The sequence below is a fragment of the Patiria miniata genome, unplaced genomic scaffold (assembly GCF_015706575.1).
Source record: "Patiria miniata isolate m_02_andy unplaced genomic scaffold, ASM1570657v1 HiC_scaffold_7, whole genome shotgun sequence".
Lineage (NCBI taxonomy): Eukaryota > Metazoa > Echinodermata > Asteroidea > Valvatida > Asterinidae > Patiria > Patiria miniata.
Genome location: NW_024037074.1, coordinates 45496250 through 45559407, shown reverse-complemented (window position 1 = coordinate 45559407; position 63158 = coordinate 45496250). Strand labels below are relative to the sequence as shown.

Below are 63158 nucleotides of genomic sequence, written 5' to 3'. Positions count from 1 at the left end.
TGGAAACGGTAACTACAATCACAATTTTTGACGAAATGATACAGTTTTGACGCATTTGATGAAAGTATTTGTTTTCAACGCCTGGGCTTGATTGTCGCTTGTATTTGTCTCTTCGAACATTGAAGTACTTGTTTGTAGTAATGCAGAAATGCTATTTTGGGTTTACTATAGCAGATTTATCAGATTTATAACAATCATGAATACAAATCGCTTATGTTGATTTAAACATTAAAAGTGTTATTGCGAGATATTAAGATGTCTGTCTTTGGAAATATTGATATTTAAAGACACACTGATGAAGATACAAATTCAATAAATAGTTGGTTCTATATTTGACTTGATGTTTCTGCAGGTCGACATCGACATCGACAAAAGAAAAAACAAACACAATATTGGATATCGTATTATTAATCTTTAAAATTCGCCATTTGCCATTTACCCTATAACTACCACAATTTTAACGAGAAATTATGTTTTTTTCTCAAATAATATCCCGCAGGACAAGATATTGCAGACCATTGTTGCTAATGCCTTTGCAGATAGAACTGTTTTAACAATCGCAGTAAGTATACAAGAGTTTTTTATGTGCATTTACAATGAAACACAATAATATTCAATACGGTTTGTGGCTTTGCATAGGTGCTAGTACAAATTAGGAGAAGTTTCCTGAAACAATGATGGAGGAACTGAAAACAAAAAGGTGTAGTTGAAATCTAAGAAAAATGAGAGGATCAACTCCCAATGACGGTAAAAATTACCGGAAAGTTCTAGTCGAAACCTCTTGGTTTCTTCTTTAGTGCATGGCATTTAATACCTAATAACTTCCACATGGCGAATCCGCAAACCTCTCTCTCTGTTCCCACAAGATTAGTGAATCAAATATGTAATGTTTTCACTCTATCTCATTTAACTAAATACCAAAACAAGAGATAAAAAAGGAGTTTTGCTGGAAAGAGTTTATTTAATCGTACCAATTATTATCATTCAACACAACCTGTTGTCTTTATTCTTTTTCTCAAAGCATCGTATAGCGACCATTAGGACCTATGACAAGATTATCGTGTTGGACGCGGGAAGGGTGGCAGAGTTTGGAAGCCCTGACGAGCTCCTAGCCGACGAGGATGGAATGTTCACGGCGCTAGTCGAAGACGAGTGAGGAATCAGGGATCATCCATACGAGATGGAACAAGTGTCAATTTCGTTGCGCTGCTTAACAGTCGACAGAAAAATTGCGCTAACTACAGCAGACATTTTGTGCTAACCTTAAATGCTCTTTCATGACGTGGTTTTTTTTTTTTACGGTGAACATACAATATACAGAGGTCCTGTAGACAGAAATCAGTAGGCCTAGTGGTTGAAGTGATTAGCGATAAATCGTTGTTGGCGGTAGTGCCCTCAATGTAAATAGCAGTAATTTGGGGTTGAGAATTATTGTGAAGTACATTTATTATTTTTTTCCGTGTGTTTTTAATATTACCTTTTTCTCTTCGAATTGTTTGATATAGTAATGTGACCAGCCAGACCGATGCGCTGCCTGGCACTTAGATGTATTGTTTTCTTTTTGCAATGTAAATAGCGCCACCGTTCGTTAAAGTTTTTATGCGTAACTTATGCGTAGGCGGGAGTCCTCGATTGTCGAATCGTGAATTAGTAGTATGTTCCCTTTTATCCATATTTGTATTAACTTGAACCCACATGGGAAGCGACGGGATATTTGCTATTAATTTTAAGATTTTTAAAAAATAATCACACACCCTGGAGGATGAATGTTTTGATACTGTATTGTGAATGTAACTACTAAAGGGAATCATAGCAAACACATTGTGTTGAAAGAGTTTTACAGTTTGAGTAAAATGAGTTTTTTTCACTGGTTTTTCTTAACTACACGAAAACAAAGGAATGTCCACACTAGATATGTAAAACAAACATGTGTGTGTGTGATTGTATCCATTGTATAATTATTTGTAGGTTCTCCACCCTAAATTTTATGTGCGGTAATTGTTTCCATATGTAATTGAGAATTCAAGTTTGTCATACGCAGCAGGCAACAAAGTCAATGACTCTCCTTTTGGGTATACAATACCTCGCTAACTTTCCCAAATGCAAGCCCTGCCCATAACTGGCACTGCCTGCCTGCGCCTACATGTCGGATTTATTCACTTAAGCTTACTACAAGTGCATTAATGATATCGTTTATGCTACAGATCTTTGTAGGACATTTGCAAATCTTTCTGCAGATCCACTTTCCAGTTCATGATCATTCTCTGGCCGTCGTTTCGCCGAATCGCGTCCCTCCGAACGAGGAAGTTGAGACCGAGGAATATTACACTCTTATTGTTCTCACGCATGTGGTCGACTGCTGCTTGTTCTGTTGCCTTTGCCTGTAAAATTAATTATCAAAGATTTGATTTAATTTTTTGAATTACTTGTTTAGCTCTTTACACACACAAAAAACAAGGTATGATTGTCGATATATATAAAGTGTAAAGTTTTATATATCTCTTTTTCCCAACGTGTTTTTTTCTTTTACAACGATGCACGGCGACAATCGGAGGAGTAGTACCACTTGCCCTTTGGGACACTGTCCTCTCGAAGTATACTTCACACTGTGTGAAACCAGGATCTCTTCTGGCAATTCCTGTTGTCACGGCATATCAGCGCAGTGTCTGTGAAATAATTAACATGGTTATTGAATTACAAAATGAATGGGATTTTTACAAAAATGCTGAAGAAAGTGTGTTATACAATTTTTCAAGTCTGATTCTATGTAGTTAAGTGCGGAGAGCGGCAACCTCTACTCTTTCAAAGCGAACTGTAATTATTCAGAAAGGGGGAACCGATAAGGTGGATTATAACAATATTGTTACCTGCAAAATATCAGCAGGTTAAATACGAATTAAAATTGTTGGTTTTGCCTATAAATGTTCGCACGTTACCATGTGGCTTTGATTGGATGACTCCTCGCTATATTGATGTGAGATATTCCGCTCGTACTTGAGGTGCTGTAGAGGGGTGAGATCTTGGCAAACGATTCGCGATGTTATGATCACCATCTCTAATCATGCTCTCTTCTTGTGAACATGGTAGAAGGAATGAAATGGCAATTACGTTTGATGGTGTCACTGTCGGGGTTGTCATTTCAAAGGTCGTTGGTGGTTATCCTATCCTTGCTCGCATAATAATATTTGTGTGAGATTTAGCTGCTGGTGTGGTGCTGTTTTAGATTGGTGGCGAGCTGTCATGAAGTGTTTCACATTGTCAAAACATAGCACATATCCCATGGGTTCTATGAAGACAATAAAAAAAATGAAAACTATGAACAATTATTCATGATTTCTGCTGACTTCCATGCACATTATGTTTCCTAACCTCATCAAGTTCTTGTCATACATACCTTTTTTCCGTCCAAATGTCTCCTCCGTCGAATCTTGACACAAGGCATCTTTCCAACCTTCGACTTCCTCGTCATGATGCTGTGTCATTCTGTCGATTGGTTTTCTCGCTCCCTTTACACCAACGCACCAGCTCAAGTGGTTAATGCGAGTTAATACCTGTACAGATACACAGTAATACGATTTACATGTCATTTCATAATTGTTCAATTAAGTTTGTTATCCGAGGGCGTTCGTCCGTCCGTCCGTGTCCGATCGAGCCGCCTATCCCGTCCGTATTAACTGATTGATCGGTTGGTTGTACTACTTTCAGTAGGCATCATCTATTTGTAAAAACAATTCATTTGTTTGTTTTACCTTTCTTTTGCAACCCGTCATCCACATTTGGATGACATTCCAGGTCTGGAACTGCCAGCTCTTCCGTGGTCAACGGAAATGGTCGAGTATGCTGGCAGCGGTTGCAACCATGGCTTTTCTCTGCTTCTCTGTTTTCTTCTTCGTCTTCACTACAGATCCTTGTAGGGCAGCAAAGAAAGCCGGGCATGCTGTGTGGAGCTCCAACTTGATGTCCTCAAAATTATACGCTTTCAGGTCAGGCAGCTATCGAAGCTGTTGTCACACAACATAGAACTACTTTCATTCAAAACTAACTTGAAACTGTTGTGAACCTCAAGTCTGCAAAAATCAGACTTTGCTCTTGCATATACCCTGACGTCTTAAAGTTTGCAAAAACAATATATAGCTACGTTTTTCCACAAGAAGCCATCACAGCAAATGGGCCTTGCTACCGAGCTGCAGGATCCAAGCGTGGGAACTGTCTCCGAAAACGTGCAAGACTTTGCAATGTATACAAATGTATACAAATGTATACAATGCAAGCCACTTCTGGCCAACGGGACTGTCGTCCAGAGCACATTTTGTAATTAAGCACGTCTGGGTCAAACGTAGTCATATGCAAATACAGCTCAAGGGTTACCTGACTTCGAAATCCCACTTATCCACATAAATACGTAAGTAAATAACAGAATATCTTTCTTACACAATAAATCGACCTTCCTTTTCTGATCAATATTCTTTAAACTGCTGACTTAGGTGTTCCTCCCTCCGTGCTCTTGTAATAGCTATACGCTCACAACTGAAGTTTTTTTCTCTCATTTCATCCTGAATGGAAGGAATGCTTGTAGTGAACCAAACGCTGGACTATTTTCATGAGAGGGAACTATTTGTTTTTCTCGACATACCTCTGCAATTCCTTTCATTTCAATTCCCTCGTAACTGTTGGGTAGGTCTAGACATCTGCATTTTGATATGGAGCAAAAAAATGACTCCTTGCGTATACAGATTAGAGATTTGCATTTCTTCACTGAACGAGCAAATGTGCCTGGGTATTACTATTAGTCGTAATATGCAGGTCGGCGCAGTTAAGCGGTGACGGCATTCGTATCTGCGGGACGTTCATCATTGATGGCAAAGGTGTGACCAGAAATTACCTGAATCGGTAATCCGTCCACAAACTCCATTCACTGTCAAACTGCTCGTGCAGTAAAAGTAGGTCAATCCATCGGCTGAAATTCAACCCACTGGCTGAAGTCTACTTTTAAAGGCTAATTAAAGCATGTGTTATTTATTAATAAGAATATGACCACTGGGGGAATTAAGCAAACAAAATTGTCAATCCGTTGACCAGCGGCAGCGATTTCTTGGGAACATTGAGGGGGGGGGGGTGGTTGAAGGTACATATATTGGAAACTCGAAAACAAATCATTTTATTATTCATAAATGAAGTTTGTCACATCATACAGCACCCCTCGGCCATTTCTGTTCGTGGAGGAAATAAACAAAGGACAGAAATCTCATATGAAACGCGACTTGAAAATAATTTAAATTCCTTTAATTGTATGTTTAACGATCTTTTGACTGATGAGTGTATCAGGCTTTGGAATTCAGTCGTGAAAAATTATACTCCTGTCATGTTGCATATTTCTATGCAATAATGTACTTATCTTACGTATTATGCAGGGGACTACAGAGGGCTTCCGTTATCTTGGCAAAACTGACATCCCATGATTCATTGTGTGCTTATTACAACTTACTTTATAACAAGTTAGCCTCATTAGAAACTCAACTTGGCCTTCATCGGCGTCACGCCACAAATATAAACACGCTTTAGATCAGAGTCCATCAACCCTAACAAACCGCCCAACAACACAAAACTTTGCTCGTGTATCAAGACTCCCTTTGTAAGTTCACCCACATGCCCTTTTTATGAATATCAACCCACGGGATATGTTGCAGTCACAACCTGATACCTTTGTTCCGTATCGTGCAAAGTACCAGGGCGGACCGGAGTCTCTGCAGCGTGGGTTCCCCCCGGACCCGAACACATCTATGATAGAAAAATACATCCGTCCGGGAATAGTTTTAATGGGTGAGACGATTTTGTCCCTACTCATTTTCTTATGACACTGTGTAATCGACCGAAAGGTGCAACTATTTTTTTAAGCAAGTAATATTTACAGACGAAAAAACTCGGTGATTTAATTACTTGGTGACACATGAATCATCTCTAAAATATAAACAACAAACATCCCCTTTATGTGTTACGTGTTCTGTACTCAACGCATAACGTGCGCAACACCTATATAGTCTTTGTCACATATTTGTTGCCCCTCGTTTAGATTAGTCGTCCTCAATCAAAATAAATGTATTCGTGGAATGGAATTTCAAAACTTTGGCGCCACGTTTCAAACAAGTTGCAAAACAAGCCACGGGAGGGGACTGAGGATCCAAAGGTCTGAGACCCCGTCGGACTATTTCCCTTTACACCCTCGCTATAATTGAAGTTCCTAAATACTGACTTCTACAATAATTATGTCCCAAGAAAAGTGTCCATCTGAATATATTTTTTTTAAATAACTACAAAACCGTGAGGTAAATTTTGAAGGATGACAGCGCTTCATTAACTTTTCACCGTCTAGATCCATCCCTTAAGTCCATCCGCCGTGACGAGCCTTCAGAAGGAAAGTGTGAACATGATGTTGTCAATAAATCTAAATAACTTTTGTGGACGACCGTTTTCCTTCGGCGGTAGACAAGCTTTTGGTTGATATCAAGAACACTTAAGATTTTAAAATGTCTTCCTTTAAATAAAAAGTAGCTCCTTTTCCTGCCACAAACAAATTCCAACGACACTCGTTGGGTTCAAATTGTCTAAACATTTTGACATCATTATCCCTGTAGGAAAGAAAGACTGACTTATCATTGGTAGCAAGACGAAAGTAAAGCGGTTGTTAGAGAGAACGTATTTCAAAATTCCATCGATCCCAGAAGGAGAATGAACAAACCATTTGGTTTAAAGTTTATATAAATTTTGCCGACGCTTGATCATGAAAGGATTATGACTTTCCCTTAAAACGACGATCACGTACACCGATATCATTCAGTATAACCTTTACCCGTACGTCCCCATGTAAACATATCAGCCGGCACACGTGAATCTGCATAAATTTCAAGTTGATGTGACTGTGCAATTTTACTCGTTGCACTTCGGTCGAGACTCACTGAACTCCTTTTGAAAACAGACCCATTTGTTTGTCTTCCGGTTTAATATTAACAATGTATCCGTCGCTTTTACGCAGCTGCGGCTCTTCAACAAAATAAAAGGATTTGTGTTTGTACAAAACCCATGCAAATAACACAAACAAACGCAGCAACCAAAAAAAAAAAGAAAAAAAAAAGAACTTTGATCTTCGATATGTGACTTGTCCCAATGAAAAGCCAGTGCAAATGATGAGATCTGTACATACCGCCCTTTAAGTGCATGCAACGACGTATCATACTGTGAAAAGAAATCCGAGCGTTGTTTAAAAATTAGGATTTTCAGCCGGACCAAGAATCGAGTGGATGAGGATGTAACACGGTAAGTAGGATGGAACTGAATTCTTGTTCAGGTTCGTTTGCACATAAAGTAATCGACTGTATATATTATAGCAAAGTCCCAGTCGTAGGCATACTATAAAGCCTAAACCGAAGTGCATAGGCCCTTATGTCGTTACACAATTTTGTGGTTGAATATCCAAAAACAAGTTTACGCTATAGGCTAAAATGCAAAAGAGGGCATTTTATAATTCTCCCTCCAAAAAAAAAAAAAAAAAAAAAATATCCCCGCCCACCCAAAAAAAAATGTTTGTCGACTGAGCAATATAAATTCAACTGCTGTCTTGCCTTAGAAGGATATTAGTCTACTTTAACTAACGAACAAAAATATATACGATCAGACAATGATGTCTCCCACTGCAGATTCCTTTAGTCTGTTTGTTAGGTTGTTTAATTGGGGTGTTGGGGTGTATGCAGGGGTGTTTGTTTGCTTGTTTGTTTGTTTTTGGCTGTTTTATTCTCAATATACGTCGTTAGTTTGAAAACATATTAGTGTGCCATATCGTACCTGTTCTTTAGGCCCGATAAACGACAGCACGTACAGTTTCGTTCCCAATGAAGTCCAACGTGATCAAACTATTTCATTGAATTAGACCGAGTAACGTTCCGAAACATTTCACAGCAAAATTGTACATTGAATATAAAGGACGACAGGATTTGATAAGCGCATTGCACAACCAATCGGCAATAAACATAATATTATGGGTGCAGACCAGTAAATCGGTCCGAAATTGCCTGCGCCGGCCAAATCACGATTTGCATGCCCTCAAAATCTTCGGTATTTGGGCATGCCGTGGGCCATGAACTTGAGGGTTTGTAAAAAATATGGGTGGAAGCCGTGCACAGGACTGGGAGCTTGCAGTTCTGTGTAATTTTGATGTAATTTGGACCCTAAAAGCGCTCTATTTTGCAATGGAGTGTAGGCATCGTTTTTCAAAATGGCGATGGGCTTCAGGACTATTTTCAGGGGTGATCATCTTCAGATGGAAATTTCTCCTAAAAGTCATCAGTTGACCCCCCGAAAATTGAAAAGAAAATGAATGATGATGAAATAAGCTTTAATTTGATGTGCGTCTCGAACACCTTGGAGAGTTGTGAGTATTTTTCCCGAATTTTTGAAGTGGGAGCATTTACCATTGGGGTCTATGGAAGTTTATTTACTGGTCTGCTACCTTATGAAATGAACCTTTCACTTTAACCCTTGACTTGCACGGCTCATTAACTGCCCAGTGTAGCGGAATACACATAGACGGATGCCTCGAAAAGCGCCTATGCATTATGCACGTCATGGAGTCGAGATACAGTGCGTGGAATAGCCGCGTGTTGCAAATTGCACAATCGATCGGCAATCAACAAACCCACGAATGAACACAACGCGAGTGAAATCCTAACTCTTTCGCATGTCCGTCGTACATGAGAAACGGTGCTCAAACAGTAGTAGTTCATCACGTACAAGTCAATTTGGCAGCAAAAGGAGGATATGGAGAACACGGAGCACCAGAACATAGAATTAATTGGCGTCTTGCAGTGGAACCGTTCAGAAGATAACGGGAATGAGGTAATTGCATGCATGCTACAGGCCTGTAGTTGTGCTGTACTACGTACATTTACATGTACATGTACATGAAAAATATAGTGCAAAACAATTTAGATTTCGATATTCATAGTTAAGCTGCAGGCTATGATCAATAACGGTTTATTGTGCTTGTGTGTGTTTTGTTTTTCCAGCATAGTGCAATCATGTACGAAGAATGGAAGTGGTTCTGCGGGGCTAACAACACTGACCTTTCTACCGACCTCTCCAGTGAATGGGTCGGCAACACGTGCTTCATAAACGGACTGGCATTTCTGCCGCATGTCACATTCATAATCGTTTTTGCCCTTGCGCTCTTCCTGCTGGGATGTGTCTGCAGTTACCGTAAACGGGGCAACACCAAGTATGTCCTGTGTTATCCGGGTCACACGGTGCGGTGGCTGGTAAGCCTCGGGTCGCTGTTCGTTCTTGCAGCGGCCATCGGCGAGGGATTTATGACGGACGAGACGTACCGGGCATGGCAGCATTCAACGCAACCCCACTATTACGCCCCCGGTGCCGCTGCCTTCCTTGCCATGTTCCTTTCTCTCATCTACAACCACCAGATGGAGCTATGGCAGATACCTTCCATGTCCATCTTGCTTATGATCTATTGGGTCTTGGCCTTGATCGGAGAATCACTACAGCTAGCTGACCTCAAGCACCACAATATAGTCGACGTCACCGTGCTTCGGTTTGATCTGACGGTACTGAAGGTGATCGCATACGGCATCCTCCTTCTGAACGAAATAAATTTGATCAGAATAAAGGTGATTTTCCATTCAGCATTATTATAATAATTTATTAGAGAATTTAGTACTCCTCCCCAAGAACAAAAAGAAATGAATTCAGATAGAAAACTGCCCTTTGTTAGGCAGGGCATCATGAACAGAATAGATACACTTTTGATAACTGCAGTTAAGAAGCTTTTACAATTATGTATAGTTTAATTGCGGTACCCGCTGCTACATGTACATCAGATTTGAACCTGCTAACCGAACCCGAAAGCTCGGTGGTCGAGTGGTAAGACGTCTGCACTAGAAAGCAGGAGGTCGTGAGCTCGAGTCCCACCCGAGTGATTTTTTTCCAACTGTCACTCCGGAGGTAACACACTGAGAATACAGTGTTTACACGTCCATGAAGGGAAATATCTTGTATTGGTTTTTTACAATCTTCTAATGAAAGATAACTTTAAAAAAAAAAAGGCATAAACTTGTTAGTGGTCGCAAATAGGTTGTTCTATTGCTTTTGCGAGTTAATTTCCCTCTTTCGGAAAGAAAAGGGCAAATTATACTATGGGAAAATATTCATTCACCCGTAGAAGCTTCAACATTATGGGCCGTACTGGCCTACTTAATGGAGGCGGGCCTCGATTTATATCAGCTCTATTAAAGCAGAATCGAATATTGCCTAACAACCAATTCAATCTTTGCAGGTTGTTGGAACCAGTAAGCGCAAAACAGTCAACGAAGACCTCCAAAACCCCAACATGCGCTTCATGGACGACTACGTGAGCCTCTTGTCAAAAGCAACCTACTGGTGGATGAACTGGGTGTTTGTGCAAGGCTACAAGAAGCCTCTGGAACACAACGACCTTGGGGACATCCCGGAAAGACATAAGGCCCATCACAACCACAAACTGTTCCAAGAGGCTTTCGACAGGGAGCTGGTAAGATAAAAAAAATCCGTGATTTTTAACTTGTCTGAAGATAACAAAAATCCAAGTCGATCCGTGGACCTGAACTGAAGTAAACCGAAATCAAGTTCAATCTACCCAATCTTAATTTTCCAACATTTAGAGCCACTTGCATTGCAATACGAAAGTGAAAAAAATCGTTCTGGATGGGTTTAATAGCTAATTGACACCTTACCGGGACCACATTTTTCAAATCACTCAAAGATTGTAGCGCGTATACCATTTTTCCGTTCCCGAAGATGTTTGGAACGTTTGTATTGTTTATTCCTCTAAAATTCATTGATCACGCCTTTTTTGTTCTCACATAACTGGAAACTGCATTATCATCATGATTATGGATGTAGCGGGGGCGGGGAAAATTCAATAGAAATTCAACCGGGGAGTGTTTACCAAGTTCGATGTTTTATGGAAATTAATCTACGGTGGCCAAGTGGGGCCGTTCCACAGTCCATCGTGATAAGAACGATGATGATGGCATAATGACTGTAATATTAAAATTAGAAATGCTGCTTGTGCAATCTCGAAAATATTGACATCATCAGTTTGCCGACCTCAAAGGGCACTCGAGCCCACCGCAAATTAGAATTTGTTCATTGCTTGCTTGTCTTTCATGTGCCATATTCCATGTGATCATGTTTAGAGTGCCCTTTCGTGGAATTAATCGGTGCAATAGATTGAGCTAGCTAAAACATCAATATCCATTTAAAGTTGTTACACCGTTTCGATATGCTTCGTGCCTAGCAGCTCTGGATATATAATGTAGCATTATGATTTTATGATCATTTATCTTCATAGTGTCAATTTAAAGTTGGGGAATGTGGTCCCAGCCCCTTCGAAAAAAAGTAATCAAGATTTGATTGTTGTCAACATAATACTTACCAAAACAATTTAAGAATCCCTCTAGTTTTTGGTTACTTTTTCTTTGTTACTTAACAATACCCTTTGAACCTTTGCACCCGGGGTCGCCAACCTCTTGCTTAAGTTCATTGGCCAGGAATGACGCAATAAAAAAAAAATCCATATTAATTTAAGAGAGCTCCTATAATATTATTTTCCTGACAAAACAAGTTTAGTTTCTCTCTATTAATGACTTACAGTAACCCTAACTGGAAATAACCTTTTCGAAATGTTTTGTTTTTTCTAATTCAATGCAGACTTCGAAGATGTCTGCCAAAAGTTAAATATCATTGGGCAGAATCTGAATCTAGCACGGCAATAAGGTCAATGACTCTCATTTTTTTCAAGGTTCAATATGGAGGTTTTTATTCATTTCACCCCAGGATCGGGCAAAGAGGAAGGACACCAAACCATCCATGTTCAGGATCTACATTGATGCCTACGGGCCAGTCTTGCTTGAAGCTGCATTGTACAAGATGATATCTGACGTCTTAAATATCATTGGGCCTCTTTGTATCGGAGCCATCACGGGTTATGTTACTACACTTTCGACTCCGACAGATACAGAGCTGGTAAGTCATATAACGTATCGCAGCCTGACCTCTTCATTTATTACAATAATATAAATAAAAATCCCATAACTTCAGTGTTTTTTAAACATATTTTCTGCTAGACATTTTGCCTCTACGGATCCTGCGCTATGAATCTTCCAGGTATTTTTGTTAAATTGAAAAAGTGTAATTTTGTCACGATCGACACTTTATTATACTACACCAATTAGCTTTTTTTCAAATGCACTTTATGTTTAATTTTATCGTAATGTCCTGCAATATATTGGTGTGAACTGGTGCAACAAAATATTAATTGTAACAAGATTACGAAAGACATTTTGTCTAGTGTTTTTTCCCTTCAAATTTAACAGAAAAATACGATTATGGGATTTCTCTATTGAATTTAGAGATTTACATAATATATAAATAAATAAATAAATATAAATATATATTTATAAAGTAAACTATTTCTTGCACACATGTTTTACATCTCTAATCAAAAACCACATGGCAAAAAGACAACCTAAATTGTTCATAAACAAAACGTTCAAACACCATTGAGACCGTGAAATGTTAAGTATTTCTCCTCGCATTTCTCATCTCAGCCCGCTCCACATTACGTGGAATTCGGGGAGTTCTTCGCCAATGGCTTCGTCCTGATTGTGACTCTGTTCATGGTGTTAACAGTGAGGGTATGCATCATGAATATGCATTTCAAAGTGGTTTTCGTGGTGGGTGCGAACGTCCGAGCGGCCATACAGGTAGGTTATTATAATGATAAATAAATCGAGATTGATGCATTTTTTTCTGTTTTGCTGTTCTTGTAATTGTTTTGTTGTAGGACAATTCTTAAGGATTTATAACCAACCATCAGTTGCTCTGTTAACGTGATTGAACAGCGTGTTGCTGTCTATAAGGAAAATTGATCGTTATCACTCACGAGTTGATCAAAAGATTAACGTTATCAAGTCTGCAAAGGGAAGCAACGCGTACTCCTTTAGTTATGTTTCTGATCAACAAATAACAGCAATCACAAGCAACTTACCTAAAGACATTCGACAACTTGATCATAACCAGCAAAAACGTTTCAGTTAAATGTGCATTCAGCTCCTTGGATATCACACCTGATTTCATTTTAAGCTTTACAATGCGTGCACTGTGGCACGTAGCCCATATAAAATGTAGAAGAGGTTCACTGTGGCAAGTAGCCCATACAAAACGTAGACGAGGTTCACTGTGGCAATTAAGTAGCCCATACAAAAGTAGATGAGGTTTACTGTGGTACGTAGCCCATACAAAACGTAGAAGAGGTTCACTGTGCCAAGTAGCCCATACAAAAAGTAGATGAGGTTCCTTGAGAAAGTAGTGCAGATAATCGTTTGTGTGGTGACAAATACGTTTATCTTAGGACTAATATTTACATTGTTATAAAGTTTGACTTATTGATTAATCCCGAAGACAATAAAGTTTGTGGGGGAGTTTCGGGATAGTACAGAGAGTAAAAGGATGGGCAGTTTCAGTTTTAAGAAACTAGAAAAAGATGTCATCTTTTCTTTATCTGCCACTAGAGTGTGGTCTACAAGAAGGCGTTACGACTTGCCACCTTCACCCTTTCGGGAGGCCAGATGTCCATGGGCCAGGTCACCAACCACATGTCCGCAGATGCCGCTAATGTCCAGGTCATGTTTCAGTTCATAAACTTTCTGTGGTCGGCTCCATTTCAGGTAAATCTTCTTGATGAACTGATTGTTTACAGGGGTTGTGCTATATGTACAACAATATACTATAAACAAACAGCATGAACAAGTCAGGGTGGTTGCATTTTAAATATTGGTTAGTCAGCTTTTCATAAATACTTTATTCGCCCTTCTAAACAACTAACGGTCTACACGGTCTCCTTGCCTTGTGGCTGTGCAGTTGATACCATTTATTGGTCGAGAGCTGCATCATATATTAATTCTCTACCACTATCACAAGCATTAGTGTTCGGTCTTTTTTTCTTTGCAGATCATCATAATCCTGATCCTCCTGTATTTTGAAATTGGTTTCTCGGCGCTCCTAGGAGCATCCTTGTTCATCGTCGTTCTCCCGATTCAATTCAAAGTTGCAGCCATCCTTGCCAACAGACAGAAGCTTATTTTGGTAAGTTTTGGAGGGAACTGTCAGCTGATGAAAGACGTAATTTAGGGAGTAAAAACAAGTAAATGAAATCCACCTGAAACAGAACATGCAGGGGCAGATCCAGGAATTGTTGCGGGGAGGGTCATGCCCGTCAGATTTGTTTTATATGGATGCAGACAGGCGGACATAGGCCTATAGGTAATTATTATTAATATACATGTTTTCCCAGAACAAGGGGAACTCGAACCCCCCTCCCCTTGGATCCGCACCTGATATAGGAAAATCAAAAAATCAATATGCTTGTCTTCTTTAGCTGGTTTTCTGAAATAGTGGACATATCGACTGAAATGGGTAACATTCATTACGAACATAGCCACATTGTAACTGTCTGTTTCAGCGCTGCTCCGACAAGCGTCTCAAGCTAACCAACGAGCTTCTACAAGGAATCAAGCTGTTGAAGATGTACGCCTGGGAAGAGCTCTATTGTAAGCAAATCGAGGCGGTCCGCAAGAAAGAAGTGCTCCACTTACTCCACATCAGTTTATGCATGATCACCTCAGGTAAAGCAGATGGAATATGTCCTTATATTATGGAAAACCTGAACCTATGTTGACGAAGTATGCAAAGACAATAGTTTCATAACTTGGTTGGGTAACAAGCAATGTCTAATCAATCCAAAACGTCATATAAAAAGACTTTTCAAGCAGGTGATATATTGTTATTTTGTATCAATTTTTTTTTCGTTTGACGGACATTTGTCAGCATTTAAGAGGTGACCCTTGTTAACGTCTATTTAATAAACAATCGTAAGCTTTGATCATTCTCAGCATGCCTGATTGAATTTGAAATGTAAGATTTAGAACTGCTTTGTTATTTGAAATAATTTGTAAATTCAAAACAAAAATGATTATCATCACCATGTTTTAGTACTTATTGCGTAACACCTCGTTTTATATTTCTGTGTTACAGTGTCTATTACATTCGGAGTTCCAATTTTGGTGACGTTAGTAGTAAGTACAGGTTGTCTTCTATTTTACTCCCGTTTTTTTTTTTTACAGACAGGTGTTTAAGTGTCGATTTTGAATTATCTACTTTTTCTTAACGTATAGGCTCTAGTCAAAAGAATACCTTTTAATTGAGTTTCAGTGGAGACAATTTTGAACCAGATAAAATACACCTGCTTTATTCCCGTAAAGTATACAAGGAGGTCTTCTGTTTTTGTTCCTGGCCTCTTGCCAGAATAAACACCTGCCCCACAATTGAGCAGTTGCCAAGAGCAACAATTGTCAGATGAACAATAGTATTCAGATCGCAAATGCAACTTGTCAATCAATGAGCTCATTATTATAATATAATCCGTTTGTAATCCATATACAATGTATGTTTCATGCGGTCGTCGATGTTGCGCTTACAGTTACGTTTTAGTGCTCTGTTGGGATTTGCCTTAATTCACTCTGAAAACAAAATTGCCATCTTTCGATCTGTGGGAATCACATGATCGTGTTGGATTACAACGTTTTTTTCCCCATGAATTTTACTTTAAAGGTGAGACAACATTAACTTTTTCGAAAAACTCGAAAAAAACCTGTTGTTGGAAAGGGCAATTATAACAAAAAAATGTATTGCTTGCTTCTAAACTTTATTTAATCTTCTGGTGTTTTTTTCCCCCAAGGCCTTTGTGACCTTTGAGCCACTTTATGGAACACCGCTGACACCTGCCATCACCTTCTCTTCTTTGTCGTTCTTCAATATGATCGCGATTCCGCTCTTCATGATTCCCGTGTCGGTATCTGGCATCGTTGGCTCTATCGTGAGCTCCAATCGAATTTTAAAATTCCTCCTGGCTCCAGAGGTCGAGAGAGACATTGGGGAACTTGAGGAGCATGGAGAGACGCAGGAAAATAACAATTCAAAAGAGACAAAGGTGAACACGCACTTGGAACTCAACATCAGTTCGTACAGCATGCGTTTCGTGTCACGAAATACTGATCTTAAATGTAAAAAAAAATCGTGAGTAGAAACCTCACCCAACTGAAAAAGAAAGGAGAAACAATCGCATGAATTTCACTATTTATTTATTTATTTCTCGTACTGACTGCTTAAAACGAAACACTTTACACAGATAACCTACCGGTACTCGTATCTGGCCTTGGTTTATTGTCTATTTTGGTAGGTCTGAGTGTTATTGTAGTGGGAAAAACAGGTGTTTTAATGCCAAATTGTACAGGGTGGATAAAAAACCAAAAACAAACGAAACCGACATATTATTGCTAATTGGAACTGGTGTAGGGCACATATGATTCAACGGGAGATATCCCCTGTTAGGGTTGGATCTCCTCTTTAAAATGACACCCTGACCATGCCATTACATTTTCGGTTGACTGAGCAGTGACCAATTTTATGAAAGGGTCTATTTATAGAATTGTGCCACTTTTCAATCGTGGTTTTTGTGGTGTCATTTGTCACAGAGTAAAAGGCTATGGTTGTCAATCGAGGCAGGTAAGGAAAAAAAGAGATTTCACCTTGAAAAGTGGTGCAATTTTCTAAGTAGACCGTTTCATAAAATTGGTCACTGCTCAGTCAACCGTGAATATAAGGACATGATCATGGTGCCATTTTAAAGAGGAGATTCAACCCTAACAGAGGATATCTCCCTTGGATTCACATGTGCCCTACTTCTGTTCCAATTATCAATAATATCTCGGTTTTGTTTACTTTTATCCACCCTGAACAATCCATAGGCCTACGTGTCACAGGAGGCTATGGCCATCCTTTTTCTCAATTGTTTCAGTTTTGCAAAGTTGTATTGGTGAGCCACCAGCTCAAGGGGAAATTTGTGTTTTCATCTCCACAGAGGTATAACGATGCTAGCAAGGTACTGTTTCACAAGCTCGATACCGACGATGTGTATAGCGAGCCCATGATCTCTATCGGCATCCAGACCGGTGACGCGAATGAAGAGACAGAGCTAATGACAAATGGCATCTCGCTGACAGAGTCCACAAGTTCACTTGTACCTTCCAAACCAAATACGGACCAAATAGCAATAAAGGTATGGCAGTTTGTTTTGACTTATTTAATCTTTAAATGTGAAACAGTTAATAAGAGAATCGCCTTCGATTTACAACGTTTATACTTGATCCCCAGCTACATTGTGTTAAAGGTTATTGAGACCTGCCCACCATGTTGATGTATTTAACTTTGATAGGCCTATACTGCATCTGAAAGAGAGATGTGATTTCTGAAATCAATCGAAAGCAATGAAAGAATGGTCATGCTGTTTGAAGATTGTTTGCAACAGAACACGACTTTAAGCTGATAATCCACTTTCATATCAGTGTTTGTTTTTGTCATTTGGGGGTTTTGTAATGGGTGCCAATGAGACATGATTTGGAATATGAGTAATGATGTCGTAATTAAGATCAAATCGCAAACATTGTTCTATTTTATTTTCTATTTCGCGGAAAAACAATGACTTTTTTTCATTTTCAGGTAAATTACCTTCTCCGCAGTCACCCAGTATACCGTTTATAAACACGGGGAAGAATAATTATTTTACGTAATTTTCTTCGATACCTGTTATTGAAATTCGCCAACAAACGATAACTAAATTACTAAATTTCGAAAGAAATTTCACACTTCGCACAAAATGCAGATCACTGATGGCAACTTTTCGTGGGACCCTGAGAGTACGACACCTGTCCTGTCCAACATAGATGTGGAGATTCCAGCAGGTAAGTGAATAGAACAATAAAACTGGTTTTAATGCTTTAATTTATTCCACTTATACTATCTTCATACGATTGTTCTGTTATGATGCCGGTTACTAAGCCTTACACAATTGCCGTGCTCTATGCTTGATTTTCTTTAAACGTATTTATTAAACTTACGTAGGAAAAGGCCACAACATGTTTGTTTTAAAGAGTTAGAGAAAATAAACTAATATAATTTAAACATTTGATGTGTATATACTTCACCAAAAAGACCGATATATTAAGCCACGCCTAATCTTGTTTCGACCGATCTAAGCCTGACCAATGTCGAACGTGCGTCACGCGCGTTTGACACGCACAGCTTGAACAAATAGTTTTGTTGGTCGTTCGCGTGCTCAGTTGTGGGCGGGGATGAATTGATCTGACTATTGCCAACAAGGTTGGACAACATTCATTTCAGTTCTTGAACAAAATATTTGCGTTGCAGGCAAGCTGACAATGGTGATTGGTCAGGTTGGAAGTGGAAAGTCATCACTATTGGCGGCCATGTTGGATGAAATGACGACTCTCTCTGGGAATGTACACATTAATGAGTGAGTAGGCCTAGGCATGATCGACTAATTTTATGAATATTTCATTGTCATTTAAGCCGTAATGAGCAGGTGTAATCAAGAACAAGAGTAAACCATGTTTCGATTAACATTGATGTGGTGGTCAAGACCTCGATTGTGTGTGAAGATCACACATCATAATTATATTTTTACCATACAAATGTAACTTGTTTTTATTTTCGTGTCTTAGAGAAAAGGGTAGAATTGCATTTGCGGCTCAGAAACCCTGGCTTATGAATGCTTCGATGCGGGACAATATTCTGTTCACTACAAAGATGGAGAAGAAAAGGTACTTGTTATTATTTTTAATTTATGAATTGAAGTTACGCTGTGCAGCAGCGGTTTTATAAAGCGATTGTCCGATTGGTAACAGAAATAAAACGTGACTGTTGGTTTAATGTCGTCAACGTGATCTGCTCACCTGGTTGTAAGGGAAGGGCTTATAATTCTTTTTAAAAAGTAGGCCTACACGAAACAAAAAACTTATTTTTTTTTGGAAGAGGCGTAAGTCTAAGAAGTGCTCGTGAGATTGACTGGGTATTTAATACCATTTTCTAACTGCTAAATGGTTTCAAGGGGAAACGAGGTTCATCATTCAATTAATGATCTTTATTTAGTAGAGGAATAAATATATGCTTGGTCTGTTTTAAACAGGAACGTTTAAAACCGGGAAAATGGCCTGGATGCAGATAGTGCCCCGAGCCGAAGGCGAGGGTTAGTATCGGCGTCCCGGCCCATATGGGTTGTAAACTTACTTGTTTTGGGTCAAAAAGTACCAAAAAAAAAAATCAATTTGCCTTATGTTTTCGTGTAAAATACGCCACGAGTCGTTTGTCTCGTGGTGTGTGCCTCACATGCGAAATATTAAAAAGGAGATTTGCGCATGCTGGGCGCGTACTGCGCAAGTGGCGCAGAACCCAGCGGTGCCAAAAAAAAGGGTTCGAAACCAGTCGGTATTTTATCAAACGTTAAAACCATCCACGTGCCGGGCTCTCGACAGGTAGCAGTTAAACTGTCTAAGACATGTTATTTTTTTATTTGCTTTTGATAATCGAAAGGTATCAAGGGGTCTTGGATGCATGTGCGCTCTTACCAGACATCGACATTTTACCGGCTGGAGATAAAACAGAGATTGGAGAGAAAGGCATCAATCTGAGCGGAGGACAAAAGCAGCGTGTCAGCGTGGCAAGGACCATGTACGCTGACAGGGATATCATCATTTTGGTAAAATAATAAAATTCAGCAAACCGCATTCTAAGGATTTGTTTTTTAACAACAGACGTTATCTCTGACTATCGGTTGAACAAAGAAGCAGATGCCTGAACTTGTGCTATTCAGTTCACAATTTTAATGCTTTGGGGTTATTTCATTCTCGTTGATCTTGAAGGACGATCCGCTGTCGGCGCTGGATGTTCACGTCGGCCGTCAACTATTCGAGGAAGGAATCATGAAACAGCTTGTGAACAAAAACAAAACAGTGATTCTTGTAACCCACCAGCTGCAGTATCTCAGCAGAGCCGACCTGGTGAGTAAAAAACAAAAGATAGTAGGAACTCCATCAGCCTTGTTTTTCTTTTAGGCTTATCGTTACATGTCACACAAATAGGTCTCGGTCTAAAAAAGACTTAAAAAAAATGAATCAAAGAATCACGACTATAAAACGATGTCTGTAGCATATGGCCCATGAGAGGCGTCATCTTGAAAGCATAACAATACACCGATCGTGATAAAAAAAAGTCAATTGTGGATTATAATGTCACATTCTGTCAGATACTGGAAATGAAAGATGGCTGCATCATTGCCAGAGGAAGCATAGATGACATCATTAAGGCCGATCCTGAGATGTACGAGGAGATCAAACAGGTGTCAGCGGTGGGATGGGACGACGATGAAGCCGTCGAGAGCACTGAGGAGGAACGGTCAAAGTTGAAGCGAAGCGTTTCCATCGTATCATCAGGTACAATAAATCACTGATTGTTTCACGCCCACACACAGTGTACCTATATGCAATGTGCACTTGTAATAATAGAGAATAATAATAGAGAACATTTATTTAGCGCCAAAATCCGTCTAAAAAGACGCTCAAAGCGCTTAAGGACTTGTAGTCCATATTGTTTTATACAAATGTACATACCCACACACATGTCACTGGTCATTTGGCATTCATTCTCTCAGTACAACCCTGTTGCTCGATCATTGTTTTAAGGTACTCTTGCTCATTCATATAATCATCTTTCTGAGAATCAAGAAAGCCAACACATGACTAAGTTTTCCCATTCTTAAGTATTTCTTATTCAAAGGACATCCTGTTTTCCACCAGTATACATATGCCACATGCATGGGCAGTCCCTCATTCTATTTCATTCAACCCGTTTATTCAATTTCAACTACTCACTCACTTAGCTCAGCTCATTCAGTTCATTCGATGTAATCCTTGTCTCAGTTTGCTTGAACCAGCTTGGTTTAATCAGTGTATATTTTTGAGGAATATTCGGTAAACATAGTCCTCAACCAAAGAATTGTGTATCGACTTTTCCATTCCACAACAACATCTATGGTTGTTGTTTTTTTCGTCTAAAGAACTTCTTCAAGGCGACGGGCAGTTAATAGTGAAGGAAGAAATGGTCCGTGGAGCTGTCTCTTACAAGACCTATATGTATCTCATGAACAACATCGGCTGGCCTGTAATCTGCTTTGTTGCCGTCGTTGTGGCCATGCAGTCAACGCTGTCCGTTGTTAACAACTTCTGGCTGTCCAACTGGTCTCAATCTGGCCTACTTCCACCCAACGAGGTTAGAGCTTTCTGCCACAACACATCCGTCATCTTCAAAATAATTATCATAATGATTCATCAAAAGTGCCAATGGCACTGTACTTTGCAAGCTGGAGGGAAGAAACTGATTCTTCCATGTTTGAGTTTAAATAATTTTCCGGGGAAAACTATGGCATGTAAGAATATTCCGGGAAAAACTATGACATGTAAGAATATTCGGGGGAAACCGATGTCATGTAGGGACTGAAAACACAATCCGCATGTGGACTGGAAGGGAACGGAACTGGCCATACTGGTGGAAGTCGTCCAGTTAACCTACCTTGCGATTTGCGCAAGTATTGCTGGTGATCTTTGTACAGGTATAACTGACTTTTTGAAGAGCCTTACATTTTTATGAGATATCTCCTAGATGTGTTGAACTGTGTTAGACCTTAAAGCCAATAAGCCTGAATTGAAATAGCATTTTCTTGTCCACATTTTTAGACTGACAGAACTTACAGCGAGTATCTTGGTGGATATGCAGGCCTCTCGATCGGAACCGCATTAAGTCAACTACTTCAAACCGCGGCTGTCATTCTGTCTTTCACATTGGCCGCCAAGCGCCTGCATCTGAAAATGCTACGGAATATCGTACATGCACCGCTAAGGTAGATATTCAAATCATGACATACAGAGTGGATTAAAAAAACAAAACCGAGATATTATTGCTAATTGGAACAGAATCAAAGGGGGATATTCTCTGTTAGGGTTGAATCTCCTCTTTAAATTGACACCCTGATCATGTCCCTAAATTCACGGTTGATTGAGCAGTGACCAATTTTATGACAGGGTTTATTTAGAGAATTGTGCCACTTTTTATTTGTGGCTTTTAAATTTAGTCCCAAACGCAAGAAGTAAATACAGGGCGTATTTTATACATGACATGAAATTAATAACTGTATCAATAATGTATTCAATTGGAATTGTGACTTCTTTTTTTTGTTCTTGTGATTTCATTTTGAACAGGTTTTTTGACACCACTCTTGTTGGGAGGATTCTAAATCGATTCTCAAATGACACCCAGATGATGGACTTTGTAAGTAAATAGGCCTAAAGGGGAAAGATTGGCTCCCCATGATGGGCTTTGCGAGGGGTGGCAAGGGGGGGGGGCGGAAAAGGGGAAAAAAGAACAATGAAAAAGAGGTGCGAAGCCATATTGCTCCTAGTTTTGTAGGGGTAGGGCAAAACTCCCCCCTTGCCACGCTCGGAGTATGATAAAGTTAAGACATTTTGGGGAAAATGTGTTTTGCCCCACCCGACCCCTGGAAAAATTCCTGGCGACGCCTTCGTTAATTGGCTCCACATATTGCAAATGTTTGAAATAATGTAGTTCTATTTTGATTTCTACACCTGAAAAGCAGGTAGGCATTGAGACTGATTTTGAATGCACAAAACCCGACTCCATCCTTGGATCATATCCCAAAGAACCATTTGAAATATAATATATCACAACTTAAATTCCATATCATTGTCTTCACCCAGAGACTTGCTAATGCCTACAATGGATTCACAATCAGCATCATGCAGATAATTGCGTCAATAGTTGTCGTTGGTATTGTCATGCCAATCTTCCTCGCCTTTGTCGTCCCGATAGCCATCTTGTATTTCTTCCTCCAAAAGTACTACCTAGCGGCATCCAGGTAAAGTTACATCTGGTTTTAAAAACATGGTGTTTTCTGGGTGTTACATGACATTTTGACTCTATGAAACTATTTTCTTTGGACTATCTAATTTCTGAATTGCTTTGTCTGTGCCCAGAGAGATGCAACGGTTGGACAGCACCAGCAAATCTCCAGTCATTGCCTATTTCTCGGAGAGTCTTGGCGGACTGACCACAATCCGTGCTTACAGGTACATCAAGAAACATCAGGGTGGGATTTAGCTTTCAAAAAAACCAGGGGATGTGAAAGGAGGGGTGAATAGAGGCGTAAAGAAGGCACGTCTTGCTAGGGGGTCCGGGAAAAATATTTCAATATACAATACTTTCTCCCACATTCTAAGCCAATTGAGAATAAATTTAGGAATTCAGTGTTCCATTAATTACTTTAGGTCCAATATTACTAGTATCATTATCATCTTAGTCAGCAGCAGAACGGAGAAGGGGGATGGTGTAAACCCCCCCCCCCCAAAAAAAATCGTTAATAAATGCTTTTCTCATTTTTCCCCCGTCGCAGGAAAGAAAGCACCTTCTACAACACAATCCTGACTCGAATCGACAGAAACACAGCAGCGTTTCTTTACGTTCAGGTTGGGTCTAGATGGCTCGGTACGAGGCTGGTGAGTTTCAAAAAAGGCACACACGTGGCATGGTCGTACACAACCAAACCCTTATAGTGCAGAACTTGAAAATACGATCAATATTAGGATAGGGGTGTATTTTTCTTCGACGTTCATTTTGTTTTGCGAATTTGTGATTCTACATACATGTACATACACGTTTCTTAATGGTTTTAATCGAACATTTTTTTTCTGGTGTTCCCCTTCCCTTTTGCTTTGTTTGTTCTTCAACTTTTTTGGCACAGGTCTCATTGGTTTTGTACACGTTTTTTAATCGAGGTCGTCCTCGATTAGGTTCATGTCCTCGATTCACCGATAATGTTGCACGTGTGTGTCCTCGATTTACACCATAAACAAACTCTGTTTAGTTACACACCACAGTTATTTTCTTACAAAGGTGATTTTTGATTAATGATCTGGATTATCTGTCGTGTATTAAAGAAGTGCAGAACCCAAACTGTGTTATGTTGTCATCATAAAATTCATATAGAGATCCATATTTTAACATCATTTAGCAACCACTCACAACCCTCGTTTCGACTAGTTTCTGAATGTGGGTGTTTTATTTAGAAAACGCATCATGTCCGAGACTTGGTCCATGTGATATTGATCTCATCGTCGGCGATGCAAAGCAACTTATAAATGAAGTGTTGAAGCTATTTTGTCATTCTTTATATACAGGACTTCGTGGGAGCTGTGTTTGTGCTTCTTGCTACGTTGACCACGTTAGTTGGCACGCTGGTGTTCGATTTTATCAGTTCTAGTTTGGTGGGCCTAAGTTCCACTTACAGCTTACAGGTGATTGGAATTTAATGTACAGAGACAAACAAGTTGAAAAGGTCAATTTGATATACAAACATGAGTGTGTTGTAATAATCGTCATCAGTTAAGACCAACACTTTTACACAATTCCTTCGTTATTGCTAATTTGGCGTGTTGGCAAAGTTCAATCTCCGTGATTTTAAGTCCCTGTTATTTCATCTTATTTTGTTGTCGCTTGTGTGTCTTTATAATAATACAGGTATATTCTGACAAATGCCTCAGTTTTTCGAGCTGTTTGATTTTAAAGCCAGAATACTAACCATTTTCTGAGTTGAACTAAACAAGAAATCAGATAAAAAGACTGCAGAATATCTCTGTAAACGCGTTTAGCGGCGAATTTATGACAAACTACCCTGTGCAACAGCTTTAAAGAAACCGACATACCTATGTTTCTTTTGCAGCTTAACTTTAGCTTCACATCAACTTTATTTTTATATTGCCAGATGTCTAACTATCTAAACTATCTCATGAGAAATCGGACGGAGGTTGAGATGCAGATGAACGCTGTGGAGCGAATTCAGCACTACACGAACGTGGGCAGGGAGGACTACGGAGGCAAGTAGTTTGTACTTTCCTTTCGGGATTAATAGTAACCCGGAGACCTTACCTCTATAAGACAGGCAGTTCGCTTAGACATTCTGAAATGTAATTGGATGCTATGTCATGCGCCTTGATGATGCTTTCCCCCCATTATTCAGGTCATCACTCGTGCAGTACACTCACACGTCACGTTGATCTTGAACCCGTTGCCGCGTTCTCAAATTCTCAATCGCCTTGAAAGATTTTGAGGCCGTGTTCAGATGACGCCCAAATTCTCGCTCTCAAGACTGCTACGCTCTGTAACATGGTTTGGCGTGCCTAGTTGGGAGGGCTTCTCGTGGCTGGAGCTGTAGCTGGAAAGAGTTCTCGTTAGAATCATAACTACAGATACTTCATGTAGGCTTGCACCGAATGATTGCTTGCACTGTAGCTCACAATGGTGTATGTCCATTTTAGGACGCATGTATAGTTGATTATTAAAAAGCACTCTCCGGAGTTGCCCACCACAAACACAATGTATAAACAAGGTTGCCAGTTCCATTTAAATATGCTACCGATGGTGTTAAAAGTAAATTATAAATTATTTCTTGATTTAAACAGGGACCGAACCTTCAAAAGGCTGGCCTCATACTGGAGAGATACGAATTGACAATGTCTCGGTTCGGTATGCAGAGGGTCTTGATGCTGTGATTAGGAATGCGTCTGTGTTCCTCAAATCTGGGGAGAAGGTCAGATTTAGTATGGTATTATATCAAGGTGAAATACAATCATCACAAGTTATCCAATCCTCATGTGACAAATTATGTCATTGATCAGTGGTACTGAGAGCCTATGTTTAATTAGCATCCTTAGCTATTTGTGACTCGACGCTCACTTCGTATTAACTGTGTGATTGGCTTATATCTGGCTAGCCATTGCATTGATTGCAGTTCTTGTGGTGGACAGAAAATCATATTATCTAAGTCAGACGATTCAAGGAAAACTGAAATATTACTTGGTTTTTTTTTTCCAGGTCGGTATATGTGGCCGAACGGGAAGTGGCAAATCCTCCCTCACCTTGGCACTGCTGCGAGTCATAGATGTCTTTGAAGGTACACGGCATCAATAGAAAATACGATCTCGTTCATTTGAAAAGATTGTAGGTGATTGTAGGCATAAACATTGAAATACATTCTAGAAATGATTACCATGGGCGTCGCCAGGATTTTTTCCAGGGGGGGGGGGAGCAAAGCAAAATTGTCCCCAAGATTACTTAACTTTTTCATTATATTCTCAATTTATTATTTTTCCGAGCGTGAGCAGGGGAGCATTTGCCCTGCCCCCTCCCCATCAAATTAACAGCAATATGGCTTCGCACCTCTTTTTCCTTTTTTTCCTTCCTATTTTCCCCTCGTTTTTCGGGAGGGGGGGGGGGGGGGCAAGCGCCCCCTTGCCCCCCCCCCCCCCTCGCGACGTCCATGATGATGATTACATATTTTAAGGAAATACAAATGTATTTGAAAAGTTTGACCTCAAGAAATTGGGAGAGGGATCATAACACATCTGTTTCTACAATGTATCAGCATTTGAAACGGGGTAACCCCACTTAAATTCAGTAAAGTAACTCTCTTTAAACTCGCAGGGAAATAATATTTTAGACTGAAATAAAGGTGTGATTACCACAAAAAAATTCGAAATTATTAAGCTTTTATCTTGTACTTTTATGGATGTGCTTTAATCATTTTGTTTATCAATGATATTTCCTTCAGGTCGGATATTCATCGACGGTGTCAATATTATGTCCGTACCACTTTTGACACTCAGGAGCAAGATATCCATTATACCACAAGACCCAGTGCTCTTCACAGGACCAATTAGGTAAATTTGTTTATCACTATCCAACGTTCGTAGTTGTAAAACTGCATGAGGTGATAGTTCATTTGTCTATTTCTGTTAAAGAATGGATTTGTTTAGATAGGTGTCTGTTTAAGATAATGATGTCATTAATTAATAGTCGGAAAAAAACTCATCAGTGTTTTTTTCTATTCTGATACAGAGCAAATTTGGATCCCGAAAGGAACGTGTCCGATGATGAGATGTGGCATGCTCTCGAGATTGCACAGCTGAAAGACGTTGTCACCCAGCTTGACGGAGGATTAGGTTAATAAAATAATCGATTTGTGTTGTTGAATATTTACTTATCGGTCATTTACCTCCGGCCTCTGTCTCACTGTCACTTCAGTATGAAACAATCGGCCGTCTTACACAAACTTCCATACAAAAAAGCTGGAGATTTGTTTCAATGTATAGAAGAACAAACAGTTTACGATCCGAAAACTCAATACTCAAGTACTTTGACTTTTTTTTTTTTAGAAACTAGACACGTGATCGTCCTAGGCCAATGAACAGTATTCAAGACAGATTCATAACACAATAAGATATACACTCGCTGAAAGGTTTACCTGTTAGTTAATAAATTATACCAACATGACGCCTTGTGGTTAAGGAAGGGAGCATGACAGAGTAATATAAGACTTGTGCTGCAAACCTGTCTTACCACAGATGCAGTTGTTACAGAGGGCGGTGAGAATTTCAGCGTTGGCCAGCGGCAGCTGTTCTGTCTGGCTCGTGCCTTCCTTAGGAAATCCAATATTCTTATCATGGATGAAGCCACAGCCTCCGTGGATATGGAAACGGTAACTATAATCACAACTAATGACGAAACGATGCAGTTTTGGCGCCTTTGATGAAATTATTTGTTTCATAAAACAGGATGATTGTCGTTTAAACTTGTTTCTAAAAACCTCAACTGTATATTTTGTAATGCTGCAATTTATCTGATTAGGCTTACATATAGATCGCAAAAGTTGATATAAACATTCAAAAGTGCTGTTTCGATAAATTATAGATGCCTGCCTTTTGAACAGTTGAGGTTAATTTTCGATATCAAAAGACAACCCGATGACGAAAAGTTTGATTTGATTTTCAGCGAACTTTTGATACAAATGGTTAAATGTTGTTCCTGTAGGACCAATTGATTCTTTACATCGACATGCACTTCTTGACCAAAACGAAAATCTATTTGAATTACACTATTGTGAATTTTTAAATCAACGTTCCCTTTTGCATATTCCCAATACTGAAATTATAACACGAAATGAAAATGTCGAATCTTCCCTTGCAGGACAAGATATTGCAAACCATTGTTGCCACGGCCTTTGCAGATAGAACAGTTTTAACAATCGCAGTAAGTGTAACAGAGGCTTTTATTTGCATTTTTAATGTCACACAATAAGGTTCCATGCTGTTTGTGGCTAATGTGCACAGGTGCTAGACAGGGTCTGCACGATGTTCCCCAATACCTTTGTTCCCCAATACCGATGTTCCCAAAATCCTTAGTATTAGGGTTAGGGTTAGGGTTAAGGTAAGGATTTCGGGGAACATCGGTATTGTGGAACATATGTATGCACCCGTGCTAGACTAAGTACAAATTAAGATACGTTTTCTGAAACAATATTAGTAACTGAAAAATGAACAGATGAAATTTAGATCTCAGAAGAACGAGAGGAATCAACTCCCAATGACGGTAAAAATTACCAGAAAGTTCGAGTTGAAACCTCTGGTTTTTTTTATGTAGTGCATTATGTTATACATAGGCCCTAATAACTTCCACGTGGCGAATCCACAAACCGCTCACGGATTCTGACAAGATTTATCGAATTCAAATCTTCACATTCAATTTGCCAAAGATGAGAAAAGACTAAAGTATGATACATTAATTTGTATCACTCTTTCTCGTGTTACTAAAAACTGACCAAAAGAGGTAGTATGGGTCTTATTCACGAGTAGGCCACATTGGATTGAGAGTGTGGTGAAATCTGTATTTTTGGAAATTGTATAGATAAAAGAAAGTAATGACGTTACAAATTAATACAGTCTGCTTTGATGAATCATTTGGAATTTCTGATTAAACATACTGTTATGTTTTAAGCCACATTTAATAAAAATGAAAGTGATAGTAAATAGTCTGATACCATCCCGTTGAACAGTTCACAATTTATGAAATGCATTCAGGGAACATGACAAAAAGGTCAACTTGTGCATAAGGCCCATTATAGGACTTGGATTACTTATTTATATATTCATACCGATTAAATCAATCAACACAATATGTTATCTTCCTCCCCTTAAAGCATCGTATAGCGACCATCAGGTCCTATGACAAGATTATCGTGTTGGACGGGGGTCGTGTGGCCGAGTTTGGAAGCCCTGACGAGCTCCTAGCCGACGAGGATGGTATGTTCACGGCGCTGGTCGGTGACGAGTGAGACATCAGTGATCATCCATACTTACAAGATGAAACAGGAGCCAATTTAGCCCTGTTCAACAGTCGACAGAAAAGTTGACCTAGCTAAAGCAGAAATGTGTGCTAATATTAAACACTCCTTTATTCTAACGGTATACCTAAAAATATACAGATGGCCTGTTGACAGAAAATAGTATACTTAACAGTGCCGTGAAATTAGGACGTGACCTGATGCTAGTAAAATTGATATTCCTTTATTCTAACGGTATACCTTAAACAATTCAGAGGGCCTGTTGACAGAAAATAGTTTACTTTGAAATTTAGGACAGTTTTTACAGTAAATAGCAAACAAACTAAGGATAATGCCAATTAAATTATGATTTTAATCACAATGAATTAAGGGAAGATAAATTTCAATATTACGGTATTAAAAAGTTATTCTGAATTAAAGACTACAATGTATGAACCGTAGCTGAATGTACAAGTCGGCGATGCCTTCTGGCGACGGGCTAATTAACTAAAAAAAAACCTGTTGTTTAAATGTATCTTTTAATTTACTATTGTCTATATAGTCCGGAGTGATTTTTGTTTCTATTCCAGCCCGTCCTCCATGTACAATCTTAACACCAAAGACTGCTTGTTTGATTTATGGGTTTGCTAATATTCATTTTCTTAATTAGAGGATGCGCAACGAGTTCCATATTTTTTTGTGATACAATGTTTTTTTTGCGATACAATATATTTCAAAATACCAAAGATTTCTTATCAATGCCGTAGTGTTTTGTAGTGTGGTGTTTTGTAGAAACTGCTGTAGATACTCTTGTAGTGGACATAATGCCACAACAAAGGACAACAACAATGTGAAGGTAACATTGTAAATAAATCATTGGTGTTATGAATTTCGATTGTCACAATCACGTGAAGATCCTGCACGTAATGATAAGTTTTCAGCCAATGGTTATACTGTCTTCCCAGTGTAAAACGACCATTTTGGGTCAAACTAATGCGCGAGCTTCTTTTCTTTCTTTTTTCCCCTGAAATACCAGAGAATGTTTCAACCATTTTTTTTCGAGGACTGTATTTATAACTCGGAGTTAGTGACGGAAGTAATTTGAAAGAACAGCGCTTGTGGGTATCGGGTTTATTGGGGGAAGTTGATTTTGTGTGAATTTGTCGATCAGTCGCATGGTTGAAAACTGAGATGCAGCAGCGTATTTGTTTAAAAAGCTCAAGTTTTTGGAAGCATTGGCGATAGATATTTGCACTCCAATATTAATATTTGTTACATTTGATTATCGTGTATGTATTTTTTTGAAAGTGGAAATGCACCCTATTCGAATGAAAATTCACTCAATTCAAATTAAATTCGGGCCAGGACGATTTGGAGATAAATTCGTTCAATCGAATGCAGGGAGTATTCGCTCAAGTGATTGTTTAAAATGACTTCAATCGGAAATGAAAGCGATTTTGTACACCCCATGTCGTCTAGTCCCTTTTTTCAATCTTCGGGGAGAAAAACTCATTTGTTTGTATGAAGTCACCTTACGTATATCCATGATATTAAAAAAAAATGGTAGTTATTATTATCTTTATACACCTCAAAGAGGTGGAACATATGTGTTCCGAATGATCTGGAACAAAGTAAAAGAAAATAATTTTTAAAAAAAATGTAGAAATTATCAAAACAAGTTCAAATGAGATATGTTATAGCTGGTATTTTGAACATATTTGGTGATAATTTCATGTACATCCATTGTACCTTTTTGAAAAAAAAAGCGCTAGCAAAGAACACACGATAAAAACACTCTGAACCCGGTTCCATGGTTCAACAAATTTAATGAAGCAGTGTCATAACAAATAGCAACCTAGTCATGGTGACTGACTCACTTGAAGTTATTGACACATTAAAAAAAGGAGCAAAACCAATTCCGTGTGCAGACTGGAAAATGAGCCACTTCAATGCGAATGACATAATTATTTACCACTAATGTGAACAATTCGAAATTCCTGTGGAAGACAAGGTAATAACTATTCTTAAAAAACACTCAGGTTTTTTTCTCAATATACTCTATTTGCCACACACACTCAAGGTGAACTTGGGTATAAATAATTCTGACTCGCCCTGTACATTGAAGAGTCAATAGGGTTGAAACGAAACTTTTGCTTTTTACCTAAGAAATGTTCTAAAAAGTACCCATGTGACAGGATTTAACACCTTCGTTTTAACCTATATAGCTTCACATACTATGCTCCATCCTTAATATGTGAGACATCGTTGCGACGTTCTCGCAAACGTGTAGTTTTTTTCTTCAGTTGCTGTAATGCATTTAACAGTCTTTTATTTCCAAATTTATCAAATTTCCCGTGTGTTCTGCGCTTTAAAAATCCTATTTCAAATTATGGTGTGAGCCTTTTTTTATAATGAGAAAATCTAATTATTTTGATATTGATACAGACTTATTAAAAAGAATATTGTAGTAATCTCAAATTTGTTGAGCAAACAATGATTAAACATATATTGGAAGCAAATATTCCGTTTATTATCGGAAATCGTTCATCTCAATATTCCCTAGAATATTAACAAGACATTTCTGAATGCCAAACTTAATTTCCCCGTATTAGTACACTCTAAACTGACTGGTCCATTGTTTTTAATACTTCCTAAACAAGCTTTCATGTTGATGTATATGTACAGTTGCGGACATGCACTTGCAAGCATTATACAATTGTTGTCTGCTGTGCGGTAGTACGCACGAGGTTGCAAATTGCCCCCCCTCCACTAGGCATCGGGTCGATTTCAAAGCATTAATGTACGCATATCTATGAACATGTCGTATTATTATTTAAAAAGCTTAAATACACACCATATTTAAAACCGACATTTAAAAAGAAATTGTGAAGAAAAAAGCCAGTCCAAATAGTAAAGAAGATTGCCTTTGCCTTTATTCTTGGTGTTAAGCGTTTTACCACGGTCTGCGATGTAACTCATACACGCAACGATTTAATATTCAATATCTTGCTTCTTGGCACCACTGGATCGTGTGAGTACGAACTTGCCCGATGAGGTACCTATTATCAATGTCAAAAGGTATATAACATCTCATTCATACAGTAAATATAGGTTTTCCGGCCAATTTTCAAAAATAGTCATTCACTTCTGAAAATCGGTCATTCATTTTCGTCTGAATTTGAGAATTGCTCTGGACACGCGTTAATTTTCGCTACCAGAGCATTCGATTCCATTTCAGTTCAATCAATTGAGTGATTGAGCAGCAACTTTCGTTAATGTCCATTCGGATTCGTTTACAAGACTTCATTTTCGCTTTTAGAGGAAGATTTCAAACGTTCACCATTCCATTTCACCTTTAGTTTAATACCATCGGCACCAGATAAAATTAAGGGTTTTCTTTTTCATAAACCGTCAATTAAATTAGCTGTACCTGAAATCAATTAAGAAAATGTTTGCTTGCGTAAATGAATGCATCTGAAACGTAATTGGTCGTCTGTTTATTAAAATTGAATGCACGGACAATGAAAATGATTGAACTTTCGTTGAATTGAAATGGGATTAAAAACGAGCATTCAAATTCAGACGAACACGAATGACCGATTTTTAGAAGTGAATGAACATTTCAGGAAATTAGCCGGGAAAAGCTATATTTCGAAGGCAGAGTCGCTTCCACATGTATTTATACATGCTGTAGAAATTGTTAAAGAAATACTGGGAGTTGTTGGTTTTTTCCTGTTTGCTTTAATTTTAATTTGTTAGCTTCTGCGCTTATACTTTACGGAACTTAAAGCTGTGTTCTTTTATTTGTCTTTGAGTATAATATTTTACTTCAGCTATTCGACTTACTTTGTGGATAGGTGAACACACCAAGTACGGCATTATGATCAGACAGGTCCGTCACCGTCTTCACTGCAGGGCAGTCGGGATCGTTTGGATACATGAACGATCCATACGGGATATCTCCTCTGCAGATTTCCAGGGGATCAGGGATCAGCGGTCGAAACACCTCAAGTGCGCTGTTGGTCGGCTGCTCATGAAGGCGGCAGAAGAGGATGTAATCCAGGAATTCCGCCGGATCAGTGTCTTCAATGAAGTCGTTGTGTTGGTAGTCGTATGTGATTCGGAGGACTCCGCGTAACAGTGGCAAAGTTGCCTGCAGAGTGTCAAACACTGCCTGTGCGTGCTCCGGTTTACCGATGTTGTTCGCATTCAGATCTCCAGCATGCAGGACGGGTTCGTCGACTGGAATCTTCTGCTGCTGCATGAATTCGTAGATTTCACCAGCCTGAAGAAGTCTCACGCTCACAGATGTGGGCAGCTCACTTGACTGCATGTGGGTGCCGAAGATGTGATAATTCTTGCTTAACCCTGCGTTGGTTTTCTTGACCTTTGCGTAAACGACCCCTTTGGCTAGCATGGCTTCATAAATCGAGACAGTGTCGTAGTTTACGAAGACCTTTTGGGTCTCGGTCACAATCGGCCATCGCGAAGCGATAAAGACCCCGCCATTAAACATTTTAGGAAGCGTCTTTGGCTCATGGTCCCCCACGGTCTGCGTGAAATGGACGAAGCCATAGGCTCGAAGGATCTGCCTCAAAGTCAGGGAAGTAGCGTCGTCATCAGTGACGATACATCCGCCCAGGAACACCTCTTGGAAGACGATGACATCAACGTCAGGTTGAAGCTTGAAGATCTCAGCAGGGATGCGACAGGTGCGCTCTCGCTGACCACTCTGTATAGCACTGTAAGGCAGTTCGAAGATGTTGTAGGAGATGATCTTGAGGGTGTTGACGGCAGTTGGGTTGGCGAGTGGAGTCACGTTCGGTAGAGTGCACATAACTTTGGTGCCGCCCTCACAGGCGTGACCTAGCTCGCTTATGGTGTCGCTGCGCACGTATTCCAAGCCGAAATGTTGGCAGTGGGAAGCATCGGCTTGGCAGTCCGGTGCGTTATCTGTAATGAGATTGATAGCAATGTTTGAAACCACGGTAGAACGAATCAGTGGGAAGATTGGGTGTTGATCAACCCACAAGAAAAATAAAAAACACACCTAAACGAAATAATATTAACCTTAGTGTCGGGCCTCGTCATAATATTAATGCTATATTCAACGCCGTTTGAATAATTGCAATTATACCTCGCTCGCGGTTTTCATCTAGCTAATAACACCACATAAAATGCCTCCTTAATATTCCCGTAAAGTAGCCTTGTATTTGTTTTCAAACTTCCCGCATTCATATAATGTTACACTCCTACTTTCCTGAGTTGTCAGAAATAGGATGGGTGTGATAAAAAAAAAAGGTGGTAGAAATGACTTTGCTTCTTTCTTCGTTTCTCTTTTCAGTGCAATTCTTTCCTTCTTAAGATATGCCGCACAATGTACAAGGGAAATCGATTAGTTTGACACACGTTTTCTGTTTCTCCCAATTGACCCCAACTAAGATAGCTCCCTCCGTTGTGTCCTCCAAATACACAAAAAAAGGAGGGGCCTGATATTCCTGCTTTCCTTTCCCGAAGTCTTCAAAAAGTTTTGTTTCTGAGGTGGATTTTGTTTGCTCGAGTGTTTTTTTTTATCATCCAAGGGCGGATCCAGGGGGGGGGGGCCAAAGGGGGCCATAGCCCCCCCCCCCCCCCAAATAAAAAACGAAACCAATTTTTTGTTTTTTTGTGACAACGCAATAAAGGCAGGCAATGAGTACACCACCATCTTTTCCTCAAAAAAACATTGGTTAAAGTGGTCAGAAATTGTCTCAGATCGCACCACAGAGCATCTAGAATCCAAAAAAAATTCGGGGCCCTTAAGCGGGCCCCGAACCCCATGCCGTAATTTTTTGGACCCACTTTTTTGGGGGGACCAAATTTTTTTTTGGCCCCCCCCAAAAAAATTGTGTTCTGGATCCGCCCTTGTCATCATCCTGATGTTACAGTGTCCAATCTGCAGGGTGTTCCGCATGCCCCTACTCCAAAGGCCAATGAATTTGAACTGGCTTCTTTGTGTATCCTAACAATCCAAAATTCAGTCTTTCGTTGCCTCCTTTTGTACCCAAGAAGATAAGATGCCAAATCATTTATATTTACATGATAATCACAAAGTCGATCTGATACACCGTGCCCTCTGGAGACATGCACACAATGGGGATTAAAAGATTGTATACGTCTCCACAGGGCAATTTCTATAGATGAATACGTCTCCACAAGGCTTTTCAACATAGATATATGGATTTACTCAAAAAACAGGAATTTCTAAGGTGATGGGTTGATCCGTCGCAATGAAGAGTTTTAGAAAAGGGATATTAAGTCCGAATTTTCAGCCAAGGAAATTAATTCTGGTTAAAATAAGAGCATTTTGAAACTACACTTTCAAATTCAAAAACTTTACTACACGAGAACAGAGAAATGTCTCCACAAGGATATACATTTCATAACGTATGTGTTAGTAAATATTTAAAAATAGGTAACCCGCTGACATCTTTTGCACTGTTCCGAAGTAAAGGTGAGAGACATTAATTATTTAAAGCATATCGAAGGTCGGGCGATAAAGATAAAATTCAAATTGATGAGCGTTGTCTATAGCCTTTAAGTCTTGCCTACATGCTGTGACGTTTGGTGTCCGGTCCATCTGGTTTTGTCCTTGCGTATCTGCATATTATAATTGCAGGTCGGCCACGAAGAGAAAATTTGTACGCATCATGTATTATCTATACAGTATCTGTCATTCATATATTCACGTCGGGTACCTGATAAAACTATATTGTTTTTACGTATGCAAAAACATATGACATTTGCTGGTATCTTATGGAAAACAATATTTAAACTGCAACTAAACATAAAGGCACCACATTGAGTTTGATCGGGGTATTTAAAAAAAAAGTGGGAAAAGCGAAGTGTATTTTTTAAAACGAGATCGCGAAGGGCGCATGCCGCTTCCAGTAGACCCATTGCAAAGCGTGCCATCACTAAAGACATGTCTCTTACAATCTGTATTTTTAGTACAAACTTTCTACATTCCTTTTCGCTTATTTCAGACAGAAAATCCAAAAAAAAAAAAATCCAAAAATTATATACCTATACGAAATCACTACATTTAACACCACTTGACGATATCTGGCGACAAGGTAAATGCGCGCAACTTTAGGGTGTAATATTAGCCATTTTGAATTGTTACTATGTCTTCATAATCATTCAGTCATTAATATGCTTAAGAAAATGCTATTGAAGTCAGGAAGTGTAAGAAGAATCACCAAAATAAACTTTTCAAAAAAAAATAATAATAAAGAAATATACCAAAATATGGGAACAAATATATTACACGACAGATATTAAAGATGTATGCAAATTAGGCATATTTCCACTTAAAATCCAGCTTGGTAACCATCATTTTCGGATTTAGCACCCCAAAATTGAGTAAAATAGCTATAATACCAACTTGTACTCGAAAATGCCGCTTCGTGTAATATTTTTTGAAATATCCCCTATAGTCTATGTGTATGATCCGTGTTTATACTTACCGATCCATACACGTGGCTCGTAAGATGCTTGGCGTGCTGTGTTAGCAAATTGGGGAAAAAAAACAATGTTTACTACACATCTCTAGAATATGATGTTCTAGATTCTATGATATTTCATTTTGGATGCAATCCCTGCACCTGCATTTTTTTGCGGGTTCCATTTAACGTAAATCTTCAATCTTCATAGGCCTATTTGAAATGTTCAAGGGTGTTTTTGTGTAGTTTTGGTTGATGCTAATGCAAATTTAATATGGTAATTTCTTCACATTGTCTTCTCTTTTCTGTACCCCATGTGAGATCAGTGGATTCCACTGAATGGGCTAGTTATCCGGTAAAAAAAAATAAAGATTAAAATTGCAATATTCATGTCACTCAACGTGATGCCATTCACGGTTCAAACTCCAGTGTAACTAAAATGAGCGAACTTTATGCACACATGTTCTACATGAGCAGAGCTTGAACAGAATCCCACTCAGTTGAATAGCTACGTGTATCTTCGGGGTCCTTTTAATGACATCACATCAATAGTGTCGGCAGCTGCCATGATAACATGGAACCAGGGGTGGCGGAACCGGGTGGGGGATTTTAACCCCAGATTTTTTTTCAAGGCAAACAAATGTGCCCCTCTCGCGGTTATAGATGTGCCTCTCTAGATGAAAACAAAGCGTATTCATATTAAAGCATATGATCGCGCAAATAAAATTGTCTTCTCATTTTGTAATGCAAAACTTTCCCTCAAAAACACAAGTACCCTTCGCGCATTACAAGACTGTGCACCTTCTCGAGATATGGAAAACTACTGTTTTTCTATCCCAAGTTATCTTGGCAGTGTCAACATGTTTTGTTGCCTCGATATAACTCTAATGAGCTATTATGATGTTTCCAAAGTATATATTGACGTCAAGTAAGATTTGAGGCTTTGCATGGTGGAGATACTAAATAATTAAAGGTTTGCGGAAACACCATGTGCGAATAACTTCTCAACTAAGAGAATGGTTCTGAAAAGAACCAGAGGTATAAAGGAGTACACGTCATGACACATTTAAACATAAAATGTGAAACACATACCTGCTTGTGCCTGCTTATTGTGCCTATATCGCACTTCATCTTCCTGAAATGACAACAAAATACGAACATGTTTACTCGCTTTTATCCCATTCAGTTTACGAAAAAAAATTGTGTTCTGGATCTGCCCTTGCGTTAAGTTAAATGAAATATTTTGAAGCGGAATCAGATCAGTCGAACCCGTCGTGAAAACTCGATTGTAAGCGTTTCGATTGAATGCATATCGTTCAAACTCGTCTTGTCCCTATCAGATCTAGTGAATAGTACTCGAATAGTGTGAATTGTCACTATGTCGAAAGTAGACTTACATGTGTAGGTTTGAAGGATATCGAAAAAGCAGTACGTGCTTTCGAAACTGGCTCGATTATGCAAAAAATAAATATATTGAATTCAACTTACATTGTCTGGATGCTTGGCTGAGCTACAACCCTTCAAGTACACCGCAATGTACAGGGCTGTGGAGATCAGCAACATTTTCAACATTGTTAGGTGTAATCAACAGAGGACTTTCAAACACGTCTAGTAAGACTGGTAGGATAAACTTCAAATGCGCCAGATACAGAGTTCGCACACTTATGTATAATGTATTCTAATTAGAATTAAATTTTAATGCACTAGACCGAGTACATTTACATATAAAATATCATCCTCGCTGGCCAAATGGTAATAGTCTTACTGTGTCATGAACAGCGCCCCTGGTGTCATGTGGTGTCCAGGAAGCCAAGCACCCCCCCCCCCCCCTTTCCCGAATTTCCATGGCTGGGCAATTTTGTGATTTTAGTCATCCCCGTTCGCCTGGTCCCCGTACGCCACTGTACGTCTACAGATATCTCTACAGATATCTCTATTATAGAGATGTCTCTATTGTATCCGGGATTTAATGTTAAATGTGCACTCCATACGTAAAGCGAAGTCGTCAACACTTGATGGCGCTATTCTAAAACACGTGTAGCATGTGACTACGTAGCCCAGGTTTGCATTCTGTCACGTATCACGAGTGTACACAGTACAGCGGATGAGTGCAACTTGACACAACGGGGTCCAACAACTTGGTCCAACAGGGCGTTGTGTACAGTACACGAGTAGAAGCAGAAGCATACAAAACATAACTGCTAGACGGATCAGTTCGCCTTGCAACAGGCTTAGGCCTAGTCAGAAAACGGTCATGTACGGGAAATGGGAATGGTTCTGCGGAACCAACAGCACTGACATGAACCATGATGACCTCGATGTGTGGATTGGAGACTCATGCCTCGTGCACGGTGTGTCAACAATCCCTCACATTTCCTTCATCGTAGTATTCTCCCTTGCGTTGGTTCTGCTTCGGTGTTTCCAAAACAAAGTGAATGCCGACTACCTTGGCGTAGGACTCGCGGTGTGCTCTCCCGGCAATCGCCTTCATGACTCAGTGCGGTGGCTGATAGGCCTCGGGTCGTTGATCGTACTGGCCGCAGCCATCGGCGAGGGAGTTCTGACGGATGAGACGTACCGGGCATGGCAGCAGTCAACCCAACCCCATTATTACGCCCCCAGTGCCGCTGCCTTCATTGCCATGGTCCTGTCACTCGTCTACTACCATCACATGGAGCTGTGGCAGATACCTTCAATGTCCATCTTGCTGCTGATCTACTGGATCTTGGCATTGATCGGGGAGTCACTTCGCCTAGCTAACCTCCAGAACCAGGAGCTCGTTGATGTTCAAGTTTTTCGGTTTGATCTGACAGTGATCATGCTAGTTTTCTATAGTGCCCTCCTCCTTCTGGAGATAAATTTGGTCAGAATCAAGGTGAGTTCAGTGCACCCAGTATACAGACTAATGTTGAAAACCATTCCGTACCCTGTATAAATTGCCTGGACGCATGAGGCTAACTTAACTATAGAACATGGATATCCATCATGCAAAAGGACATGACTACATGTATACATATAGCCTGCTAGCTGCTTGTTTTGCTTGGCTAGATACACTTGTATATGTGACCGGTTTTGCATAATCAGCTCGATATATAAAGCCTTATGGGAAACACAATGGTGGAATATGTTTTCCTGCCTCCATGGAAATACTAAGTATTGTGGGAGGAAGAAAGGTCTAGATTTTGCCTTTTCACTTCCCACAGTTCGTTGTAGCTGTTGTGCAAAATCACTCTGAGCAGTAGGCTTGTATTTTTTTTCATTCATTTATTAATTAACAACATCCAACAGCGGAGAACCGCCAATTACAGGAACGAGATTAAAGAAAGATATACTAGCAAAAATATTTGCTAGTTGTTCATGACTTTATGGTGAAAAAAAGGTTCTATTGCGGACTAGTGAAAAGGCCCGGTGACAAGATAAGAGTCTGTTTCACTAGTTCGTCAGGCTGGTGAAAAAAAGGTTAGGGGCGAACCCTGATTATACATATAGCCGATATTGAAATTATTATCTTCTTGACAGGTTCTGCGCAGAGGTTGGAGCAGCATCAACGAACATCTTCAAAACAGCAACATGCACTTCGTGCACCACTACGTGAACCTGGTGTCGAAGGCAACTTACTGGTGGATGAATTGGGTGTTCGCGAAAGGCTACAAGAAGCCGCTGGAACACGTTGACCTGGGTGACATCCCGGAGAGACATCAAGCCCATCGCAACCACAAACGGCTAAAAGAAGCATATGATAGAGAAAAGGTATACGGCATGTTCTGTCATAAGGTACCATAAGGTACTGCTGACCAGTTGACGACAATCACAATTCCTTAGTTTATCGATTGCCCGTGTTTTTGTTCCCTAAACGCGACAAGTACATGTACAATGCTAGATGCAGTATATTTGCCGCCTACAGTCCTTGCTGTCATTGGTCATTGCTACACTGCAAAAACTGGAGTGTTAAATTTACACCATTGGTATCTATATAGGACCATCTGGTGTTAAATTTTACTGGTGTTGTCCTATATAGATACCGAATGGTGTTAAATTAACACTACAGTTTTTGCAGTGTAGGAGTTATCGTGTAAACCAATATGATATGAGCTCTTTCAAATTATTCATTTTTTTTCCGAATTGATTTTTTTTTTTCGCAGAGAAACGTTGGGAATAATGTTGAGTATAACTTTCTCGTTGTTACTTAACTGGTTATCGAATACCCGAAGCCCCCCCAAAAATGATCATAGACTAGAACAGATGTTGAAAAAAATGTTAATAAGTAAATTTCGTATCTTATTTTTTTCATTTTCGCTCAGGCTAGGGCCTTACGAAATAACTCTAGACCCTCAATGGCGAAAGTGTTCATCGCTGCACACGGATCTGCCGTGCTCCAAGCCGCCGTCCTGAAGCTGATAGCCGACCTGCTGAACGTTATTGGGCCATTGTGCGTCGGTGGTCTGACCTATTACGTTGTTACAATCGCATACCCAGAGGATGGGATCCAGGTTAACTAAAACGTTTACACTTTAATAGGCCTGGTATTACTTCCATACCTGTTAACTAATCTAAATTGGTGGAGTGGTGTGGCTTCGTGGTTAAGGGTATTGGATTCGTGGTCTGCTGGTAAAGCTGCAGGTTGTGGGTTCAAGTCCAGCCTGGGGTCATGGTGCGTGTGCCCTTGAGTAAGGCACTTTGTCACTCATTGCTTCTCTCCACCCAGGAGTAAATGGGTACCTGTGAGGGCAGAGATGGTTATTGGGATTGAATTAGCTTCCTTGCACCTAACAGGCTGCATCGAGCTGTATACTCCCCAGGGAGCTGAGATGGTATTTGGAATGTTTCATGGGCCCAATGAGCAGGGGTAATAATAATGATGTAGCGCCTTGAGCACCAGTCCTGGTGGATATGTGCGCTTTATAAATACTCACTATATTTATAAATTATCGACGTTGCTCCCGTACGCTAGTCTCAGAAACAAGTAGTTTCTATGGACATGTATGACAGTTTTAGGAAGTCTCCCGTATGTCATGGCTGATTAAAAGTGAAGGTTTTGAGCTTTTCTTATTGGACTTTTCAAGCCTTTTAGCCGATTAGGTGACACGAAAACGTTGTATGTTGAGGTGGACTTTTTGTGTTAATTGTCACCATCTCTCTTTCTTTTGTAGGTGGGGGGGGGGGGGGGTAATTCTTGAGTGCAATCCTTGAAGCGAAAGTGTACACTTTACCATAATTGCAATTATAATTTTCGCTACCTTGTCTATATGGCTCCTATGTTTTGTCACTCATATTTACTTGCGGTCTGCAACAGTACTTTGAAATGGATGACTTCGTAACAACATTGAAATGTACCGTTTGTGTCAATTTAGTAAGGCTCAGTCTTTTGATTTATTTTCATTAACATACGAAAAAAATCCAAGTTTTATGAAAATTTGGTAAATCTTTGTACACATTTTTCTCCACAGAAGGAACCTCATTATGTGACCATCGGAGAGTTCTTTGAGAACGGCTTTGTCCTAGTGTCTGCATTATTCATTGAGCTGGTCATGCGTCTCTGCGTTCTCCACATGTATCGCGCTAATGTGCAACTGGAGGGTGGAAACATCCGCGCGGGACTTCAGGTGAGAATCTGCCAGAGTGACAGTCCATCACAAGTTCAATCACAATTCAGGTCACTTACGGGATAAACAACAACAAAGGAATATGCTTGTGCCATTTATCCATTTGAATATAGGTTGTGACTTCACTTAAAGCTTGATGCTGTGATTGACTTGCGATGCGATCACAATAAATTGTGCAAAATGGAGCGCTCTTTTTTGGCCACAACGTTTCTTCCTGATTATTAATGTGCACTGTAAGCTCTTTTCTAAAAGATGATGTTCAAGCTCCCTGAAAATAAAAAGAGACTTGGAAAATTAATTTCATTTTATTAAATTGCAAGTGGTTTTTGTTCACCTCATTTTCCTCCCAAGAACATTAAATTCCTTACACCTTAAAAAATATGCTGGGATGATTACGAACAACTGTTTGTAATACACATGTATGAAGTTTTGATGTAATTTGATGGGGGGTTTTTGCACGAAAACCACGACACTTTCTATTGTATTCCATTGTATATAAATAGCAATAAACCAAATCAATCAATCAATCAAATGAAAGCTTATATTGCAAGCAAATTCTGTAATCTGTGCGAAAATGGAGTTTCAAACAGCAAAAAAAAACCCAGTTTTGTGATGTAAACTCAAACATATATTTTCCAGAAATCTTCTACGTTTCAGTGATATTATTCTCTCTGTTCTTCAGGCAATGATTTACGACAAAGCGCTTCGACTGGCTGCGTTCACAACCACGGGAGGTCACATGACCATGGGACAGATTGCCAATCACATGTCGGCTGATGTGGCCAATATCATGCAGGCCGTGGTCACCTGCAACATTCTCTGGTCCTCTCCGTTTCAGGTTTGTCGTATTCCTTGTTTGCACCTAATTACAAATGTATTTTGACAAGGGATTTTTGCTGCAATCAGTTGTGGCTGTGAAGCGTGGGTTGCAGCAGACATTTCAAAAGCGTGACTCGTAGCAAAGTATTCTTGGCATAATAAACTGACTTTGGCATAATATAAGATTGGCTTTGTGAAAAAAAATACTCGTCAGATATTCAGTATTGGTCAAAAGAGGGTACCGGCGGTTCAATCGCTATACCGAACGATCGTTATTACGAACACTTTCCGTGGATCATAGCGGCGTTCCACTGTATAAGGCTCAGTGCTTCACGGTGCAGGGTCTTTGTCATTAATATAATATCAGGGAATTAACTTTTGGTTCAATAATATTCACCAATTGAGTAATTTACTTTTTTTATTAAAATGAAAAACAGACCAGAGGATTTGAAGTGTTTTGAATTGTACAGGGGATTTGAAGTGTTGTTGAAGTCTACAATAATTGTGTCCATGTTTCTTTGACCTTTCAGATAGCCAGCGTGCTGGTGTTGCTGTATTTCCAAATAGGGTTTTCAGCGTTGCTCGGCTCCTCTCTGTTCATCATTGTTTTGCCGATTCAGGTCAAAGTTGCTGGTCTTCTCGCTAAAAAGCAGAAGGCCCGTTTGGTAAGTTGCACCAATTTAAATTTTACTGTGCAATTGCTTTGTTACATCACTATATCCTACGTTACATTACTATATTACTATAAAGGTCTATTTTTTTTCAAACGTACACTCTCAGAAACTGTAGCATGTTGTTTTGAATGAACTACTGACTTATCAGGGTGTGTAAAAGCTTGACTTTCCTTTCCTTTCTGTCTGCATTATTTTTTTTAAACTGTCGTCACTTCTTTGTTGGCATTTTCCCGCGCAGTTGAGAAAAACCCTTTCGACAAGTATCTCAGTGATGGCTAATTAATTTTGTGACTGTATAGTGAATGCTCTGGAAACTTAGCAGCCGGTGTTGTTTAATACTTCGATTTTCCAGAAGCAGCGTCAGAAGTCTTCACAAGTTAATCAAAGTGATCTACTCCAAAGTCAAATCACAATCTATTTAAATATGGAGAGTGACGAAGGTGTTGCTTTTTCATTGTTTAACCACTATTTCTGATGATAGGACATGTGAATTGACTTCTGCTTCACTTCTGACCAGTAGCGGCGCCCGACTCTAAAATGGGGGGGGGGGGGGGGGGAAGGAAATATTTTGGGAGGTGTCAAAATATAAACTTAACGCCTGTGAACGCACGTGTGACCATTGTCAATGGTCGGCAAATAGGCCACTAGAGCAACTTAGAAGAGTCATATTTTTGAATGAGAAATGTATCAAGCCTCGGAATGGTGTAGAACACATGTATAACTAATGCACAAAGACGTTGGCTGGTCACTATCTACAGCTGTATAAATGCATGTGTGGCGTGTCTTGTCGACCAAAGTACCAATGTTTGTAATGTTTTCATTGGCCCAAAATGTGTCCACATTTAATGAATCTTAACAGTAAAGAAAATTAATGTATTTGTTGAAAAAGTGTTGGTGGAATTTTTATTTTTTTTTAATTTTATTATTATTTTTTTTTTTTTTTTTTTGGGGGGGGGGGGATCGTAGCGCCGCCACTGACCGGACTTTTGATGAACTTAACAAAACACTAGTTGAAACTATTCCGCCCTTGACAAATGAAGACGATTCTCAACGATTTCAATAATTTTCCAAAGGGCTGTTCGGACCGACGCCTGAAGCTGACTAATGAGCTCCTCCAAGGGATTAAGCTCCTGAAGATGTACGCCTGGGAAATGCTCTACTGCAAAGCCGTCGAGAAAATCCGGAAGAAAGAGCTGATGTACCTGCTCCAGATCAATATGTGTACCATTACATCACGTAAGTATAAGAAAGCTCTAAAGAAAGTAAAGGATATTAAATGCATTTTCGTTGTTAAATTCACTTCCGTCCATTTCAAAATTGTGCTACTTTTTTCAATCTTGGCCTTTATTATCTGTAAACTCAAGGAGAAGATCTGCACAACAACATGGCCCTGGGTTTATAGACATTTTCCGAGATCCCATTCTATGTTGGCCATTATTCTGTTGTTAAGTGTTATTAATCAAACGTTTAAAATAAGAACAATGAATCAGTTGCTAACAAGTTTATTTAAAAATAAAATAGTTTACAATGTACACTTAAAACAGTTCGGGAAAATATTTGGTATTTTAGCCAATGTTGGTCAACATGCTAACTGCATATACATTGGGACAAATTCTTCTATTTTGTTTTGACCATTTTTACCCGGTTTATTATAAAGCAATAACTGATGGGGAAAAAACATTGCCTGACAGCTTGTTACCCTACCTTGTGTTTTTTTTTTTTTTTAGCAATAACAACTACATTTTACAGATATTTCAGATAAACAACCGCATTAGTAACCGACTAACACTATTTTAAAGGCATGAGATTATTCTGTTAAATGTTTGTCTCCGAGAAAAAAAAACCCACCTCAATTCTAAGCTGGGACGTTTTACGGTGCTTGACCAATTATGAAACTTTTCAAAACTAGGCCGAACAGTGTGTTCAGAGCTTGAAAGTTAGCCACAATTCGGTTAATTAAGGACAAGCAGCTTTCTATTGCATTAAAATCCACACTTATCGACCAAAACCAGGACAAAGCGTGTACTTAGTTCATAAGAGTTGAACAAAGATAACACTTCTGTAGAGAATGTGAATTTAGCCCAAACCTTTCAGGTTAGATTCGGAAACACAGCTCGGCTCAAGTATGCCAGTATGCTCGGCTCATGTATGGAAGTATTGGTATGAAAATACACAAGTGGCAAAATATCCTGTTCATGATGACAATTCTAGGGTTTCGGTTCTCATCACAAGTTTCCATTGATATTGTCTTTGCTTACAGTGTTTATGACGCTGGGGTTTCCTATGCTAGTCACGTTAGTGGTGAGTTAAGCATTTTGTCACAGATAATTATATAACATCATCGGTACAGACGAATCCAGGCATATGATCACTGTACACGCACGAGGCCCGGTCGCGTAATTTTTATTCCTAGGAGGGTTAGGGGCAATGTCATGAATAATTCATGTTTATCCATGAGAACGGACAATGACATCAACAGCATTGTTGTTAGTTACTCAACTAGTTACAATACATTAAAGCATTTTAAAGAACGGTTGTCGTCGAGCTACCACACAGTAGCCTAGTGGATAGCGAGATGAGCTATGGATACAAAGATCCCTGGTTCGAATCCACGTCGTCGCTGCTCATTTTCATCAGCTATTTTTCTTCTCCAAATTTATCACTGAGATAATTTTAAATTAAAGGGAAAATAGAACGAGAACCTAAGTCTTGCAACGATTCAAAGGAAAAACTGAATTATTCATGACATTGCCCCTAACCCTCCTAGGAATAAAAATTACGCGGCCCGGTCCCGTCACTGGAGAAACCATTGGGCACGCTACCGTTGTTCAAACCAACTTCCCCGTGACGGATTATCTGCACAATAGCTAGCGCAATACTTTCGTCATTGAAAAGGCCTTATGCTTCGTGATAGAATTGATGGCGTGCCCGAATTGGTTAATTTCCACCTCTGCCGGGAAATTGAAGAGGTGCTGACCATGACTGATTTCTTTATTATTATATGATTTATATCGTTTCGGTATCGTTTCGGTTTGCGGTAACACCATGTGGTAATAACTACTGCTTAGAAGATCTTAGTTCTGAAAAGAACTTATCCTGCTTATTATCAACTTAATAATTGTTTGTTCTTTATTATAAAAATAATTAAATTAATACATCATTTGTCATCAATTGCATAAATTCGTTCACATTATCACTGTTTTGGCCAAACAAAGAGTATGTGTGGATTGCTAAGGAATTTCTGTACTGATTAGTCGTTATTTGAGCGAGATGTGCTCAGTAATTTTTGAGTTAGACAGAAAAGTATTGGAAGGGAGGGGGGGGGGACTTTCTTTTTCGGTTGAGTGTATTATCTTTATTTAACCGTTTTAGGCTTTTACAACCTACGCGCCTCTTAACGGGATGCCGCTGACTCCTTCAATCACATTTGCCTCGCTGGCGCTCTTCAACCAAATCATCCTCCCGCTGTTCAACATCCCCGTGTCCCTCTCGGCTTTCTTAAGCGCTAAGGTGAGCACAAAGCGGCTGCTGAATTTCCTCCTGGCGCCTGAGATTGAGGGGGACCGTTCACTTGCTGTGGAATGGGATCAAGAGAGTCGGCCCTACTCTAGGAAGAAAATGGTAATTCTTTTATTTAAAGAGTTGATTAGAAATAACAATCACTGTAAATTTAGATTGAAATACTTTGTATAAATAATCCCTCCAGCGGAAACTCCATTGAAAACTCGATCTATAGGATTTAATAAGTTAAACTGTAAATTTTCCATTGTTTCAGCCGGATATTGCAAACTTTCTCTAAATAATAAGATGAAGTTTTAGTCTTTTGAAATAAGAGAGCACATAGAGCTCTCATTTTTTTTCTCAAAGAGTGAAAATTACTCCATTCGCAAAATAAAGCATTGTGCATTATCCCACAATCACCCCAACAGGAAATTAGAAGGATTGTTGATATTTCAAAGCAATCTTTTATACCTACATACATGTATATTTCCTGAAGAGTTTTCTATACCTTTTTCGATACCTTGTCCGATATTAAAATAGTCCATTATCAGAGACAAGTTTTTAATACTTGCTGGAATGCAAACAAACTAATGCTCCCTTCTTAATTCGAACAGTTTTATTTCAATGTGATTTTTTTCTTCAAAATATATTTTTATTGCCGTGTTAGGTATCCAACAAAAGTTCGACTTCGATCGGAGCTCGGACCGATTCCACGAATGATGATGCGCTTCAAATGGGCGCTAACTCATCGATAGAGGGCGGGAGCTCCACGCCGGTTGCATCGAGGAATGATGACCCTGGTATAGCTGTGAAGGTTTGAAGTGCTTCCGATGAAGTTTCTGAGTTAAAAAAAATGCTTACAAAATTGTCTTGTTAGGCACTCCATTCCTGATAAGACATAAAAACTTATATAAACAAAATGGCTGCTTCTGAAATCCCCGTGTGCATCGTTTCAAATGAGGAGCGAACTGTATAGAATACACTTGCCGGGTACCAACCAAAGAAGGCCTAGCCAGTTTTCATATAATCTGAGTAATAATAACTTTTAAAGGTCTCTTTACTATTTCAAAAGGCACAAAATAACTGCATATGTAGTTAATAACATTAGCACTATATTATTAAATATAAGTTTGCTTTTTGCTTTATTATACAAAAAAAAATGTCAGGTAGCTGCAGCGTGTATCAAACATACGGACTAAGACAAGATAAGTCAAGATAAGTTAGCGGCAGCACATGGTGCCACCGGAAACTTAACTTAACTTAGTATATCTTTCCACCATGCAAACCTTCAAATCTCATCAAACATGCGGACATTGCAGTTGCCTCAATTTATGTTTCCATTCAGATTACACACGGTAGTTTTGCGTGGGATCCTGAGAGTGACGCACCCATTCTGTCCGACATCAATGTGGAGATACCAGCAGGTAAGCCAGTGACTTACTGCTCGGGAGGAAGGGAACAGTTATGGCAGTGCATGATGCTTGAAATACCAGTAAATCCTTCAGTAGTCAGTCCTTCCCCTCAAGTCCATCGAAATGTCCAGTTTAAATCATGTAAGAAACATAAAAGCTACAATAAGGGATACATGTTAGTTTGGTACCATATTACATAGTAATCACATTTATTGTTATCACCGTTTCAATTTGCAGGCAAACTCACAATGGTGATCGGGCAAGTCGGTAGCGGGAAATCCTCGCTGCTGTCCGCCATCCTAGGGGAGATGACTACCGTCAAGGGTGATGTCTCCATTAATGAGTAGGTATAACTCTAGGACATAATTATAACACTCGAACTCTATCAACTTTACGTACTAAGTTCTATACACGGGTTGCTCTTGGTGTGTTTGCTTGAAATGAAAACATAGAGTTAATATAAAAGTGCTGTCTAAATTATTCAACTATTCAGTAACTAATACGATTTCGATGTTTTAAATGGTATCTTTCATCCGGCCGTCTGCAGGGAACGTGTTTAGTGAAACAGAACACCGGCTCCGTCCCTGTACTGTAGATTAGTTCTTAGATGTTTTCCTTTTCTCTTCATTTCACAGACAATATGACCGCATGGCCTACGCAGCTCAACGGCCATGGCTTCTGAATGCCTCCTTAAGGGACAATATTCTTTTCACTTCCAAGTTGGACAGCAAACGGTAACTTAACAAATAGGCCCTAGATAACATATTTTATAGTGGTTACTTCAGTCTGCGTTTAGGTGAACGAAAGAAAACAAATAGTTCAGTTAATTGCCATTCTACATTTAAAAAATATGGCATTACATTTTATGAAACCAAGACAATTTTCTCCCTTGTATACATTACTTGATATTCCGGCGAAAACCCTTACAGGAGATTGTTAAAAGCGCATTTCAGGTCGGTAGGGGTCACCAGCTGAAATAGTTCAGGGTAGAAAGACTGAAGATGGGGCTTCCGTTTAATTTTCCTTGGAAAAAAATGATCGAGAGTATATCGGCAAAGAACTGAGTTGATGAGTTTGTAAACTTCAATTTTCAGTCGGAACCGAATATAGAAAAGCAAATATCCTCTCCATACCTCTGAAACTTTCCCAATTGTGGAGTTGCTTAATGTGTTCATCCAATTTTCCCTCTGTTCCAATTCTTTGTCGTGTACTAATTAATGTTTTGTCTTATGATTATTTTTAAAGGTACAACAATGTCTTGGAGGCGTGTGCTTTACCACCAGACATTGACATCTTGCCAGCAGGAGATTTGACCGAAATTGGCGAGAAAGGTATCAATCTGAGTGGAGGACAGAAGCAACGAGTCAGCGTAGCACGGGCAATATACTCGGACAGGGATATCGTTATACTGGTAGGACTTTGTTCAGTTTGTTTTGTTCATTTTTTGCCTTCGTTACAAGCCTAAATGCTGATCAAAAGTGCTTATACTCACTACGAAGTCTGTGGCATATTCAATATTGCTAGCATCATTGGGCTTGACCCAAAGCAACATGGAAACATACAATTTTTGGTGACTAGCGAACTTGAGAAGAGACATTGACAATTTGGGGGCATGTCAACACAGCTCAAGTGGTTGACCGAAGTCAAAGGATAGGCCTTTTTCAATTAATAGTAACCTAGTCAGCTTCTAATTTTGGTTCCTTTGATGACTAATTTTTCATCCATTGTTTTTTGTTCTAACTGAGTGTTTGTCTTTTTTTTCTTTTCCTTTTTTTTATCTAGGACGATCCCCTGTCCGCGCTGGACGTTCATGTCGGCAGGCAACTCTTTGAGGAAGGGCTCATGAAGCTGTTGATTGCAAACCACAAAACTGTGATTCTCGTGACCCATCAGCTGCAATATCTCAGCAGAGCGGATCTTGTGAGATATGGATAGATAAGAGAGTATCGATCTTTTGACATTTTGATGCTTACACGTTTTAATGAATCAACCTGCTTTACCTAAATCAGTAAACATGAGGGAGTTTTACCTTTATCAAATGACAGTGCTATGTATAGGTTCAATAGAATGCACGCGGAAAATGACAGGGATGTAATGTTTTGTTTGAATGGGATGTGGATTTGGATCTACGCAAAGATACGCTTCAGATGCCGGTTTATTGAATACAGTATTTGTGTTAACTGGTGTATCCTTTATGAATTGTTGCTAAATATAAATTCGGATAACTTTAAGAGGACAGAAAGTGAATATGAGCATTACCTGCTTGCTTTATAAAGGAAACTGTTTGCAAAGCAAGACGAATGGCTTAACAGCCTCCACTGATAGCAATTGACGAGCATTTAACAAAAATTATCCCTCCTACTAATGTCGGAGTGTGCATCTCATCCTCAGATCCTCGTAATAAAAGACGGTCGCATTGCTGCCCGGGGTGACCTGGATGACATCATTAAAGCAGATCCCGTGATGTACGAGGAGATCAAACAGGTGTCAGCGGTGGGATGGGACGATGCACAGGCAGAGAGTGCCGACGAAGAGCGGAATGTTCTGCAGCACAGCGTCGCCAAAAGTACATTATAATTATGACAATTTAGACAAACTAACGGTGTAATTTATTTTGCCTTATCAGAAACGGATGTTCATGTGAAATATCCTTTTTACCCCAAGTACAAAATGCCATCAGTATTCAAGTCAAACAAGCATCTTGTTATTTCAAATATGGAGGGTTATGTTTTGAAGTTCACGTGAAAGTTCAATCGATGCCTAGTTTCACTAAAGCGTTTTTCGGGGTACTTGCAGTACAGTTGTTGTAACTTTTTGAAATGTTGTGTGTGATTTCTCTCAATCGTGTCACCAGAGAAGGGGAAGACGGATGGAAAACTTGTAGTGAAGGAAGACCGGGTTGTAGGATCCGTTTCTTTCAAGAATTACCTGTATCTGATGAGGAACATGGGATGGGGTCTGGTGGTCTTAATATTTGCAACCGCCGCAATGCAAACGTCGTCCGCTCTGGTCACCAATTTCTGGTTGTCTGAATGGTCAGAAGCGGGATTGTCTAACCAGGTTAGGGTAATTAACAGTTTGCACGAGTGCTTGGAAGTTGAGGTCAGCACAGGTAATCTTGACCTACCTTGACCTAAGCTGTTCTCACCGGTGAAACACCCTGGATGGCTTCTGCATGATGAGGCGTTGCCAAATTTTCCTGTCCAGGCTAGCCTTCCGGCTTGATAACCAGTTGGAATCGATCTTAAGTCACAGTCATCGGATAGGCAGTCAAACCATCTCTTGGGCGGGCGGCCTCTTGGTCTATTGCCCTGGACTTACCCTTCCATCAATATTCGATGTAACGTAATGTTTGCACAAAGCCTCTTTATTGGACTTCAGCAAAGTAGAGTTGGTCAGTTAGAAGTTAGTATGCGATGTAATTCTAAAAATTATATGGTCGCAAAACGGCATTTGGTTCTTAAGTAAATACAGTGATATTTCGGCAGTACATTAACCCTAACAGAACTCAACCCATCAAACCCCAACAGCATGTTTTGTTGGAATCTGTCAGGATGGGTACAGTACCCCTAAACTGACAGTATTTTACATTGGGTTGGCACACCTCCAGAATCCAAGTCAGAAATATGTGTGCAGTTTCCATATGGTGTTGGAATTTGCCAGGATGGGTATGGTTCCTATTAAATCATGCGAGGGAGTTAGGTTTTATTAACTATTAATGACTGCTAAGTGCACATGGACCCCATCACGTATTTTTTTTATTTCGTAGAGCGGGAAGTCCGAAGCACAGTACATGGCTGGCTACGTCGGGCTGTCTATTGCCAGCGTTTTGTGTCAACTGATGGCATTCAGTGCTGTCCTTGTGTCCTTTTTGGTTGCTGCTAGACGCTTGCATCAGAACATGTTGCGGAATATCATACGTGCCCCTTTAAGGTTTGTAGAGCTCTCTTTGAGTTGTAGTTTACTGAACATTTTGATCTATCAAGTCAGTTGAGCGATGGAAATCACACCAAATTAACAAATTTAACACGGATACATTGCAATGTAGAGCATTGATAATTTGGTGAAATATAGAGTGTAATGCGAGTGGTCAGCAGGTGTTAACCTCTATAAGCATCAAAAGCTAAATCGTCTTGTGAGTTGCCTTATATGAGATTTCGTGATAGCAAAACAGCTTATATACCAACGGTCATGGTTGTGACAAAAAATACACTGTACAATTTGGAATATACCTTAAGCGTAGAGCGGTCATTTTAGAGGACACGACCTTTGTTCCACTGGGACATGCACGAGTAGACGCTTTGTGTATTCATTGTTTATACTGAATTAAAAAGACAAACAACCTCTAAGATGGCCGCTACGCATAGGGTCTATGCCCAAAAAACGATAATCCAAATGACTGAATTACACTGCCTTGCCGAAAAGAAAAAAAAATATTGTTTGTGTACTTGTAGGTTTTTTGACACAACTCTTGTTGGGAGGATACTGAACCGATTCTCGAATGACACCATGCAGATTGATGCCGTAAGTTATAGCCATCAGAACATTTCTTTTGTTTTGTTTCTTGCTTTTCCCCCTACAAAATCTAACCCAGTCCCCCTGGAAATATTTTAGTCATATAAGTGACCATGGTTAACGGGTTGGACAGAAATTGGGCGCCTCGCTGTAACATCAAGCCCCCCCCCCCCTCCCCGCCAATCCCCCCCCCCCCCAACCACCATGGTGAGAACCCTGGCTGCTGGCCGCTGATCACAAGTGACGAATCTGTCAGATGTCTAGTCACTTGTAACAGCGGATGGAATTTTTTCGTAACAGTTCATTTTAACAGCACTCGCTGTGAAGATTTGCGAGGATTCGTGATAGACTTGCACTCGACTGCAACGCTTACATTTTCCCACGAGTCAGTTCTTTGTTGCTGGCTTTTGTCACCGGCCTTAACGTATGATGTTTACCTTAAGATACCTATAGGAATACCCATATTTAAAATACCGTTCGTCATTGTTATACAGGAAATACAACGGTCATACCCAGATATTTTTTGTGTTTACTATAGTAGAATTTAGGCTTCTATTGATAATGTGTCTTTGCTATTTGTTTTTTTTACAGAGAATGTCTACGTCGTTCAACGGAACAATCATATCATTTTTGCAGTGCTTCTCTTCCGTAGTGGTCGTGGCCATTGTCCTGCCCGTGTTTTTGGTCTTTGTCTTTCCGATAGCTGTTGTTTTCTACTTTCTGCGGAAGTACTATCTGGCTACATCGAGGTAAGGGGTTTTAAAGGGAGTGTAAGCAACTTAGTATTTGTATACCTATATATGTATTATTCTACACTGCAAAAACTGCAGTGTTAAATTTAACACCATTGTATCTATATAGGACCATCTGGAGTTAAATTTTACTGGTGTTGTCCTATATAGATACTGCATGGTGTTAAATTAACACTGCAGTTTTTGCAGTGTATCTACAACCAAGCTTATTTGGGAGTGTCGTGTGTGTGTGTGTGTGTATGGGTGGGGGTGTATGGAGCCGAGCTCGCCCACTGACAATGTGGAATTGACCGAAGATTCAGTTGTGGGGGCATGTGTGGGCAGATGGAAAGGCAGCCTAGTCGTGCTACAGGGAGAAATTGTTTTGGCAAGATGAAAAAGATCCGAAAAAAACACAGATACTCAACGTCAACCAGGGGACTAGACTGGACCGCGACTTAGAAGACTCAACTGCACTTAGAACAATGTATTTCAAAAGGCTTGCATAATGTCACCCTAACGGCCCCAGAACGTTAGAAAATAACTTGGATAAGACTAAAGTGATGTGACAAGAATATACGTTATTTGTGCATTCTGTGAATGTCATAAATTTAAAGTATTTCGGTCCATCATCTCCGATGACATGACGTGTTAGCAAGGTGACTTCACGATATTCTTTGCATCGTTTTTAGAGAAATTCGGCGATTGGATAGCACCAGCAAATCGCCAGTCTTTGCCCATTTCTCGGAGACTCTAGGCGGCCTGTCTGCAATCCGCGCTTACAGGTACTGTACAAAATTTCAACAAACTAGGGCCATTTAGAATGGTTTATCAAGGTGATACATTTGTACAACTAGTTGGACAGACAGGGGAGATATTTGGGGGAATTGTGCCCTTGATGATACAAGCATACACAGTCAGAGTATGTCTTAAGAAAGATATTTGGCTATATAGGGCCATCGCAGATTTGCCTTTGAAAAAGATTATGTAGAATAACAAGCAATTTTCTCATGTGCCAAATGCCATGCTTGTATCATTAAAGACATAATCTCATCGCCTATCTGCCGTATTATCAGAGACAGCATCAATATGGATGATTGGAATACCCCACTAAAGAATGACGTCAGAATTCAAACATCATTTACTTCGGGATGCAGCATGGCTTGGTTTTTGTTGCAGGATACCTGTGCCCTACATGTTTTATGATGGGAAAAGCTAAACGAAATATACCAATCCAGTGTCAACATCCATTTAGACAGTGTCTTCTTTTCTTTACTTTTAGGCCTACGTTTTTAAACACACGCAAACCTGTTATTTGTCAGTGTGTGTAACATGAATATTTCACTTCTCTTTATTTTGACAGAAAGGAGAGAACCTTCTACGACACGATATTGTCTCGCATCGATAAAAATACGACAGCATTTTTGTATTTCCAGATTGGAATTAGATGGCTTGCAACACGCATGGTGCGATCGATTAGTATTTTTTGTATTTTTATTATTAATGTATGTTGTGTGGGCTTATGGAACTGTCTTTAAAGGGAATATACATCATTTGCTTTTGCTGTAATTTTCAGAAATGGATGGAATTGGGGGGTTGGAAATATAAAGCGAATATAGTTACACTGACTTTTTTGGAGGTTTTGGGTTCGAAAATGCTATAAAAACCAAGAAAAACGATCATTTTCCTGTAGTCTGGTTCCCTGACTCCATATAAGAAGAAACAGAGCAGTTTACATACATTGGGGAATTGTAAGGTCAGGGAACCAGTCTAGCTGGCTCGTACCCGTTCATAGGTTTGTAATCGATTGCAAACAAGTGCAATGGTCAATTGGGGCCAGTATTTGAAAAAAAGCCAGTTGTTTCCAACGCTGATCGGCCGATCAGCGTTGGAAATTGATACAAAAATACCACTTTTCTTGAAAATTACAGTATACCAGGTGCCATAATTTTACAGGATGCTTTAGACTGTCATTTACCAACATCGTGTTAAGGTATTTCGCAAAAACTTGGTAGTTTTATTTTTCGATGTTTGCAAATGTTGTATATTCCCTTTAACTTCAACTAAGTTAAGTAAGGGGAAAACAATAGAAAGTTCCTATGGAGATGGGCAGACTATACGGTTTATATATATTGTTATGGCTTTAATTTCAAATCCAACGTGTCTTTGGCAACCTAACCCTAACCCCTGGACCTCTGGCTAGGATACAACCTTACTCCTGCAAAATCACGGCCACCAAGAAAAAAATGGAATCAGCCTAAATCCTCCAAAATCATCCTTTATTTCTTGAATTGAGTGTGTGGGTGGTGACCAACGCCTCAATCTTCCAAAATCGTCTGTCAATTACTGCAATGGTTTGAGCCAGTGCGAATGGTGTTTAGAAGCAGTGCGGATGAAATACGAGAAAAACAAATGCATGGCTGAACATAAACAATGCAGGACATGGCCTTTTGGCTTAACGTAATTCATCCTCCACAAAAAAAGCGATTCATCTTTGCCATTCATCCTTAATCCTCTAAAATCATTCAAAACTGGCAGGAGGATTAAGGGGGGGGATCGAGGAGGGTTAGGGCAAAGATTGGTTACTTCGACACCTATTAGCCTGTTGGAAGAGTAGCTGCCAAAATACATGTAGATCTGGTTGTCTATCAGTTTTTAAATAAGGCCAACTGATTTTTCCATCAGTATTTCTTACGTTTGATTTGTGAGTTCTCAATATGACACAGACCCTCGTTAAAATCTGCTGTTATACGTTATCAGTCTTTTTCTTTTCCATTTGATTACTGTAGGAGTTCCTGGGAGCGTCTTTTGTTCTGCTTGCCACTTTGTCGACCTTAATTGGCGCTGTGGCGTTTGGTATTGATCCTGGCTTGGTGGGCCTGAGTTCTTCATACGCCCTCGCGGTAAAAGCTTTTACAGCCATCGATATATGACTTCACAGATTATGTAACATTGGGTGCAGGCCAGTAAATATATACACATTTTGCAACATGAATATGTACTCTGAGTTCCACACCATCGGGACAAATGCTCACAACTCTCACATGCGTTGATCACAAATTAAAGCTGGAAAATAAATTTAAAAAAAATTGCAAAGTGAAAACAACCATTGCTGTATTGGAATTCGAAATTTACTTGTTGAGTATCGGGTAATGACCGCAGAAAGCAATATTGACAGGAAGGTTATAGCTTTTAAAATACATGTACGGCTTTTCTCGTAGTATTATTGTGTCAATGTTGACCTCTTTTGTGTAGATGTCGTCCTATATGACGTTCCTTCTGCAAAATTCTTCTGAAGTCGAGACACATATGAATGCTGTAGAGAGAGTCCACCATTATACCGATGTAGAAACCGAAGACTATGGAGGTGAGCTGAAAAATGGAAAACAGTATATGACTAATGGCAATGTTAGTAATATTTCTTAAAAATATACGAAAATCGCTGACGTGAGCTGCAGTGCATCTGTTATCTTTTATCGTGTGTGATGTCATAACATCACGCACATGTACAGGGTGAGTCAAAAAGCAACGAAACCCAAATGTTGGGACCATTGTTTTAGTGAAGTTCTTTTAGATAGTCCGGACATTTGGGTTTCGTTTTTTTTTACTCACCCTTTATACAACCGGAGCAAAAAAAAGCGCTTAAAATGTTCAAAGTTACCATGTATACAGTCACCATCTCAACAGTTCCCTTATCCGTATACATGTGAAACAATTGAATTGACCACGTCTTATATTTAGACACAATTCTTTGCCTAAAACAGGTGAAGTTCCTCCGCCAGACTGGCCGCAAAGAGGCGACATTCAAATCGACAACATCTCCGTCAGATATGAGTCAGATCTTGATCCTGTTCTGAGCAATATCTCAGCCCAGATGAAGGCGGGTGAAAAGGTTTGTAAAACGAGAGCCCACGAGAACCCACGAGAGCCCATGCACACAATTCAGCGTATTACAGACATGACACAAGGACAATTTCAAGTATTTTGTATCCAAAGTAATTGACACTATATCAACCCTCTTTGGTAACCGCCTTTGAACTGAATCAGAAACGAAACTTTAAGAATATCAAGTTTTTGATGTAAGACGCCTGGATGGGTCCAGTTGTTACCAATATTGTGCATTTTTCGTAATCGAACATTTATGACAGCGGCGATTTCCCCATGATACTTTTAAGAAAAAAACGGTTGTTTCAATTCTTAACTTCGTGATCACAACAACACATTTGTTGGACTGGAAGTTTTGTACTTTTTTTTTTTTTTTTGGCTTAATTAATTTTTTCTTTTGGTATGTATTTTTTGTTCACGTATAGGTCGGTATATGCGGCCGAACAGGAAGCGGAAAATCCTCCCTTGCCCTAGCTCTGCTCAGAGCCATTGATGTCTTCGAAGGTACTATGTGGTTTTCAATTCAACACTTTGTGATCACAAAAGTAAAAAAAAAAAATCTTCAAAGATGACTAATGATCAAATATAATACATAATATCGTATACTATTCCATATGCTTTGTGGTAGGATGTAATAAGGCATATGCGTAATGAAAAAAAAAAAATTATGTGAAACTATGTAAACTTCCTATCATATCAAGCAACGTTATTTCTTCACATGGGAAGATTTAGGTTTTGTTTATTAAAATGCATATCCTTGTTTCTCTTCAGGTGAGATACATATTGACGATGTTGACACCAAGACAGTGCCACTAACCGTACTGAGAAGCAAGATTTCTATTATCCCGCAAGACCCATTGCTCTTTGCAGGAGCCATAAGGTAAGGCGTTTCAAGCACTCACTTCACATTTTTCTGGATGCCTTTGCCATTGTTTTGCCCTGCCATTTACGGTACGAGAAGACAAAATCCACCAAGACCCAGTGTATATTAACTTGTTCTTTTTCACTTTTTTTGTCTTACAGTTAACATTAATGACAGTTAACATTGTATTCTAAACATCAACATAGAAAAGAAATCTTGAATAATTGAAAAATGAATGTAATGAGGTATAGGCCTAATGAAACATAAACTCGCAAACATTCCTCGCTAACGTAGGAAAAAAAATACAAAAATGTACTTGATAAAAGATGAAACACGTGCTACCAGAAGGAGACCAAGAACCAATTTTATATTTTTTTAAACAGAACAAACTTGGATCCTGAGGGAACGCTGGAAGACGATGATCTGTGGCACGCACTTGAGATGTCACAGCTGAAGGAGTTGGTGTCACAGCTGGACGGGGGAATAGGTATAGACTTTTTGTAGCCATTGGATTGGTTCATTTACACTTTCTTTCCGGTTTAATTTACCGGTTTTGTCTACAAATTTCATTTTTATTTCAAACCACACGCAGTCTGCGTCGTCTACGTAAGCTCAATGTCGATATGGAAACCAGGCTTAAATCGCAAGTCCTTTCTCAAGTCAAGTCATGTGGATGAGCAACAAAGAAGGAACGTCTTTTTCACAAATCATTTAAATCGGTTTTGACTCAACTTTTCTACAACTCTGACACTGTGCTCTCTGTGCTTTTATGCTAACACTACTTAAAGTAATCCAATCAAATTTCTGCCGCAGACTCGAAGGTTACAGAGGGCGGTGAGAATTTCAGCGTTGGCCAGCGGCAGCTGTTCTGTCTGGCTCGAGCCTTCCTCAGGAAATCCAAAATTCTTATCATGGATGAAGCCACAGCTTCAGTGGATATGGAAACGGTAATTGTAATGTATACTCATCGATTAACTGAATTTTGTTTTCTCCACAAAAGAAAGCACCGAAAAAGTACGGTCGGCTACTGTTACGCTTGTTAAATAAAAAAAAATCACCTAAAATTAGTTTTCGTTGCAAAATTGAATTTTGTCTTTTATATTCATTCTCATCAAAAGGACAATGGGTTGCTTTAGTTCATGTTCATGAACTCTAAAATTTTACTTACTTAGCAAGTCGATACTGAATACTGGTACCTCCATGTATATCATGTAAATCTACCAAAAAAAAAATAGAAAAGATGGGTTACCAGCCAAAATCACATGCAATTTACATTGCTAGTGCCTGGTTCTCATCTTAATGTTCCTAACTACAACACACTATGCTAAGAAGTAATTTATTTTTTACAGCTCAAATAAAATGGGCAGTTTCCTTATTTTGCTAAAAATGAAATGACCACGAATCGTGCATGATAGTATTGATTTAAATGTTAATATTTTATTAAATATAAAAATTATGTTGTATTTAACCATTGCTGACAGGATCAAATGCTGCAGATGGTACTGGCTACTGCGTTTACTGATCAGACAGTACTGACTATAGCTGTAAGTGTCATATTATTAGAGTATAAATAAGCTTATCGGGCCTACACATTAACCTTACTTGGATTCAGGAGGGAATATCGACTCTACACATTTTTATGTTTTATATTGTGATGCAGAAAATAGGAAAAGAAAATTAAATTTGCATCCCTCGTGTTTTCAACTATAACAGTTAATTGCTGGCATTATGGTAATGCATTTTCATCCCAATCATGTGCCGAGTTTGATATGGCAATTACTTTCTTATTCATGAATCTATTACACTGAAAAAAATCTCAAATTGTTTTCTTCAAGTTTGAATATACCCTCTTGAAAACCAACCATTTTGAAATAAAACATTTTAAGTCTCACAAAGTCGTTTTATTTTGAAGAATTTCGGCAGTCGATTATGAATTTAAGTGAACCCAAGAGAGTACAAGGGGGAAAAAAGTGCCCTGCCCGATCAGGTAAGGTCACCAGATACCAAAGCGTGCCAAACACTGCACGCATTTTTGTTCGGGTAATTTTATTCATTTGATTAATGGTGTTTTCCCCCTTTTGTTTTCAAAGCACCGCATTGAAACCATCAGGGAATCTGACAAGATCATCGTGCTGGACGGGGGACGTGTGGCGGAGTTTGGGAGCCCTGATGAACTTCTGGCGGACGAGGATGGGATGTTCACCTCATTGGTTGGAAACAATTGATGTAGGAAAGGTGCTCGCTCAGCAATGAAACAATAGACGTGTAAGTGTGTCAGAAATTATGCATTTTTTATTAGATTTGAAATTTAAAAGAAGACGAGGTGTGGACATTTATTTCAGCATTACTGTCGAAAGCAAAGACCAAAGAAGTAACATTGTCAGAAACTATGCATTATTGACGGATTGTATATATTTTATAGAAAGGATCCATGAACATTTTTGTTGGGCATCATTACTGTTGGAAGCAATTGGCGCAGAAACAGCACTGAAAAATTGCCTGGGTTAATTTTACCCTAGAAAGGCAGAAAACTGCAAGTACCGAAAATTGGGTTGTTTTTTACTCGATTGTTTGGGTTATAATTTCTGTTAAATTCAACCAAAACTTGTGGTCATACAAGACCAAATTTAATTTGGTCTTGTATGGTTACAACTTTTGGTTGAATTTAACAGAAATTATAACCCAAACTATTGGACATAGAACAACCCAATTTTGGGTAGTTGCTGTTTACCCTTTCTTGGGTAAAATTAACCCAGACAATTTTTCAGTGAGGGTAGTTTTCATTGATGAGTAAATCATTAGCACTATCCTTATTAAAACTTTATTGAATGGGTACTTTTTTTAAGAACAGCTTGAAGAAATTGTTTAAAGAACAGTTTGAGCAATTTTTAAATCACGACTGCACTGGAAAAGGGTTCCGTTACATTGGCACAAATATGTCTGGTTAAAAGTCAGCAGTAATAATATTTGTTGTAATCTGATGCATACTTGATAAGCTGATATCAACTGATGTTATCAGGGAAAATGGAATGAACTTTACACTAAAACATGGGTTTTTTTTGGAATAAATATGTAGGCCTATGTAACTTAAAGGTGCGAATTTAACTGTTAAAACTGTTTTAACTTTTTATTTCTTTTAGAGTTTAACAGTGCCTTTATATTGGTGTATTGCACCGAATGACAATTTTGTTTCAATGATACGGTTGTAAAATAGTCACTACAACTTATTATTACTATACTAACCTTAATTTAACCGTTGACTTATATTTTTGCACCATATTTTACACTAAAACTTTTTCGTTGCAGTAATATGCATATTCAAATTTGATATTCTTTTTTTTTTCAAATTTTTTGGTTTGGTTTTGAATTAAATAAAAAAGGTAGACGTTATGCCAAAAATGCGTTTTCGACCACAAATGTTAAAATGCCTTCTGGTGGTCATCACAGCGCAACCAAATGACGTCAGATTATAGAATACTGGTCAACCAACATTGCTGCCCGCGTATTTCTTTCCTAGGAGGGTTGGGGACAATTAATCAATTCCCCTTCCCCTTTCCCCTCTAAATTTAATTGCATGTTGTGTTTCAGTCTTGCGTGATCTGCAAGACGCCGCATGCTGACGGATCTACCTCCTTCAAGCAGTCGGCCACTGTAATCACTTTATTCCGCCAATAAGAAATAATTGATAAATCGGCGTTTTGTCGCACCTCGTCAGTACGCTGGGAGTATCCTAAATAACTATGTGCGTTCCTTTTTCTGTATTCATTCATTGACGGAAAACAATATTCGCAAAATTAAATGTTACCGATAGAAACGTGCTACACTAATAGAAGTGTTATTCCTATTTTTATTGCTTCTCACCACCATGAGTAAATGGGTACCTGTGAGGACAGAGCTAGAAAAAAAAATAGTACCCAGGTGCATCCAGGGAAAGTCGGCAGCCGTTTTGAAACACAGCCAAATGGTATTCATTTAGCTGAAAGAAATTCTTTGCATTCAGAAAGACGAGTGTTTTTTTATGGAACGGAATAAGAATCGCTGTAATTACAGCAAAATGCCTAGCTCGATAACAGCTTCGGGAAGGAACGGAATATTGGTGTATCTTCCCATCACAACATTCTACTACTTGATATCGGCAAAATGGCTCCAATAGGTAACTGGAAATCAACGTTAAACGAAGTTAATGGTTAAATTTATAATGAAGAAAATTTGGGACGGGTGTTAGTTAATGTACGCATTGAAGATCGTGACATGTTTATTAAATTTATTGGTGACGAACAATTACACGTTTTTTTTTTTTTTTACAATACACATGCAATTTGTTCTGAAATGTGAAGATGCAAATAATAACAAAGGTTCCGTTCATGGTACCATATTTTTCATTTACAGGAGTATATGCAAGGCCCCCCCCCCAACTTAAAATATAATGTCATCAC

The 63158-nt window shown here is 39.3% G+C and overlaps 4 protein-coding genes across 4 annotated transcripts in view; 3 read left to right on the top strand and 1 right to left on the bottom strand.

Moving 5' to 3' along the window:
* The window catches only part of LOC119744801 (ATP-binding cassette sub-family C member 9-like), a 20116-nt gene extending 18942 nt beyond the window's left edge, over positions 1-1174 (top strand). Inside the window, exons 29-31 of the mRNA XM_038220938.1 lie at positions 1-8; positions 500-562; positions 1022-1174. The exon at positions 1-8 is cut by the window's left edge and continues 126 nt beyond it. Coding sequence (XP_038076866.1) covers positions 1-8; positions 500-562; positions 1022-1156 — 206 coding nt within the window. The 3' untranslated portion in view covers positions 1157-1174. The remainder of the gene's footprint in view (positions 9-499; positions 563-1021) is intronic.
* Positions 1175-8622: 7448 nt separating this feature from the next.
* Positions 8623-30632, top strand: LOC119744800 (ATP-binding cassette sub-family C member 9-like). Its single transcript, XM_038220937.1, has 32 exons — positions 8623-8886; positions 9057-9671; positions 10337-10570; positions 11878-12066; positions 12651-12806; positions 13614-13769; positions 14053-14187; positions 14564-14726; positions 15136-15176; positions 15839-16090; positions 17021-17218; positions 17822-17900; positions 18367-18472; positions 18681-18779; positions 19549-19714; positions 19878-20015; positions 20261-20447; positions 21071-21282; positions 21747-21910; positions 22269-22338; positions 22785-22942; positions 23061-23153; positions 23477-23579; positions 24261-24377; positions 24845-24956; positions 25542-25669; positions 25954-26032; positions 26690-26798; positions 26977-27080; positions 27483-27616; positions 28105-28167; positions 29114-30632. The coding sequence occupies exons 1-32, from the start codon at positions 8809-8811 to the stop codon at positions 29246-29248; spliced, it is 4773 nt and encodes a 1590-aa protein (XP_038076865.1). The 5' UTR covers positions 8623-8808; the 3' UTR covers positions 29249-30632.
* A 1517-nt stretch (positions 30633-32149) lies between these two features.
* LOC119744799 (phospholipase C-like) lies at positions 32150-38446 on the bottom strand. The gene is made up of 5 exons (XM_038220936.1): positions 38209-38446; positions 37813-37855; positions 36745-36780; positions 33083-34189; positions 32150-32295 (listed from the first exon to the last, which is right to left on the bottom strand). The coding sequence occupies exons 1-5, from the start codon at positions 38290-38292 to the stop codon at positions 32228-32230; spliced, it is 1338 nt and encodes a 445-aa protein (XP_038076864.1). The 5' UTR covers positions 38293-38446; the 3' UTR covers positions 32150-32227.
* A 322-nt stretch (positions 38447-38768) lies between these two features.
* LOC119744797 (ATP-binding cassette sub-family C member 9-like) lies at positions 38769-62921 on the top strand. The gene is made up of 31 exons (XM_038220935.1): positions 38769-39595; positions 40240-40470; positions 41022-41210; positions 42168-42323; positions 43006-43161; positions 43673-43807; positions 44890-45052; positions 46077-46117; positions 47189-47437; positions 47985-48131; positions 48663-48741; positions 48967-49072; positions 49365-49463; positions 49975-50140; positions 50512-50649; positions 51121-51295; positions 51584-51789; positions 52499-52662; positions 53184-53253; positions 53836-53993; positions 54668-54760; positions 55339-55441; positions 56765-56878; positions 57231-57342; positions 57740-57867; positions 58286-58364; positions 58632-58740; positions 59106-59209; positions 59536-59669; positions 60204-60266; positions 60813-62921. Exons 1-31 carry the CDS (start codon positions 38975-38977, stop codon positions 60945-60947), a joined length of 4623 nt encoding a protein of 1540 aa, XP_038076863.1. The 5' UTR covers positions 38769-38974; the 3' UTR covers positions 60948-62921.
* Positions 62922-63158: the final 237 nt, after the last annotated feature.

What these genes read in the sequence shown, in the direction of transcription:
- LOC119744797 (XM_038220935.1), top strand. Translation starts at nt 38,975, where the DNA reads ATGTACGGGAAATGGGAATGGTTCTGCGGAACCAACAGCACTGACATG. An exon ending in TAAATTTGGTCAGAATCAAG is followed by an intron (nt 39,596 to 40,239) that starts GTGAGTTCAGTG and finishes TCTTCTTGACAG; the next exon opens with GTTCTGCGCAGAGGTTGGAG. An exon ending in CAATGTGGAGATACCAGCAG is followed by an intron (nt 48,742 to 48,966) that starts GTAAGCCAGTGA and finishes TTCAATTTGCAG; the next exon opens with GCAAACTCACAATGGTGATC.
- LOC119744800 (XM_038220937.1), top strand. Translation starts at nt 8,809, where the DNA reads ATGGAGAACACGGAGCACCAGAACATAGAATTAATTGGCGTCTTGCAG. An exon ending in TGTGGTCGGCTCCATTTCAG is followed by an intron (nt 13,770 to 14,052) that starts GTAAATCTTCTT and finishes TTTTCTTTGCAG; the next exon opens with ATCATCATAATCCTGATCCT. An exon ending in CGTTTCCATCGTATCATCAG is followed by an intron (nt 20,448 to 21,070) that starts GTACAATAAATC and finishes TTTCGTCTAAAG; the next exon opens with AACTTCTTCAAGGCGACGGG.
- LOC119744799 (XM_038220936.1), bottom strand. Translation starts at nt 38,292, where the DNA reads ATGTTGAAAATGTTGCTGATCTCCACAGCCCTGTACATTGCGGTGTAC. An exon ending in CAGCCAAGCATCCAGACAAT is followed by an intron (nt 37,856 to 38,208) that starts GTAAGTTGAATT and finishes TTGTCATTTCAG; the next exon opens with GAAGATGAAGTGCGATATAG. An exon ending in TGTGTTCACCTATCCACAAA is followed by an intron (nt 32,296 to 33,082) that starts GTAAGTCGAATA and finishes CATTGATAATAG; the next exon opens with GTACCTCATCGGGCAAGTTC.